Source organism: Abrus precatorius, unplaced genomic scaffold (assembly GCF_003935025.1).
Source record: "Abrus precatorius isolate BTA unplaced genomic scaffold, Abrus_2018 Scaffold3, whole genome shotgun sequence".
Taxonomy (NCBI): domain Eukaryota; kingdom Viridiplantae; phylum Streptophyta; class Magnoliopsida; order Fabales; family Fabaceae; genus Abrus; species Abrus precatorius.
In genome coordinates, this window is record NW_020874373.1 from 26,285,898 (window position 1) to 26,357,986 (window position 72,089).

Consider the following 72,089-nt stretch of genomic DNA (forward strand, 5'->3'; position numbering starts at 1 on the left):
GTTTGATACGTCTAGAAATGTATCCTAAAAGTATCAATAATTTAATTTATTTTTAAAAATTAATTTCTAACCTGATACAACTTAGATATAACTGGGATACGATTCATAATCACCTAATATGACTCTAATTCCATAGTGATAATGAGTGATGGAATTTTTGTTTTGAGTGTGTATGATGGCAGTCAAAGCAACGTCGACAACCTTAAGCACCGCCTTCGTCACTGCTAGGGCTTCATTGTAGCAATAGTTCTTAACTTTGTTCCTCTTCTTTGGACTTTAACAACAATTTTAATCGTTGTTACTCTATTCCAGTTGTACTAAAATCTCACAAACTTGCTCTTTTTTAATCTCCTATTTTCTATTCATTTTACAGCAATAGGTAAAAATGTTATTCTTGCATTTTTTAACCTCTGTGTTTGTTGACAAAAAATGAGTTATGGTACTGAGTCTAATTTTAAAATTCTAAAGTAATTTTGGTTTATTAGAACTTCAAAATGATCACGCTCCACTTTGGGCATTTGTCACTATAAAGATAAGCTAAGAGATGGAGGAGGCAACAAGCTATGAAGTTGTAATTTTTGTGAGAAAGTGGTCAAAAGTTCATACTCAAGAGTGAAAGCACATTTACTTAAAATTTATGGTGCTGGTGTTGCTCTTTGTCCTAAGGTCACTGCTGGGTACTTGGCTGATTTGAAAAGAATTTGTGAAAAAGCTAAGAATAAAATTAAGTCTAAAACTATCCCACTACATTCAACTCCCGCAACCTTATCCCAAAAAATATTAAAAAAAGGAAGTGGTGCACTAGAAAGGGTTTTCAATATTGATGAAAGGAATTAACTTAGAGCAGAGATAGCAAGAATGTTTTCTTCAGCTGGCTTATTGACACGTGGTCGCACACGGGTCAAAATACACCTAATTACTATAGTACGAGGTAAGCAACTAGGGTCGTTTCTCAAAGAATCACAAGGACGAATTAATTTATTTAGGGAGTATATAAGACGGGGGATTTGTTTATAAAAGAAACAAAAAACGCAACTAATTATAATTAGAATGAAGAGTGAACAGAAATTGAAATTCCAATCCAAGAATTAAGAAGAACAATGACTACTCTATTACTGGATTTTTAAGAGAATACATCAACAAACAATTCGGTAATTAATAATAAATCCGAATGAAACCTCAATTCGAACTCAGCTTTCACACGAAAACCTTCATGCATTCGATTAACACATAATCACTTAAAGTTCAGAAAACTCTAAAATCTAATTGAATTGTGCCAATTTAATTTACCAATGTCATTATCGTATTTTTCAAACCTGAAAATCCAATTCATATTCCTTAAAACTAAATTACATACATCAATCGAATAATACGTAATCAACTAGATGCGTAGTCATCAATCCAAACAAATAACTTCAATTCAAAAATATAATTAGCAAAAGGAGAAAATAAGGAAGAGATGAAACTGAATTTGTTATTGAATTTATGCCAATGTGAGACCAATCCTCAAAAGTATCACGTCCCTTTTAATCCTTGAATTAGATGGAAATATAAGCCTCCATGAATGGAGGGAAAACAACAAGTCGTAAAGGTGAGAGGGGCTGAGAGAGAGAGGAAGGAGAGGGAGAGAGAGAGAGAGCAAAATTAATTTCAAAATTCTCCCTCAAAATTCTGTTTGTAACATTCTTCTATTATTTCGGCTATGAAAACGACCTTGTTTTGACTGGTGAACAATTGTATCCTTGAATGTTAGCTTCAAAACATCACTAGAATGGGCTTAATCAGATGTCTATGGACTGAGATATGGCCCAAATACTACACCTTGCTCAAGATCCGCGACTACACCGCTTCAGTTCACTTCTAGGCCCAAAATCAGCTTCTTAACACCAGAATTGGTCTTTGACCTCTTCATACAACTTGTGGGTCTATCTCTAAGCTTTTCTACAAATCAAAAATCACAATGAGATGAGCCCTAAAACTCAAGATATGACTCAAAAATCAAAACAATGTCAGAGTTTGCCTAATGCTGGAAAAATTAAATAAAGCTCAAATGAAATCCGAACAACATAAAATGGTCCAATTGAAACCAATTAGGCACAAAAAGGAATTAATGAGCTAGGAATGAGAGAAAATAAGTATATAAAAATCTAATTGATCACTTATCATTTCATATTGTTAGAAATTCTTACTATGCTAGTTCTTATTCATTTGTTGTCAACCATAACCTTAGTGGTTTTCTTCCTCCTAGTTATAATGCTTTAAGAACTAGTCTTTTACAATAAGAGAGATCTCATATTGAATGGTTGCTCCAACCTATAAAATCATTATGTCTTATAAAAGGAGTTACATTAGTTTCTAATAGATAGACAGATGTTCAAAGAATGTCATTGATAAATTTCATGGCTGAAAGTGAAGGAGGGCCAATATTTTTAAAGGTTGTTAATAGTTCTAAGGAGTACAAGGACAAACACTACATGGCCAGCATAATAAAGGATGTAATTAATGAACTAAGACAAAAAAAATGTTTAAATCATAATTGATAATGCTCCTATTTGTAAGACTTTGATGTTAATTGAAGCTGAGTTTCATCATGTGTTTTGGACTCCTTCTGTCGTTCATACTTTGAATCTAGCATTGAAAAACATATGTGCAGATAGAAATATTGATGGAAATGAAAATGTTTTCAATGAGTGTCATTGGATCACTTTCCTAGTTACTGATGCATCTTTTATCAAGACTTTCATAATGACTCATTCTATGAGATTGACTATTTTTAATGAGTATTCATCTCTTAAATTACTTTTTGTTACTGAAACTAGTTTTGCATCAATGGTTGTCATGCTAAAAAGATTGAAGTTATTGAAACGTGCTTTGCAAATTATAGAGAAGATGATGTTGGTAAAACTGCTCATGTGAAAGAATTTGTTTTAAATGATATATAGTGGAATAAATTAGACTATATTCTTTCTTTCACATATCCTATATATAGCATGCTTAGAAAATGTGACACAAATGCTTCCACTCTTCATTTGGTTTATGAAATATGGGATTCCATGATTGAAAAAATGAAGACAATCACATATAGGCATGACAAAAAGGAAGCAAATGAGGTTTCTAATTTTTATGATGTGGTTAATAATATACTAAATTTTAGATGGTGCAAGAGTTGTACTTTACTTTATTGTTTGGCTCATTCATTGAACCCAAGATAATTTTTTTTTCAGTTACTGTCTCTTGAAAAATAAAAGTGATACTATAACAAATTTTTTAATCATATATAGGTATTATAGTGAAGAATGACTTAGGAAAGCTCCAAATAGAGTTCCTCTACATCAAGATGATGAAGTTTCAAGAGAAATAAATAAATGTTTGAAGAGATATTTTCTTATTGCTGAGGAAAGAAAAAATATTTTTGTTGAATTCTTGAATTTCTCATCTTGTGCAGGTTACTTTGCTTCTTTTGTTTTGATAGAAGATAGGTGGACATTGGACCCAAAATCTTGGTGGGTAATGCATGGATCTTCTACCGCTTTACTTCAAAAGCTTGTCTCAAAGCTTCCTGTACAGCCTTGTTCCTCATCTTGCTATAAGAGGAATTGGAGTACATACTCGTTCATTCATTTTTCGAAGAGAAACAAAATGGATCCAAAAAGGGTGGAGGATTTGGTTTATGTGCATTCCAACCTTTGTCTTTTGTCTAAGAAAGAAAAAAAGTATACTAAAGAAAAGACAAGGATGTGGGATGTTAGTGGAGATGTTCATGATCCACTTGATGATGATGTTGGATTTTTTGAATTGACTTAATTATCTCTTGATGAACCAGACTTTAAAGTTATGCTTTCTATACATGATAAGGATGGAGGAAATGAGTGTGACAATGTTAGAATTAAATAGTATAAAAGCAAGACATTCTTTTTGTGATAATTCTATATTTCTTTTAGATAGAACTACCAATTCTTTTGTGAAATTTTAACTTGAATAGGGGGTATGTACTTTTTGATGTGTTCATAGTAGAAAAAATATTTTGACTTAGTTACTTAGATAAGGGAAAGATACGATTGCATGTACTTTTTATTTTTTTTGTAAAATATGGTCATTGATATATAAATGTAACACTTTAATATAAATTAATTATCAATATCTTTTTATAAATATTTTGTATATGTATAAAGTATGTTATTTCTTTAAATTCATGCTAATGTATTTAAGCCATATTGTATCTTGAAATTTTAAATTTTTTCCATATCCCTATATCGTATCCTATCATATCCATGTCATACTAAATATATAGGCTTCATAGCCCCACAACCATTTTATGATTGCCTGCAATTGACTCCACAACAGCATCACCAATTATTATCTCTCTTACAATCTGAGCAATCTCATAATATAGTTACAAACACTAATTCTAATTTATTTTTTTATGGGTATGAGTCTTTCTTTTTCTATTACTCAATTATTATCTAAACCATACACTTAGATTGTGGATTTTGGTGTTACCACTCATATTTATTGTTCATTAGTGTATTTATCATACATGTTCTTTTGTCTAACAAGTATGTCACTTTGCCAAATAATACAAGAATAAAGGTTAGTGCTATAGGCTCTAATCGATTGGATTCTAATCTTGTATTACAAAATGTTGTCTATGTTCTACATTTAAAGTGAACCTTTTATCAATTAGTTCTTTATTTCATAACTCACAATATTCTATCATATTTCATAATGATTCCTTTGTTATTTAGGACCTCCCACACAACAGGAAGATTGGCAAGAGTGATTAACTTGGCAATTTATATGTCTATCATGCTAATTCTAATGTAAATCATGTTGCTCATGTATCTTTGCCTTTCAAAATAGTTGCTTCTATTAATAATAAATTTGTATATAACAACAAACTTGTGGCATAAATGTCTTAGTGACTTATTGACCAATGTATTGAAAATAATTGCTAATAAAATTTCTCCTTTAATTCATGATCATTATTCTTCTCATCAATGCGATATTCATTTACTTTCTAAACTTAGATGTTTATCTTTCACTTCTAATAATAATTTGGTAAATTCTATATTGCCCTTAAAAATTTTTAGAGTACAGTACAAAGAAAAATTTTTCAACAAATAATATTTTGACACATGTTAAAGTGATAATTTTATTTAATAATAAATTACATATAATATATATTTCTTATAACTTGTCACATATTTTTTTTATTGGTATAATTATTTGAATACAGTATTCATAAAATTTTTTGAATATCACATCACATACCTAATAATTTTTCTATTTGTCCCTTTGACCTTGTTCAGTGTGATATATAGGACTCATATAACACTTGTACTCAAAATGGAAAAAAATATTTTAAACTATTATTGATGATTGTACAAGGTATAGTTAGATATACTTGTTGGCTGCAAAATCATAAGCTGCTACATGCATAAAAAATTTCTTTGCATTCGTTAAGACTTATTTTAACAACTTTGTCAAACAAATTAGAAGTGATAATGCGAAAGAGTTAGCCCTTGAAGATTTTTTTCACCAGCAAGACACTATACATCAATATTCTTGTCCCTACAAACCACAATAAAACTCGGTTGTAGAAAGAAAGCATCAACACCTCCTTAACATTACTAGAGCTCTCCTCTTTTAGTCAAAGGTGTCGATCACATACTGGGATGAACTTGTGGTTACAATCACTTTTCAGAACAATAAGACTCCTTCACCAGTTTTAAAAAAATCATCACTGTTTGAACTCCTTTATAACAAGGTTCCAGATTACACCTTCCTTAAGGCAAATAGGTTGCTTATGCTATGGCTCTATGTTGATACATAATAGAGACAAATGTTTGGCAAGGGCTCATCTTGCTGTATTCCTATGATACCTTGTTGGATACAAAGGTTACAGGGTATTTGACCTTACTTCGCATATGCTCATTATATCTCGTAATGTTATCTTCCATGAAGACATTTTTCCTTCAAAGCATATACCCAATAATGCTTATAATACAAATTTGTTTACCAACATAGTCATACCCAGAGTACAACCTGACATCATTTTAGATCTCAATGTACCACCATCTAATAATCATGCAGACCACTCACCCTCTCCACTACACACTAACCCACACAACACCCTACTAGAAATTACCAACCCCCTAAATATCTTTAAGATTATGTTTGTAATACTAATGTTTGTCATGCCTTTTATCCCATTTCTCATTTTCACACCTATGTTAAACTCTCACCTTCGTATAAGGCTTACATTGTCAATGTAACTCATGTATATGAGCCTCAGTTTTACCACCATCAGAGACAATCAAGAAAAGAAGAAATTCAAGTACTAGATGTAACGCCCTAAATTTCAGTAATATTAATTATTGTTATTTATATAAATATATATATATATATGTGTGTGTGTGTGTATTTTTGGATATATGTTATGGATGTGTATATATATGTATGTATGCATGACTGGATAGGGCTGAAATTGGCTAAGTACCTAAGTGCAGGACGTGATACTGAGATGTTCTCGCTGCAGCTAGAGGATTTTCGTTGTAGCGAGAAGGCCCTGGGAGGAAGAACTGAAATTGTCACCTTCTCGCTATAGCGAGAGAGGTCTTGCTGTAGCGAGAGAGCGACAGTTTGGGGTGCAGTCTCGTTCTAGCGAGAGGGCCTCACTGTAGCGAGATTCTACAAAAATCAGGGTGCAGTTTCGTCTGATATTTTTGCTGCAGCGTGAGAGCGTGTTGCTGCAGCGAGGTCCCCTCGCTGTAGCGAGAGTGTCGCGACCAGAAAAGGATTTAAAGAGAGTTAGGGTTCGGGAAGAGCTCGATTGAAGGTTGAATTCATGTGGAAAACGCTTAGAGGTGAGTTTTAATGGTTAGGGTTTCGTTTCTCATACCCTTTTCTCTGTTTCTGGATTTCCTTGGGTTCTCATGGAGTTTTTCCATGTGTTTTAGGCCAAAATCTGTGTAGGGAGCACGTCCGTGGTCGAATCCGAGTGTGGGTCGTCAATCCAAGGTAAGGGGAGACTCTATCCTACTCGTTTGTGCATGAATTGTTGTTATTTTGCTGAATATTGTGTTGTGGATGAGTTAGTGGGTAAGAAATTGTTGAGAAATGTAATGTGGGCTATGTGCCGTGATATGTGAACATTATGTGTGTTGACCTGAAGTTGAGGGATGTGAATTGTATGTAAATGTTGTGTGATAGAGTGAGGGCATGTATGTCGAGTGTTGTGAATGAGTATGAGCACTTTTGCCGTATGTTTGAATGAATATTTTGAAAATGTGGGGGTCGTGTAATATGAACGATAATTATAGGTTGTGTGCCGTATGTAAGCATGATTACTGCATACGTGAATGGAATATGTGTGAATGGACGTGTTAGCGCCATTGTAATGTGCTGTGAATAGTTCAGCGATACATCAGGGGTGTGAAAGATGAGGACGGTAGAAATACCTTGGGGAAGAGAGAGTGGTGGTGACACCGACTGTGTAACGGGTGCACCACAGGCCACATACTCTCTTCCTGACTAGACCTCTGACCATTACCTTTGCTGAGCGACCCGTGATTGCTCACGTGGTATCCGTGATGCGGAAGTAACCGGCGACCATTCATAGTGAAAATCTGTGATCACAGTGTCACAATAAGTATGGCTGACATGCATATGCGTGGGTTTATGTATTGTACTTATGGATGTGAAATGCTACTTGTGATTGTATTTGTTTAATGTATTGAATTTGATTTGGAGGTGAGACTCTATGCCCAGTTGTGTGTTTTGGTAGTATAGAGTACTCACCCTTACATTTATTTTTTAAGTAATCAAGACGATCAGCACTGGACTCAGTGAAGGGACGGATGAATTACTATAAGACTTAGATTTTTATTCTGAAAATGTTATAATTAAACTAGTTTAGATTTTTATTCTGAAAATGTTATAATTAAACTAGTTCTGTAGCAGTTATTTGATATTAATTTGTAACCCTTTACTTATTTCAAAATCTTTTATGAAAGTTTGATTATCCGATTTGTGAAATTATTATTTAATCGAAATTAAAAATAAGGTGTTACACTAGAGGCAAATAATACATGATCTATAGTTTCTCTTCCTCAAGAAAAATGAAGTAATAAATCATTGGTTGTAGATGGTTATACAAGGTTAAGTATTATCCTGATGGTAGTGTGGATTGCTATAAAACTTGGCTGGTAGCCAAAGGCTACACTAAACAAGCGGGGATTGACTTTATATACACTTTCTCACTTTTGGCAAAATTAACCACTGTGAGAATCTTTTTGACAATTGCAGCATAGAAGAATTTTATCATTTAACTTGATATAAATAACGCCTTCTTAAATGGCAATTTATTCTGAAGAAGTTTATATGCAATTATCATTAGGATATCACATTTAGGGGGAGAATATAGTTTGTAAACTCAATAAGTAACTTTATGGGCTTAAACCAGTGTCTTGTCAATGGTTTTAAAAATAATCATCAACACTTCTCTCGCATGGTTTTAAACAGGTTACAAGTGATTACTCATTGTTCACCCTTAGTTATGGTTCCTTTTTAGTAATTCTCCTAGTATATGTCAATGATATTCTCTTGGCAGGCTTGAATCTTACGATGCTAAAAGATACTCAATTATTGTTGCAGTCTTTATTCAAGTTAAAGGTCATAGGAGACTTGAAATATATTATGGGGCTTGAAATAGCAAAATCCTCCAAAGGGATTCAATTAACTCAACAAAAATACACATTACAGAATTTGACACTTAATGACAAAGATGATGATCCTCTAAATGATGCTTCTATTTATAGGAGACTTATTGAGAGGTTGATGTACCTCACCATTTCAAGACCAGACATAACCTTTGCGGTTAACAAATTAAGTCAATTTATGTCTAAGCTGCACACTTCTCATCTCAATGTTGTACATCATGTCCTTCAATACTTAGAAACTTCGTCAGGACAAGGCTTATTTTTCCATCTTCTTTAAATATAAACCTTTCTACCTTTGCTGATGCAGACTAGGGCAATTGTGCAATCACCAGAAGATCAACCAATGAATTTTGCGTCTTTCTAGGACACTCATTAATTGCTAAAAAAAGAAAAGGCTACTGTATCTCGATCTTTTGCTAAAGCAAAATATCAGGCTCTAGCATCATTAACAAGTGAGGTCCTATGAATAACATAAATACTTTAATCGTTTGAAGTTACAACTCCAGTAATAGTGTTTTGTGACAATAAGTCTGCTATACAGCTTACTAGCAATCCTACCTTACATGAAAGATTTAAGCATGTGGATATCGATGTTCAATTTAGGTTCCTCAAATTAATTCACGTACCATCTTAACACCAACTAGATGATGTTCTAACAAAACTTCTTCCACAATCTATATTTTATTTGTTAATATATAAGTTGGGTATACTTTACATCTATCTTCCAACTTGAGGGAGGGTATTAGAAATTAGTATACGTGACAATTAGTTAGTTATAATACCATTATTAATTTGTTAGCTTTGTAATTCTATTACAATGTATGTATAAATATTGCATTGCCTTGTATAAATAGAGGTGGATTTTATCCTCCTTCTTTTTCAGATGAATAAAATCATATCAAATCTCATTTTAGAGAGAGCTTATGTGTTAATACGAAGGAGATCTACATATAATTTAACCACTAAACGTAATAAATCACAAAATAGGAAAACCGCGATCTGAGCAAATTCAATGGCATTTGAATTAGGATTTATTCTTTTCCAAATCAAGATAAAAGAAAAGCTAAATGAAAGAATAGGATAAATCTATATGAAACCAAATTTAGGAAATTAATGTGGCCATATGAGGTTTCTGTTGGTGTATGGACAGAACATTAACAAGAGGTGACTTGTGCACATTTAGGTACATGCAACACGTGTGTAGATAAATTTACAAGCACATCAAAAGTTTTTGTACAAGGCTTACATACAACGTGGGAGGTATATCCGTTTAGTCCTTTTGCTTTTTGCATAATCTTGTAAATTTATACAACAAATTATTTATAATTTTGAATTTGATTATTTGAATATCAACTGATTGAAATTATATTTAATATAGCATATAATTATTTATATTTCTTATTATTTACTCGTTTTGTATTTAATTATATCTATACAAAAAATTATCCTAAAATTTTAAAAAATAACAAAAGTTAACCCACTTTAACATGGTATATAAAGTGGTAAAGCTAAATTTATTATCCTAAATTAAAATTAAAAAAGAAATGCTATAATTTTTCCTTTTGTTTCTTTGCATGGTAAAGCTAAAAAAAAAAAAGAAATGTCAGCTGCATTGTGAAATTTTGTCCTTTTTATTGTTTTTGTATTTTTTAGGTAGACCAATCGTGGTATGGTGGTTAATTTGAATGTGCTTATTTATTGACTAAATATAGTTTCACACGTTGAATCCATTCTTTTATATTTGATTCTAACGTATCAATTTAAAGTTTATGAAGTTTTTAACTTTTTTTTAAATTTATTATATTTATAGTTTAGTCTTTTAAATTTTATTTAAATAATTATATATTATAGTAATTTTCCATTTTTTATTGAATATTTTAAAATTTATATATTTTAGTGCTATTTAAATTTAAAATACAGATACATGATGCGGAATAATATTTTTAATATGTAAATTCTTAAAAGAGGATGATAGCTGTCAATTTAATTAAAGCCGCAAGTCTTAATAGGCTATTTCTTTTCAACAAAAGATGTGCAAGGATATCTACAGAAAAAATAAAATAAAATACAAATCGGTGGAAAATGATAGAAATTTAAAATATTATCTAACTTACAAAATTTTACTTGTGAATATTACTTTTGAATACTACTATGATAAAGGTAAATTTAATTATGAAAAAGTAGTGAATATTATTTTGCAGGAAATCATAACATAAATTTATAGAAATCTCACCTATAAAATTTTACTCTTAATTATAAGATGTATAAAATTGTGATAATGATAGCTTATTAAATATTCAGCAAACAAAAATATCTACTTACCTCATTGTACTAGTATTCGTAAGACTTTTTTTTTATTAATTATTATTAAGTGTCAAATCAAAGAACTGAACCATCATGATTACTTTGATGTTTATTACTTTACTTTGTTTCTTTATTTTCTTAAAGAAATAAGTATTCTAAGAATCAATTATTTTAAAAGAAAAAAAATGCAATTCTGTTGTTGACTAGAAATGCATGTAATTTTTAATATACAATACTTTAAGAAAAGTTACAACTATTTTAAATGAACTTTATTTTAAAATATTTAAATATTTTAAAGTTAAATTATTGCAATGTTAAATCACATTTACTTTTTGAACTTTCCACACAATTTATTTATTTTTATATAAAAGATAATGTTGAAAGTTATCATATTTACCGCATGTTAATACAAAATATATAACCTGTACTCATAAATTTCTTAACTAAAAAAATTAAATATTTGTTATATTAAAAATATGGCTTTTATTTTAATTATCATTTAAAATTTTCTTTTAATTTATATATTTATAAATCATATATTTTTTAGTAGATTTTAAAATACACGATTTTTAATTATCTAACCTATTTACATGCGTTAGAAATAATTACAAAATATTTAAAAGATAACTTTAGAAGAATATTTAACTTATTAACGCTTAATTAAATAACCTTCAATAACAAAATGATTATTTTATTATAAAATAAAATTATATATATATATATATATATATATATATATAATGAAGGACGTTCACCATCTTTTAAATTTTAAAATTTCTGTCACATCACAATTATGTAAAAGCAACATATTTCAAAGCATAAGAAGAATAAAAAAGTTAAGCTTCATGCACTTGTAAATTTTATTTTTCAAATCTAGACTGTCAAACTTTGCATGCATTTGCAGAAATAAACACTTGCATAATAACTCCTCCTAAATCTCATTCTAATAACTTAAAAAGTAATGGTTAATTTTCGTATACAATTGTGAACTAAATTCATATAAACATGATTAATTAATTGTATATAATAATTTATATTTCTTCTATATTATATTAATAATAATTACTAAAATCAATTTTATATACTATTAATATATTATTTCCGAGCCTATTGGTCTTTCGTCCATAATTAAAAGATAAATAATTTCCTATCATCAAACGTGCATGGAAAAGTGTGCCTAATCCAATTTCAGTCCTTAATTTAGTTATCTCTGTTCTCTAAACGAAAAAACAACAAACTCTACATTAGTTAAAATATTTTTTTATGATCAGTTAAAATAAGTCTAGTGATATATTAACATATAAGATGGTAATATAGGTAAAATATTGGCTTAAATATATATTGTATTCTAAAATTATTTAATTTTAGTTTTTAAAATTTTAGTCTTAAATAAAAAATTTAAAAATTAATACAAACAAATTCCCAAAAATAAAAAATTAATAATATAATTTAACTTAAAATATCTTACATTACCAAATTAGAGGGTTATTACTTTCATAAGAATCAAAGGAGAAGAAAGTCAAAAAGACTAATATTAATTTTGCCTAAATATCCGGCAGCTGCCCGATATACAGAAGTAAGGTAGGTCAAGCTGCCCGAAATCTGAACGGGCAGGTCCAAACTCCGAGATGAGTCCAATACTTAGATTATCTATCACCTTCAAAGTTGAACCAAACACATTTCCACGTCACCACCACCACCACCACCACCATGGAAGGTGGCCCGTGAGGCTGTTTCCGGCCACCTCTCTCAGTGCTAAGTGTTGATCAAGGTGGGAGAGGAAATGGGTCAGAGGCTAAGTTGCAGGCAACAGCATGATGACAGTGCTTTGTTCCCTGCAATTGCAAGTGGAGAATTGGAGGTTGTTGAGGCCATGGTCGAGGAAGACCACACTGTTTTGGAACACACCACTGGTCATGACAGGCTCTCAACACTTCATGTAGCTGCTGCGAATGGTCGGATCCAGGTTGTTGTCTTGTCTCTCTTGGACTTTAATGGTGTTTTTGTTGTTGTGTCTTTTTTTGTGTTTTGATCGTGCTGTTTTTCTTTTTCTTAATCTTGGGCAGGTTCTTTCCATGTTATTGGATAGGTCTTTCAATGTTGACATATTGAATCGCCATAAACAGGTGCCTCTCTTGTCTCTGTTTTTCTGTAACTCAAATGTTTTGTTATGTTTCTTATTTGTTTTATATTGATATCTTGTTGCTTTTTTGTTTTGGTGTAGACCCCGTTGATGTTGGCAGTGATGCATGGAAAGACTGGTTGTGTTGAAAATCTTATTAATGCTGGAGCAAATGTATGTTATGCTTTTTGTATTTGTATTATTGGTGGTAGTTTTGTCAAAGTTGATCATAGATTTTTCCTAGTTGAGGTGGTGATATTGGCATTTACTTTTGATGTTACAGATATTGATGTTTGATTCTATACGTAGAAGAACTTGTTTGCATTATGCTGCTTATTATGGCCACATAGATTGCCTTAAGGCCATTTTGTCTGCTGCACATTCCACACCTGTTGCAGATTCTTGGTTAGACTCTCCCTCTCTCGCCCACACGCACACACACACGCAAGCACGCATATGTGCACGAACACGCACCAATATGGGTCCAAGCACATCCAAGCATGAATAGTGATCCCTAATTAGTCATTTGAATTGTCAGGGGATTTGCAAGATTTGTCAACATAAGAGATGGAAATGGGGCCACCCCACTACATCTTGCAGCCCGACACAAACGGTCCGAATGCCTTCATGCCCTGTTAGACAATGGTGCTCTTGTTTGTGCTTCAACTGGTGGATATGGGTATTTGTTTTAGAAATTGTACAGTAGTTAGTCTTATATAAATTTTGGTGGTTTTTCATTCAGATTGATGAAACTTACATATGCAGTTACCCTGGAAGCACACCACTTCATATGGCTGCCCGTGGTGGTTCTTTGGACTGTGTCCGGATGTTGCTTGCTTGGGGAGCTGATAGGCTTCAATTAGATTCTTCTGGGTATGTAATTGTCAGTTACAGTTTCGAGATCCATTGCCTTTAGTGTAGAGTACCATTAAAAATAAGGAAAAGACTAAAAGTTTCAATCATCAATTGTCAGTATAGAGATGCCAAATTAAGCATATCTAGTTTTTAAATTTTTAATTAATTTCTCTATATGCATGAAAAGATTAAAGAAGGAATGGAGTAATTGATTAGCTTCATTTATTTTTTCCCCTCAAATGAATTTGCTAATTGTTTGGCACTCTTTGAAATTTTCTTATTTATCAAGAAACTGTTTTTATTGCCTCAATACAAGCAAGTTAACTTAATTAGATGAAGAAACGAACACATCGATGAAAAACTTGAGTTTACACTTAAAAGACTGCTTTTACTATAAATGTGGTTGATATCTATATTGTGCTCCAAAATATCTTAAACTAATACTTAGGAAAATAACATTTTAGTGATCAGTTAAGTCCAGTATTTTACTTGGTTATAGTTATAATATCCCTTATATCAGAAGCATTTGAGAGTCAGTGTTCCCTTAATCGTGTGCGTTTTACATCTTGTAATGATAAATGTATCTGTTGTAATTTGGTTAATATACTGAAGAGAAAATGACTTTGTTCTTCAGCCCATTTCATGTCTTTTCCATAATTCTTAAAAAGTTCCTGGATTCCTTAGTCACCACAAGCAAATCTATTAAGATCTGGCTTGAATAATTCTATTCAGGAAAATACCATTCACCGTTGCCCTGAAGCACAAGCATAAGGGATGTGCTGCTCTGCTGGATCCTTCATCAGCAGCACCACTTGTTTGGCCATCCCCATTAAAGTTCATTAGTGAGCTCAATCAGGAAGCCAAAGCCTTACTAGAAAAGGCCTTGCTAGAAGCTAACAGGGAGAGGGAGAAGATTCTACTAAAGGAGGCTGACATGCCTCCATCCCCACTGCCTTCTGAGAGTGAAAATGATAATGTTGCCTCTGAGGTACATCTTCCTTTCTTGACTGCTTTCCAGTTTAGATTTGTTAGTTTTACTTTAATGCATTTAGTATAGCTAAAGATTATGCTTTGGTAGAAGTCCAAAGAATGTTCTTTGGGACACATGAAAATCACACAATTGCTTCTGCAATGTAGTCATTGGCAGGTCTGTCACTTGGTTGACTGGATTTTTATTTTTATTTTCTAGTTTCAGAAGCTCTCTCGACTTAGTATGCAATAGCCTCTTACTATAATATGTCATGTCAATGCATGAGTGTCGTTTGGAGTTTTCCCTGTATACAGGAAATGAAGTTTTGTCTAGAAAAGAGAGTAAATTATTTATTTTCTGGATATTTCTCCTTGTATAGGCCAGCAATATGGAGTTGTGTTCCATATGCTTTGACCAAGTGTGCACGATTGAGGTCAGACCCTGCAGCCATCAAATGTGTGCTCATTGCACCCTAGCTTTATGCTGTCACAAGAAACCTGATCCTGCAAGGGCTTGCCCTTCTGGACCAGTTTGTCCATTTTGCCGTGGTACCATTCTTCAATTACTTGTTGCTAAGAATACCCAGGGAAGTGATACAGAAGTGGAATCTAGCCCTATGAAGCCAAGGCGATCACGAAAATCAAATATCAGTGAAGGGAGCAGCAGTTTCAAGGGCTTGTCGGCCATGGGCTCGTTTGGAAGGATTGCTGGCCGCAATTCAGGGAAGATTACAGCTGAAAAGCAATGGGGGGTTTCTTGAAAATTGATAGTTGGTGGTTATTTTTCTTGCTAGCCAGCAGGAAACTGATATAAATAGTGGTTTTAGTTTCTGCAGAATAGCTGCCTATATTGGTATGTTGTTTGGATTCATTTTCTCACGATTGTCCAAAGATCACTAAGATCATGAGAGATAACCGTTTGTCATCGGTTTAAGTTTTCTACTTTTGTAATCTGATTCTGGACTTGGAGCATCAGAACAGTTGTGTTTTTTTTCCTCAAATATCAAGTATAATATGCATGAGTTAAAGGTAATTTCCTTGCTTCTTTAACTGTGGGAAATATAAATGGGTTCACACACATGTTTTCATTCATCACTATTGTGACAAGGTTTTACCTTGTTGGTGTTCAATTTCTTGAGCTGGACTTCTTGCTTTCACATCATTTGAGCAGTGAACATCTGATGGGAAAGTGTAAATTAGCTACTGTTGTTCTCAAACATATTCAATCTAAATGCTCAACCAAGGATGCTATCAATTTGTGCTAATAGAATCCTTGATGTTTCCAAGACAATGTTTCTGTATTTTTAATCTGGTTTCTTAGGTACTGCAGAAACCTCAATATGGTGGAAGCTTTTGCTGGCATCAGTCAAGCTCCGTCTGTAATACTACCGAATCACCATATATTACAATATTTTTTAATGAGATACATTCGCATGACCTGTGATGTGTTTGCCCCTTGAAACAGAAAGGAAACAAGATTTGACATACTTATCATCATTGTTGATCAGCACCTATATAGAAACAAGCAAACAGACCACTAGCATTGTATGTAATAACTCACACGAGAGTGGTATGCAACTGTAGCAAATTTTGTAAGATTTCCGTAGTTCAAATTTATCATCTGCGGATCTATTTATATATATTTTGTAAGGCTTTATTATTAATTTTCTTATTACTTTCATAAAGAACTGCAGAAAGGAGTATAAAATATAACATCCTAATGCCTTGAAATTTAATTATCAATCAGGAGAATCTCCTGAAACAGATAAAAAAAACACTCCATGACCTCTGAATGGAAGAAAAGTGAATAAACAAGTGATAATAACTTATTTAGTTATCCACTCAAACGAGGAAAAACTATTGGTGCTACATATCCATCACTCTGGTCCATTTGATGGCTCCCAACTAATAGTGAGTTTGAGTCTCGAATAGGGGAAAAACCATTAGATCCATAAGTGGTTGGACACTGATTCCTTCTGTATGTGCTTGCAATTCTTCTCTCAGCTTCAAGGTAGTGAGCAAGAGAGGGAGCATCATTCCCACTCACTGCATCAGTACTTAACCTTGAACAAAGTGAAAACAGCCAAGGCTTCAGCTTGTGAATCTTTTTGTTGTCCCTTGAGGATTCCACCATTCTTCCCCTGGTTGATCTCCTTGAGAGTTCTAGGAAGCTAGAAATACCAATGAGGTTGCCAAGTGTAATGTTTTTGTCATGGAAGAATGATCCAGTGGACTATAACAAGCCATATCAAGTGAGTTAGGTAAATGGCTCATGAATACTGACTTCTATACAATTAGTATATATGCCAAATTTCAATTGACATTCATTAACATGATTGCTTAAAAATATTTCACTAAATAATAGTTAGTATGAAAAGGGTGGCTCAGTGTATGAGACTCCCATTTAGTAGGGTCTGAGAGGGAAGATAGAAGTAGACAGTTATACGCCCTAAAGCAAAGAACTATTTCTAACATTTGAGGTCACAAGCCAATAACCTTATTGTTATGCTTATGCTCTTCCTTAATAATTAATAAAGAACCATTTATGAAAAATGTTAATTATTCTGTATTTTATCTGTTATACAATATGATTGCTCCTTTCTCTCACTGTTCAAAGGGTAGTTTAACAGAAGGCATAACTTTCAACAAAGCGTGATTTGAATTGATCCCAAAATGACAAACATTATATCAACAAGATGGAAAATAAAGTGAAATCAACGTCACATTCTGTCAAGTCATGATGTGGTAGGCCATGCTATGGACCCCATTGGAGCCAACCAATAAATTACACAAAAAAGAAGCGAAGGATCCAAAAGAGAGCGACAGGGGAAGAGATCGAAGCTTTATGGGCATGTTCATTACATGTAGCTTCCTTTTCCTTCCTATTCATTTTTGGTTTGGACTCATTCAAAATTTGAAAAAAGCTTCATCTTCGTCAGAGAAATGAACTCAAAGTACGGAGTCAAAACTCAAAAGCCATCGTTCTAACTTCTAACCAGTATGAAAGAGTAAATTATACCAAATTTAAGACAAGCTGAACACAAGACAAAAAAAAAAGAAAAAAAAAAGACAATCTGAACAGGAAAAGGGCACATCACTGTGTAGATCAGAAGTGCAAAATCAGTCACACTTAGTACCATTGCAGGTATGTGAAGCAGTCATGATTTTTGCACCAAAAAAGTTATAGTGCAAAAAAGTTATACCAAGATATACATACAAAATATACGAGAAGATGGTGACTACGATGACTTTAATAAATAATACTCAGAACAATTATTACGGTGCCATCATCATAGTGAAACTACAACTGTACAAAGAAAAAAATATTTGCAATAGGGAGCATTGGTATCAATGAAACAAAGTGGTCGTCACAACACAATCTTGCATTAATAAAAAAATTCATTTTAAATTCTTTGAACAGTATTATAAAGGTATTATTTAGTATTTGTCTAATAATAATAACAACAATTGTTGTTGGGAGAAAATTATGAACCTGTGTGTCAAGATCTGAAGAAGAATCAGTTGAAGGGGTGTGAGAATCAGTTAGCACAGTGCTGAATGAGACTGACCCAGAACCATTTCTCAACAACCTAATTCTTGAATTCAAGAATCTCAATCCCAGAGGCCACCCTTCTTCCTGCATCAACAACCCCCGAAATTAGTAAAAACAAAAACAAAAAATGGATCTGATAAACATGCTAACATAAAACACAACCCTCAAAATGATTGAAAAGCAACCAACTTTATCTAGTAGCTTGACATAACATCAACATGCGTATGCACCTTATGAGTATGCTTGAGAGAGTGATAGAGAGAGAATGGAAGTTGGTACCTGTTGAGCCATTACTGAGTTTGCTGAACGAAATGGAGAAGTAAATGACACCGAAATGAAATACGGGAAATTGTCGAAACAAGTGTCACTTGAGAGAACCAAGTATAACCTCCAGATTGTGTACCCTCTGACCAAAACAACACGAAAAAACACTAGAAACAAAAAAGTTGAATGTTTAACAGAAGTGCACAAACAAGAAACAACAAAACAATGGTATGGAGTTTCAACAGTAGTGGTATAAATTTGACATTTAACCAAAGGAGAGAAGACACGGACGTAGGAACTTCTTCGGTTCCAAACTGACGCAGTTTAATTAACCAAATCACTTTCCTTGTTTGTTTCACATTGGTCACAAATCAGAGAGAGACACAGACTGAGAGGTGGTGACGTGAGTTTGACTTCTTACCTCTCGGGTTTGTTTCGGAGACACAGTACACAAGGCAGAAGGTGATGGAAGCAGAAATGTGAGAGTAATTTTGGTACGAGTTCAAGAGTGGCCAATTCAATAGAAAGGGTAACACTGAGTAGCAGAGCTACACAGTTATAAAACCGAACTTCATCTGAATAGAATCTAAAATTAACATAGTCTGATTTAATTCGATCTAAATATAATATCAAAATTAAATATATAAATAATTTTTTTGGAGTTTAAGTTTAATTGGTCATTCATTTATATGCTTGTTTTTAAATTTATTTATTTTTATATAAAATTTAATTTGTTTCAATTTAAATAAAAGAGATAAGATATGTCGAGGCCAAAAGTTGAATTGGATTCATAGAAAACGAAGAGCTTTGAATTAGAGAATGCAATGGTAAAAATAATGATGAATTTATTTATAAAAAAAGAAAAAAATATTACTTGATTGAGATAAAAGATGAGAATTAATGATATATTTATTGGTTAAAATTTATTAAAATTATAAAAACATGAGGTAGAATCATTAATTTAAAAAGAGTGAATTTAAGTTATTTTTATCATTTTAAATAAATTTTAACTAAAATATATTAAAAAAAAGTGTGTAAAATAGTTACTAGCATTTTTTTATTGTTTATTTTTACTTTACTCAAGGAAAAATTTTTATATTTTAAAACTTTTTTTTGTATAACTCAAATTTAACATTAACATTTTTTGAATTTTCAAAAAGTATGCATTTAAAAGTAATTTTTTATATGTCACTATAAACACATCTAACAATAGATTAAACAAATAATTACTCATAGTAATATATTGATGTAAACTTATCCTTATTAGTATATAGTCATATGTAATTTCAAAGTCAATTAAAACCATAACAAAAAATAAAAAAAATAAAAATAGAGAAACAAATTAAAACAATAAAGGATCAATTAAGTTTTTGTTATATGAGAATATAATATAAAAAGTACATAAATATATTATGTATGCGATCTAATTTTTAATATTTAAAATAAAATAAATAGAAAACTTTAAATATGTCTTTTTTATGTGAAATATAAAAATATATCCTCTAACTTGACCACAAGTGTGTTCAAGTTAGCATAGGACATGCTCATATTAGCATGAACGTGTTTGTCTAGATGAAATTTTTGGTTTTCTTATTCTTAAATTTTGAAGGAACATAATTTTTTACACAACTTCAATTTGTACAAATTATATGTTCAATTCATATAGCTTTCAAGATAGGTTATGTTTATCTAAATTTTAGAACATAAATTGCCCAAGCCTAGAAAAATTAAAGACACCATGTGTTAACCTAAGTATGCTCGTATTAGCATAAAGCGCACAAGCCTTAGTGACTTATATTCTATCTAGTAATTAGCATGATTGTACTCATCACAAACACATTAGTGCTAGTGCATAAGTTGTACAAGGTTGATACAACTTATGCATACGTTTAAGCATAATTGTGGTCAATACAAGCATGTCTTGTGCTCGTGCATAAGTGGTACAAGGAATCACTATCAATCACTATATATATGTTTTAAAAGTTAATAAGCGCTTTTTATACCTATAATCTTCTTTTGCCTTCAAATATTTTTCTTTCTATGTTTTTTAAAATTTGATTAGTATGAAGTCTAAATTTTTGTAATTAGAAAAAGATATATAGATAGAAAAGACTTATACTCTTTTAACGGTTATATAAAATTAGCGTTAAACTTTTTATTTTTTAAGAGTGAATGCTAAAATTGTCATTAAATATTCTTTTCTGTGCTTTGCTGAAATTTGGGTATAAATTGAAGAAAAATAAGACAAACATGCCCATGCTTTGAGCATATGCATAGTCATGCATGTTGATATGTAAGGTCGTACTCCTCTTTTAGTGTATCTGGCTTGGAGATTTCTTGGAGACATGCGATGAAAGAATTTGAATTTAAAATTTGACAAATCATATCTTCTTTTCTTAATACGTCATATCAACATATTTCTTGGAAGTAACAACTATAATATCTGACAGATTCTAAACCTTATTTAAAGAACTTTGAGGGCTACAACTTGAGTATCTTGGTTTTAATGGCACTTGGAGTCATTGAAAGAAGAGGTCATTGGCAAAGACAAAAAAAGTTTCTTTAGAGTACAAGTAAGTAATTGAGAGCGTGTTTGAAGAACGATAACTCTTTTTATTTCTTTTTCTTAGAGATTTTTCTAGTTTGCATTCTTCTTTGATGTCTATTGATTTGTTTATGATTGCTTTGATTATTTGCTTTACAATGAGTAGCTAAATTCATAATTAGGGTCATAGTGAAATCTTTATATGACTTTATGTGATCTTTACATTTAATAATAATTTAAGTTTTCATATGTGATTGATTTTTATTCAAGTACATATAAATGTATATTAAGAATTGACCACTAGTATCTCATAATTAATTACATCGTAGGCAACTGTACCACATGTATTTAACATACCTATAGGATAAAAACAAGACAAAAAATTAAGTGAATTCAACTTAGTTTTTATCTTTTAATTGTTATTAAATTAACAAGTTCATAAATATTTTATGTTATCTTTCTTTTACTTTGCATGACCATTTAAGGTAATTATTTAAGAAAAAGACTATTAACATTATATAATCATTGAGTTATTAATAAAATCAGTATGCGTGATAAACAACCATAAAAAAATAGAAATTAAAATTATATTAAAAGTAAACATAAATATGTGTAAAAGTAAAATCATATGCCTTAAGTTCTTTTTCAATGGTCTGATCAATATATTGAAGTAAAGTCCAATCTAAATGGTCTAATCTATAAATATGAGATATACTGTAATGGATGCAAATATTAGATATATTGAGGTAAAGTGCAATCTAAATGGAGTCTTTTTTTTATTTTCTAAACAAATTGAAGTAAATATTAATATAAATTTATTTAATAAATTACGTATAAAATTATTGACTTGTGATTTTAAAATGACATATTTAATATTTAACTTCAAATATGTGTTGTAATGAATAAATGTATATTAACTATTTTGATACAAATCTATAGTTGTATTTAAAATTTAATAATTATCAATATAACACTGACGTGTATTTTACTAATCCATCATTGAGTGAAACTCTTATTTAATTAAAAATTAACTAAAAAATATCTAAAATTTACTCATCTTTATTGTAGTTTTTTTAAAAAGTTATTTTCATTGACAATCAATTATCATCTTATATTTGATTTTTAAGTAATTACTATATAAGTTAATTATTTAATGACATGATATTTTTTTTATTAGATGACTAGGTGAAAAGAATATATAGAGTGGATATATTTTAATTAAATTCGTAAATTAATTTTACCTATTAAAGTTATTTAATACAAATGCTAATTATTAATTACTGCTTGAGAAACAAAAGTAAATGATAGTATGTTCCGTAAATATTAATAAAATATTAAAACTTCATGCATTCATTCCTACATGTATGTAAGTGTGTGAGGAAATGTTAATTTTAATTAATTATTAAATTTGAAATGCTTATTATAACTTTTCTAAAATTCAAATAAAACTTTTGTTAAATTTATATTTATATTTATATTATCTTAAATTTTTTGTTAGTTATGTTTATGTATGTCGACATACTCGTTCAACAATTACTCTGTTTAGTAAAGGGAGAACTTCAAATTGTTTTTGTTATTTTGCCTGACAATACAAAGTTACATCCGTTATAATCTAATTCATAAATTGAAGGATGAATCAATTATGCCTCTGGGCTACAAAGTCAACGATTTTCCTTTATCTCTTTCTTTATTTTTCTTATCTAATTTTTTATCTTTTACATTTTAACAGTTTAAATTAAAATAAAACTCTTTCATAAATTAAAATTAATTTGTGTTTTAGAATTTTTTAAGTTATTTTTTAAAATTGAAAAGTATAAATTATTTTTAATTTATAAAAATTATATTTTTTAATTATTTTTATATTAAAATTTATTTAAAAATTTATCTAAATTAAACTTAAATTCATAAGATAATTACAAATAAATTGCTCAAGCAGTGGCAACTTTACTTATTTATGAATTTTCTTTTATTATAAGTATAATATTAAAAGGTTCTGGAAATATCAATTTATGCAGGATACTTTAATATATTTAATTAAACTTCTTACTTTTTATTTTATCTTTTAATTGAGTAATACCTCATTTTTAGTTATTGAATTTGTAAGCATTCATCAATTTTGTTTTTATAATTATGGAAAAGAATAATTCTTAAAATTATTAAAAATTAATCATTTTAGTCACTAAAATTATAAAATTAATTATTTTAATATTTAAATTTATTAAATTAGTTATTTTAGTGATTGAAATTATAACTATAAGTCAATTTTGTCAATATAGAATCATTGATAAAAATATCCTAGAATTATAAGTAATTAGTCATTTTAGTTACCAACATCATTTAATTTAATCATTAAAATTCTAAATAATATTTAAATTAGTTCTTTAAACTATAAAATAAAACTTTTAATCTCCAAAATATTAATATTTTAACTCCTATAATTATAGGCATCTATCAATTTTGTCCTTAAAATGATGATAACAAAAATATTTGCTAAATTAAAAGAAATTAGTTTCTTTGACTAAATTTTGTCAAATTATATACTTGCATAATTACTCAGTAAGGTTATTGAATAGCAGAATTTTATTTCTTAATTTATAATTTTTGAGACTAGAATGATTGATTTCATAATTTAGATAATAAAGTAAATATTTTAAAATAATTTTAGGTACTATCTATTTTAAATTTTAAATACTAAATTAATAAATTTTCATAATTTCAGAGATTAATATGACTTATTTCTCTTTTCTAATTTTATTATTATCTAATTGTTTTTAAATAAAAATTTAAATTATTTAAGCTGATTTCATACATCAATAAGAATAATAAATAAATAAATAACTAAAAGACTAATTTCTTTTTACATAAAAAAATTCTATAATTGTGATTCAAGAATTGAACTGATAAATAAATTTTAATAACATGTATAACAAAAAAATTATATTAATTAAAATTTAATATAAATTATAGTTAAAAAATAATTATATTTATATAAAAATATTGAAAGTGATTTCAAAAATCAAATAAACAAAGAAAAGCGAGAAAGAGGGATGACAATTTATCGTTCCTCTTTTAGTTTATATAATAAATATAATAATAACATTATTACAACTTTTTTTTATATATTCATAAAATTATTGAAACTTTAAATGAGTAAATAAATGGCTGCTAGGGTTTCTTTGGGGCTCCAAGAATTATTTTCTTCTTTCCAAGAAAATGGGCGTGAGCGGTGCTGCTAGAGTTTCTAGCCCTAATTGCTCTAAAGGTCTCAAAGATCAACTGCAATTTAGGGTTAGAAAAAGATTACCAAGACTGAAAGTCCTTACTCTTATATCTCGATCTAAAGATTTTTTTCAAGGGATGGAATGACATGAAGTAGAGAAGCGTTCAACAAAGGAGCTAGATCTAATGTATAGGAATACGGAGAAGGTGAAGATGGGTCCTGAGGACAGATTGGAAGCGTAAATCCAGGACATGCAATAAGATCAACTCTTGATAGATCTTAGGGCCAACTAGGTGCCTTCTAATCCTTGTGTTTTTGAGATCTTGTCTTATCTTTAAGTTGTTAGAGTCAAAAGACTAAGATCTTATTCTAAATGATGAGGATATCGTTAAATTTGTGCTTGATGATTTAAATATTACATCTGAATATGAGGACAATAAAAAGTAACGAATAAAAGTCAGAATCTTTGTCTTGAACTTATAATTCCGCTAAAAGATTATAAGTTGTGGTGTTCTCCACGGAAGTCCACCCTTATTCTCAAACTGCTAGGCAAATCCATTAGTTTTACCTATCTAAATTAGAAACTTAGTAATATTTGGGGAAAAAATATATTGTTAAAAATTCTTGTTTTCTAGTTAAATTTGAGAGTATGGAGGAATATAAGCATGCCCTTTTTGAAAGGCCCTAACTAATTATAAATCATTATCTCCTTGTTCAGAAATATAGGCGTAGACAAGAGTAATGTAAGATATTCTTAGGACTAATCAATTAGATTTAGAGAAAGGGACTCCCTCATATGATAGTCCAATAGATACATAGAAGGGAATCACCAGGGATATAGAAATAGGTAAGGGTACGACTATTCATAAGCAAGGGGGTGAGGCTTGTTAGGAGGAGGACCAACTTGCTCTTGTATGCTAGCAAAAAAGAAAATTAGAAAAAAAAAGCTAGCTTCTACTAGCCTATAGGTTATTTTGGGGCTAATGGGAAAAATAAAGAAATAACTTCAAGCTTTAGATTTGATATTTTAGGAAATTTAGAGCAAGACTTGAATCAAGATCCAATTCTTGACATTAATAGAGGTTCAGTGGCTGACCTTAATCATATCCAACCAATTAAGGAACTTGTTCATCATAAATTGATAAATAGGAGTGATGATTGTCCCAAATTGAATGATCTTTCTAGAAAAAACAATAAAACTAAATCTATATCTAAGATGACCAGGCTGGAAAAAGGGAAAGAAGTTGATACTCAACTTAAAAATCAAATTAGTTCTAGTAATAAATCAGAGAACCTTAACATTAATATCAGTCAAGAAAATAAGGATATTTTCTCCTTAATGTTAATCTTTCTGAATATTATTCAAAGGAATTCTCAATAGAGTCATTTTATACAAGACCTAATAGGTCTTAATTTTGCTTTCTTAGGTAAGGACTAGGGTTCTTCCAAACAAATCTCAACGGATAGGCCCTTAATAGCTCCTCATTAATGGAATTAGACACCAAGCATAAAGGATTCCAACAAGTATGGAGAAATTGCTGATGAGAATAGCAAGGTAGCAAATTTCCAGCATTTTAAATATGCATCAATTCCTCACTCATAATCTTATGAATTGTCTTATTTGGAATTGTAGGGGGTAGGGAGTAAAACTTTCCCTAAACTTATTAATGACTTAATTGCAATTTATAAATTAGATTTTATTGTCCTTTTTGAACTTAGGGTTAGTTCCATTAAGGCTGATATGGTTATTAAACAAATCAACTTAGATGGATCTGTGAAGGTAGATGTTATAGGATATTCTAGAGGAATTTGGTATTGTTGGAATAGTAGGAAAGTAAAAGTTGTTGTTTTAGATAAAAATAAGTATTTTATTCATCTAAACATTTGCTTTGGGTAGAGGGATTGAGTCTTCTCCTCCATTTATGCTAGCCTTCAAGAAGGCTTAAGGCTCGACTATTGGGATCATCTGATTGATTATAGCTCCAAAATTAATGGACCCTGGTGCATAGCTGGAGACTTTAATTCCATTCTCTTTGAAAAAGAAAAAAAATTAGGAGATAGACCTACTAATTTAGCTCTTATTAATTAATTTGTAAACTGCTTTAATATATGTGATCTCCAGGACTTGAGTTTTAAAAGACATCTATTTACTTGGCATAGAAGTAACATTAAAGAAAGAATTGACAGGAATATTGTAAATGATACTTGAAGAATATTATTTTAAAATAGCTCCCTCATACATATATTTTTAGTTTTTAAAAAAAAAAATTCTTTTTAAAGATGCAAACAAACATATATACTCTTAAATCTTGAATTTAAAAATAATAATGGACTTTTCAAAAAATAAATCAAACATGGGAAAGCAAATGAAAATTAAGCTATTTATAACCATTCTAATTAGGTCTAATATGGTAAATATAAATTTAAAATGTAATAGACCCCTAATAAAGTAAATTAGGTCCAATAAAACCGTAATCTAAAAGTTTTCATATGCAACTACAATGGTTCAAATTGCAAAAGTAATATTTCTCAAATTAGAAGATTTTTTTTAAATTATCTATCAAATTGAATAATCGAAAAAGAGTTCTCCTAAGAATTAACTCAAAATAATCAAAATACCCTCAAAATAGTAAATACAGATTAAAAATATTAAAAATATAAAATTATAATATTTTAAATTCAATTAAGATATTTTCAATAAATACACTCAATTTAACAAGTGTGATTGAAAGCCAGTACATAAGCTCTTGCTATCTCCAAACATATTTTAGTTTTTTAACATTGAAGAGGGGTACCATGTAGTCAATTCTTTACACAACAACACACATCCAATCAGAAACAACTGCCTGTCTTATAGCCACGGATAATGCATTCTTGGTCGCAAATTGCTACACATGGCCAGACATGTTGCTGGTCCTGAAACAAGTTAACAATTTTATACACATAGCTCCTTGCTTTGTGTTTTTTTTTTCCTTTTAAATAAATCAGCATATCACGGTAGAAATATACTTTCTAATATATTTTTTATATACACTTCATGTAATTAACTAAAATTTAATAAAATTATATTAATCTTGATATTAATTTAATGAACTTCTTATTATAAAAAACATTCGAAGACACATATTGAAGACTCTGTCGATACTACACTCCTAACACCAGAAAACTGCCGAAAGGGTCACTTCAGACAAAGAAGTATCATCTCCACGTTATATACCGTATGGCTAAAAGAACACGAGGAAAACGGAAACAAACTGCACATGCAAAACATTGGTATCAATATTCAATAGTGGTTTAAATTTGAAGTTTTACTATATCTTATAAATAGTTCTTTCACCATATATCTATTTATCATCTAAATTATGAATGTGATTTAACATTTTTATTTTGAAATTTTAATAATCTATTTATTCCAATATAATTACTAAATATTCTAGTTTTTTTTAATTCTCTGAGACTTAATTTTTCAACAAACAAATATAACAAATAGTAATGCTAGTTTTAGTGAAATTATTTTCAATAGTTAATTCCAAGCAAGAACAGTTTAACCACATTCACAAATTAATGGTTCGGTTGATGTCATAAACTATAGAGAGAGAGAGAGGGGGTGAGGTACGTGAGAGTTACTTTTCATCTCTCAAATTTTAATCAAGTTAGACGGAGTTGACAAGGTCAAAAGATGGCAAATTGAATGGAAAAGATAACAGCAAGTGGGTAGGTTTTATTTAAAGAATTAAAAAGAACAACCATGATAGTGATTTTTTTTGTCAACCAATATTTGCATAAGAAAAACCCAAGGAGGGAGCACGCCCAAATACCCGTATAGCTAGCTGGTATAAACTATTGATTATACAAATAAGCCCAATAAACCATTCTTACGATGTCTCTGTATTATATATATATAACTTTTACCCATAAGTTATCACTTACATGAATTTGAAAAAGTAAAAAAGTTATATTTTTAATTCATCATTAATCTAAATTTGGTTATGTTTACAAAATAGTCAACTTTGAATTAATAATAAATAATATTTTTTTTACTTTACACAAGAGGATTAAAGTAATAGTTCTCACCTTCGTTCTCCTAGCAAAGTATTGTGAAATCTTTGTCTTATATTCTCAGACCTTCTATTTTCTTTGGTGGGTATACCTTCTCCTAACTTGGCCAAGCTATCTTAATTATTTTAACTTTTGCCATGTAACATACGTAAATTTTAAAAGTTGATAAAATAAAATAAATGATAATCAACATATTTTATTTATATAAAATAAAAAGCATCTAAAATTATGATTAAGTAGTTTGTTTGATAAAAGTATTTTAACAACCCGTCCAATAAACCGACATCTTATTTAATTATCATAAGAGAAAAATAAACGTAACAAAAAAAGTATTTCTCATTTATAAAAACATTGAACGTAATTTAAAAAATAAAATTAAATATAACGAGGAATTTTTTTTATTTTTTGTGTGTGTTTTGTTAAGTAATTTCTCGATCTTTTAATTGGAATTCGAAGAACTCAGTCCATGTCTTCAGCTAAAGTTGAATAGAGAATTTTATCCTTAGTTGGCAGATGAACTTTGTTTGGTTGAAAGGGCTACTCGAACATTTTGGGGTCTCATATGAGGCTACCATATCGTGATCAATTACTCCAAGACCGTACTTTGGTTACGGGATACTCATTCTCGAACGGGTTGTCATTTTATAAAGGCAAAATTTGGATTGGTCCCCGTTTCTACATTCCTCCACCTTTTGCTCAAGGAGTTTCATGCTTCATTAATTGGAGGCCATGCAGGGTAGGGATGACAATGGGTAGGGTATTATAGTACTCATTTTCATACTTGCGTTTTAAAAAAATACTCGTATCTGGTCCCATACCCTAATTCCCGTATCCATACCTTCTGGGTACTTGCAGACCCATCTTGTATCCATTACCCGAGCTTGTTTGAGAAAAAAATATTTATAAAGAAAAATATATTTATATAACTTCACATAAGTAGCATAATAATACAAAAATTCAATATGTAGTTGTCGAACAAGGTACAAGTATAGATAAAAAACAAATATTATCATAAATGTTAAATATATCTTAATATAATAATTTTCTAAATTAAAATTCTTAGAAACAATAAGTGAAACTAAACACACAAGTTATTTGTCAGTGATAACCCTATTTTGTGTGAGATTTGATCAATTGGTAATGTCAGAGCGACAACGAAATAGATATGTACAATGATTATCTCTCGCGTGGGATCACTTGGTGACCTCTTATGACGGCATTGACAACTAACTCTAATGAATAACGTTTCATAGTTGTTAGGTTTTAATGAGACAGACATTGAGAATAAGAATAGAGTTAGAGTAGAGAAGTTCAATACTAACAACAGAAAGTGGATACATAAAATAATTTTTTTAATTTTTGAATTTGAAATTGTAAGAAAAATAATAGATTTAATTAAAATAATATAATATAATTAATATATACATATATATATATATATATATATATATTAATACTAGTATTTTTAACTTATATACTATACGAAAGTATTTTATCAAAAATACAAATTTTTGAAAAATTATTTTAATAAATTAAATATTTATAATGTATACAAATTTTAAAAGAAAGAATTTGAACAAAAGATAAATAGTGACAATAAAATTTTATAATAAAGAAATATACGTGTATATTAAAAAAATTATACTTTTTTATCTGAAAAAGATTAACAAATAAAAATTAACAATAATTTTTTATATTTATGGTTTTTCAAAAACTTTTTTGAACGTGAATAAATAGTAAGAATAATATTATTTAGATTCAATAGATTATAGTTGTGCTTGTAATACATATGTTGCATAGAAAAATATTATTTTAAATTAAAATATAAAAAATAAAATTTAAATATTATTAATAAATAATAAGTTTACGGTAATAGTAGGTGATTGTAAAATTTATAAAATATTTACAATATATTTATTATTTATCATTCACTTTATGATTTAAACATTAATATGATTTTATTAACAAAAATATTTGTGTAAAAAATATTTTATGTGTGTTATATATAAATAATATTTTAAAAAAGGTCAATCTCATATTAACTATGTAATAATTAAATTGTATTAGCCTAATTAAATGATATAAAATAGTAAATAAATTTTTTTATTAAAAATATAAACCAAAATAAATTTTTGGGTTTACTTTATTATTAAATATATTTTTACATTAATCTTATATAACTTCACATAAGTAATATAATAATACAAAAATTTAATACATAACTGTAGAATAAAGTTCAAGCGCGCGCACACACACACACACACACACACACACATATATATATATATATATATATATACGGGTATGGGGTGGGGTGGGTACTTAGATACCCATACCCGTATAGCGGGTAAATACCCTACCCATTGTGGGTAAATTTTGCAGGTGCCCATCGGGTACTTTACCCATTGCCATCCCTAATGCAGGGGTTGCTAAGACCTGAAGCGAATTAGTGAGTTTTTTTTGTTGGTCTTTTATGCGTTCTAATGTGCTTGAGTTTTAAGGATGACTATAGGTAATGTATGGGTAGGGTACTATAGTATCCATCTCCATACTCGCATTTAAAAAAATATCCATCCTTAACCCTATACTTGTGTAGATATGAATATTAATATCTATACCAGTACTCTCTGGATACCCGCATACCCATCTTGTACCTATTATCCGCGCTTGTTTTAGAAATTTTTTTTTATAAAAAAGAATATATTTATATAACTTCACATAAGTAGCATAATAATATAAAAATTCAATAAGTAGTTGTCGAACAAAGTACGAACATAGATAAAAGACAAATATTCAAATATCACAAGTGTTAAATGTATCTTAATACAATAATTTTCTAAACTAAAATTCTTAGAAACAATAAGTGAAACTAAACACACAAGTTATTTGTCGGGCGATGACCCTATCTTGTATGAGATTCGATTGATCGGCAACATCAAAGCGACAATGAACTAGATCTACACAATGGGTGACCCTTCGTGTGGAATTACTTAGTGACATTTTGTGGCAGCGTTGACAACTAACTCTAATGAATAACTTTTCATAATTGTTAGGTTTTGATGAGACAGACATTGAGAATGTAGTAGAGTTAGGGTAGAGAAATTCAAGTACTAAACGACAACAAAAATTGGATACATAAAATATTTTTTTTAACTTTTGAATTTAAAATTATAAAAAAATAGATTTAATTAATATAATATAATATATATATATATATATATATATTAATACTAGTATTTTTAACTCATGTACTATACGAAAGTATTTTGTCAAAAATATAAATTTTGAAAAATTATTTTAATGAATTAAATATTTATAATATATATAAATTTTAAAATAAAAAATTTGAATACAAAATAAATGGTCATAATAAAATTTTATAATAAAGAAATATATGTGTATATAAAAAAAATTATATCTTTTTATCTGAAGAAAAAATTAACAAATAAGAATTAATAATATTTTTATATTTTATATCTTTTCAAAAACTTCTTCGATTGTAAATAAATGGTAAGAATAATATTATTTAGATTCAAAGATTATAGTTGTGCTTGTAATGCACATGTTGCATAGGAAAATATTATCTTAAATTAAAATATAAAAATAAAATTTAAATATTATCAATAAATAATAAGCTTATTGTAATAGTAGGTGATTGTAAAATTTATAAAATATTTACAAAATGTTTATTATTTATCATTCATTTTATGATTTAAATATCAATATGATTTTATTAACAGAAATATTTATGTGAAAAATAGTTTATATATGTGTCATATATAAATAATATTTTAAAAAAAAGTCAATCTCATATCAATTGTGTAATAATTAAATTGTATTAGCCTAATTAAATGATATAAAATAGTAAATAAGTTTTTTTTTAAAAAAAACATAGACCAAAATAAATTTTTTGGTTTACTTTATCATTAAATATATTTTTATATTAATCTTATATAACTTCACATAAGTAGTATAATAATTCAAAAATTAAATATATAGTTATAGAATAAAGTTCAAGTATATATATATATGCAAGTATGGAGCAGGGTGGGTACTTAGATACCCATACCGCACCTATCCCTATTAAAATTTGCTAGTGTTTACCCATACCCGTACCATGTAACAGGTAAATACCCTACCAATTGTGGGTAAATTTTATGGGTGTCCATCGGATACTTTACCCATTGTCATCTCTAGTGAGTTTGTCTCCAATTCCCTCCCTTGCCAACAAACTAAGTACAATACTAAAGAACCACTCACGATAGTACACAGTTATTTTGGTTATGGTAGATCGCTTTTCCAAGGGGATTCACTTAGGTGCTCTTCCTTACAAAGTGGCAAAACTTTTTGTTTCCATGATTTGCAAGTTACAAGACCTCCCTTGCAGCATTGTCTCTGATCATGATCCCTTATTGATTAGTCATTTTTGGCAATATCTATTTAAATTCAGTGGCAAAATGCTTAGCAGGAGCTCAGCATACCATGAAGAATATTAGGTAAAATTATAAAGGTACCATTGATCATACATAACACACATCATAACATCTCAATATAATTTCAACAATATATATAATTAAATAATTGCCTTAAATGGGTACTTGATGAGAATGCACAATCCATAAGTAGTCATTCTTCTCAAGTGAGTGTGTACTACTCTCTTCTTTTATTGTTATTATCTCACACAAGTAACTGTCCAATGAGATAACAATTATAACCTAATCAAATGAGAGTAGGAACGTCTCACTGGACACATAGAATGGCCCAACCTATCACGGGTCATTCTCACTAAGAGCCTAATCATAAAATCTATACGATTAATAATAACTATGCATATTTATTTTATTTCATAATTAATAACAATATATCTATAATAATTTAATAATGATAATCCACAAATTAATATATATATATATATATATATATATATATATATTGATATTAATATTAATATTAATGTTAAAAAATCTAACTTTCTCCCACTTGGATCGCATCATTAAATTACTAAGTGCACAAACTATGTCATCATAACAAGTCATTAATTATCACTAAAGAAATAATAAGCTCTCAATAGTATACAATTATATCAGATAGGGATATTCACCACACACTACAAATAACTTATATTTCAATCACAATATAGATAAAGGAAACATAAATATCATTTCCACAAAGGTCTAAGCATAAAAAACATAAAAGATATGTCAACTAAAGTGTTGTCAACAAAATACATATCTCATAAAAAAAGAAAACTAAACTATAATGTCAATGAGCAGATACAAAATTAAGTTCTCACTAATTCATAACATTAAAAGACTTGACTAAACCCATATGAGTTACATGATTTTGAAAAGCTCCAACAGTTAATCCTTTGATTAGTGGATTTGCCAACATGCTCTCTGTGGCAATGTACTCAATTCGAGTCTGAAACTCAAGTACTTTCTCTCTAACAAACAAATACTTTATATCAAAGTGCTTTGAATGAGTATGATGGAACGCCTCAAATTTTTTGTAATATTAATTATTATATATATATATATATATATGTGTAAATGTGAATGGATCTTGGAATTCCACTTATGTGTGTGTGTGTGCATATATGATAAATGTGGATGCTGATTGAGCATCGAGATTAACTATACTGAACTCTTTAAAATAGGTTAAGTGTAGGGTGAGGGTGTTCTTGCTACAGCGAGAGATGTCTCGTTGTAGCGAGAGGGCCCTAGGAGAAAGGCGTGAAACTGTCGCCTTATCGCTGCAGCGAGAGAGCAACAGTTTGGAGTGAAATTCTGGGTGCAGTATCGCTGTAGCGAGAGAGTTGTGACCAGAGGGGTATTTGAAGGGGTTTAGGTTTGGAAAATTCATTTCCCATTCCCCTCGTCAAAATCTCTCTGACTCTCTCGACCCAAAACCCTATTTCACCGATTAAATTGCCTCCAAAGCAGTTTGTAAGCTAAATTGAAGGTTGAATTCGTGTTGGGAACGCTTGGAGGTGAGTTTTAATGGTTAAGGTTTCGAATTTTAACCCTCTTATATGTTTTCTAGGTTCTCTTTGATTTCTCATGGAGTTTTTCATGTGTTTTAGAGATGAAATTTGTTCATTTGAGGTAAGGGGGACTTTATCCTATCTTATTGTGTTTTGATTACAGTTTATTTTGCTAAATATTCCAATGTGGCTGAGATAGAAGGTAGAAATTGTGTGTTGATGGAAATTATTGTGTTTGAATGCAATGTGATGTGAGATTGTGATGGAAAGATTAAATAGAGTATAGTGTAATGAATGTTGAATAATGTGTATGATGAAATAAATCGATGAATGTAAATTATGTTGAAATGTTGTGTGTATGGGATTGTTGTGCGTTAAATGTAACGTGAAAAAATGTGGGCATCTATGCCATGTAATGTGAATGAATGTGGGCATGTGTGCCGTGTAGGAATATAAATGCTGTGTGTGGCTGAAAATGTGTGTGAAAGGGCATATTAAATGCGATTGTAAATATGCTATGAATGGTTCAGCGATACACTAGACGTGTGGAAGATGGAGACGGTAGAAATACCTTAGGGAAGAGAGAGTGGTGTTGACACTAACAGTGAGCGTGGGTGCACCACAAGCCACACATTCTTCTCTTGACTAGACCTCTGACCAACACCTTTGCCGAGCGACTCGTGAGCGCACACGTGGTATTTATGATGCGGCGGTAACCGGCGACCATCCATAATGTGAAACTGTGATCACAGTTTCACAGTGAGCATGGCTACTTGTAGTGAGCGCACGTGTGTGTGTGAAATATTGTTGGTGTAGTGAGCGCACCGGTTATAAATTGAAATGAATTGCTTGAAGCTGTTGCTTGTGATTGACTGTAATTAGATAGATTATGTGAGAAATACATGTGGAGTATGTGAGGTGAGTCCCTATGTTTGTGTGTGTTGGATAGTGTAGAGTACTCACCCTTACATTTATTTTTCAGGTAACCAAGACGATCAGCACCGGGCTTAGTGAAGAGATAGATGAAACTGCTATAAGACATATTTTATTTTAAAATTTCAATGTAATTGGATTGGTTCTATAGAAATTATTGATATAAACTTGTAATTGTAACAGCTTAATTTAATTTCCAAATAATAAATTTCACAAAAATGAGAATATTAAAATTTTTCATTTAAATAAAATTCTCACCACATGGTTTCATAAAATATTTCAAAATGGAGGAAAGGGTTACAAATTTATATCAATTAACTGCTACAGGACCATTTCAAATACAACATTTTCAAAATAATATCCTAAGCTCTATAGCAGTTTCATCCATCCCTTTATTGAGTTCGGTGCTGATCGTTTTGGTTACTTGAAAAATGAATGTAAGGGTGAGCACTCTACACTACTAAAACACATAGCTACTGATAGTCACATTTTAGTACATCTTTCTCTCCATGTTTTTGGTTTAATTGAGCTTCATTAGTGCATTATTTTGATGTGTTAGTTTAGATTTGTATTAGTAAGTAATTTAGGACTTAAATATAAATCTTTCTTAATTCTCACCATAACTTCTTATTTTGACACAGTTTCTTGTAAAGATTATATCTGGAGCTACACTACTCGGAATTGGACAAAATTGGTGTCCCTGGAAAGATAAGACAGAGATCTACAACTTCTCTGTTGGGAAAAAAGCCCAGTTAAAGCATCTTCAGGTCCAAAATTGCATCACAATGTTGCGGCCCTGCATTGAAATTTTCAGAATTTGATTGTATTTTTGTCTTTTACTTAGTTAGGTGTTTAGGAACCTCATTAGGGAATTGGGCCTTAATTAAGCCCAATTATTTTGTCTTTAAATAGAGGGTATGACTCCATGTATGAATCCTTGTTTTTCTATTCCCGCTCATTATTTTTCAGAATTCAAAAAGTCTTTATTTTAAATTCTTTCCTTTATTTTCGTCTCTCTACCTTCCATCTTTTCATATTTTCTAGTTTTGGCTGAAGCAAGCATGATCATGAAGCAAGGCTAATCCATCAATCGGTTCAAGGTTTCAAAAACTACATCGCATTTGAGTTTCGGGTTAGGTTCTATCGAATTCTCGCTCTTCCTCCTCTTTTCTGATTAGGATAATTACGTTTTTCATGATATTGAATTTTTGTTTGCATTCTAAATAGAGAATAAGAATTTCAGATTTGAAATAAATGAATTCACATAATTCAATAAATCAATTTTTCTGAATTTCGTTAGAGCATTGGGTTTGTGATTGCAGTTCTTGTTTTGATGAAATTCATAATCTAGATTTAGATTTCGGGTTATTAATGTCGTATTGAATTAGTGTTGATTGGAAATTCGTTGGAATTGTATTCGTGTAACAATGAGAATTGCATTGTAGTGATTGAGATCTTGATTTGGTTGAACTTTATATTTCGTTTCGTTAGAATTATTCTTTGTTCTTTTCTTTTCTGTTGTTTACAATTTAATTCAAAACAATCCATCCCTAAGCTAATATGAAATTACATGATGGAACCAAAAATAAAATGTATCTTATGTCCTTGTGAGATGACCTAGGTTTACTCCTTCTATTGCAAAATTTTAAAAAAAATCTAGTTTGTTTGATACCATTGCGACGTGGTTATCAGCTACTCATAGAGCCTCACCTCCAATTTATTTTAACACATTTACATAGACATATTACAAGCATCATCATTACGCAGTCCATTTTTAATTTCACACCGATGCACTTACGTCACCAACAACATTTCACAGTCATAAACAACAAATAATAAACCCGTGCATATGCACGCCAGCTACGCTCACCATAGCACTGTGATCACAGATTCACACCATGAATGGTCGCTGGTTACTCCTGTCTCACGGTTACCATGTGGGCGGTCACGAGTCGCTCAACAAAGGTAGTGGTCAGAGGTCTAGTCAGGAAGAGAGTATATGGCTCGTAGTGCATCTGTTCCACAATCGGTGTCACCACCACTCTCCTTTCCCCAAGGTATTTCTACCGTTTTCATCTTCCACACCCCAAGTATATCGCTGAACCATTCACAGCACATTACAATGACGCTAACACACCCATTCACACATATTCTATTCACGCATGCATTAATCATGCTTACACATGGCACACAACCCACATTGCATTCATATACACAGCACTAGGCCCACATTCATTTCACAACACATGACACATAGCCCACAACTACCCCTAATACATGACACATAGCCCACATTTGAATATGTTATATGACACTTGGGTCCACATTTGTTCACACATTGCAATTCATAGCAAAATTCCATCAACCACATATTCCCTGATCCACACACATAATATTCACATATCACGGCACATGACCTACATCATATTTCACAGCAATTTCCTATCCTCTAGCTCGGCCACATCACAATATTCAACTAAATAACGGTAAATCACATATAAAGAGTAGGGTAGAGTCCCCCCTTACCTTGGATCGAAGACCCACACACGGATTCAACCTCGAAAGTGCTCCCCACACGGTTTTCGGCCTAAACACATGGAAGAATTCTATAAGAACTCCAGAATCACCAAAAACAGAGGAATGGGATGAAAACAAAAACCCTAACCGTTTAAAACTCACCTCCAAGCGTCCCCCACACAAATTCAACCTTCAATATAGCTTTCAAATGACTTTGGAGGCAATATAATCGGTGAAAAAGGGTTTTGGGTCAAGAGAATCGAAGGGATTTTGAGCAATGAATTCTCAAACCCTAGAACCCCTTTTAAAACCCTTTAGATAGCGACACTTTCGTTACAGTGAGACATTCTCGCTGCAGCGAGGTATGTCTCGCTGCAACGAGGCATGTCTCGCTGCAACGACATCCTCTGTTTCCACAACAAAAATCTCAGACGAAACTGCATCCTGGTTTCTGCAGAATCTCACTACAGCGAAACTGCACCCAGAAATTCACTCTCCTTTGTCGTTTTCTCGCCACAGCGAGACAGTCTCACTGTAGCGAGAAGGCTACAGTTCGCCCTTTCCTCCCAAAGCCTTCTCGCTACAGCGAGAGGATTCTCGCTGTAGCAAGAACACCCTGCACCAGATACTTACTAGCTTTTGAACAGTCGAGCACATCAATCCTCAATTCAGCCCGCGTTTTGTGAAATTTCCATATCCAATCACACACACGTATATATAAATATCAATAATAATTAATATTACTAAAATTTGGGGCATTACAAATAAAATTGTCCTTTTCTTTCTGTAGATATGCATTGCCTTAGAAGAATAATTTTAAATAATTTAATTTTAAGTTTTAAGACTTTGCTTAAATATAAAATATAAGGAGGAAGAGGAGGAGAAGTATGAGGATGTATAGTTTTGATATGTTTCGCACATTACTTAATAGTATTATATTATGCAATTCTATTATAACTTTAAATGATAACTCTGAGTGCACATACTCAATTCCTCTTTCTCTAGCATGTTTAGTTTTTTGGCCATTGCAAGTAGTTGGAGCATTTATTTAAAAAATAATTTGCGTTATTGTGTTCTTAACACGATACTCTAACTTCTAATTAGTTTAGTTTTTTAATTTTTTTATGTAACATCGAGACTTATGATTTCTAAGATATAGTTGTAAGATTGGAGATTATATGACTTGGAGAATGGGTGTAGAGATTCTTCTCTAAACTTGATTATTATTTGTTGTTGGATTGTTTGTACTTGCGAAGATTGTAGAACATGCATGTTGTAGAGATACAAGAGAATGCACTCTAAAATAGTTTAGGATTGTAATATATATGTTTATGATTTATTTATTAATATATTTTTATATAATATATATTATATTTTTGTATTAGATGTTAATATACGTAAGGAAATGTTCATAAATTAAGGGAGATTTTGCTAGAATTTACATTAGAATTTTAATTAATGTAAAATAAAAAGTTGATACAATATTGTGTACTTGTACTAAGTTTATATAGTTGTTGATCAAGATGTTTCTTGGAACCATTCATGGATGTATACTAGGTTGCACCCAGGCTAAAGGGAATAAAACTTGAATTGTATGAGTTTGTTGAGAAATTTATGTGTTGTAATTCGCAACAATTCATTACTTACAAGAAAGTTAGGTTTTCATGTTCTAAGTACAAGTATAGAAAGTTTTTGAATATTGATTCAATTAGGTATGATTTGTATAAATTTGGATTTAAACTTGATTATTAGATATGGACTGAACATAGGAAGTAGTTAATGTGAAAAATCAGTTTGGAATAAGTTATGTTGGAGGGAGTTAAAGTATATTGCAATTCTTTGAGGATATAGGTTACGTGAGTTAGGAAGAAAGTAATAGTCATTATAAAAAAATGGTTTATGATATTGGTGGTCTCAAATTTAGAACTTTTTATGATTTTGAAGTTGAACAAGAACCTAATGGAGAGGCTGTAAGGTTTTTATAGTCTTTTAGAGGCAGCAAACAAACTATTATAGGATGAGTATGTGCATTCAGAGTTATCATTAGTAGTAAGAATGTTAAGCTTTAAGTCAGAAGGCAATTAAAGTTAGAGCCCATTTGATCAATGAAATACATTAATTAGTGAGCTTAGTCCCTAACCTAACTTAATCCTAAAAGACTTTTACCAAGTAAAAGAATTACTTTCCAAACTTAGTTTGAAAGAAGTCAAAATTGATTCTTGTTTGAAAGGCTACATGCTTTATTACAAAGACAATGTTGTATTGACCTGTTGCAAATTTTGTGGAGAGTCTAGGTTTAAACTAATAAGAGGTGGTAAAAGTGGTAAACATAATGATGTCCCGCAAACTAAAATGCATTATTTGCCTTTAATCTTTAGGCTAAAAAGGTTGTATGCTTCTACGAGCTTAACTTCTCACATGACGTGAAATAGTGAGAATAAAAGGAGTGATTGGTAATGACTCATTGAGAAGTGTCATATTTTAGTAGTTGCCAATGTACATTTTGACACTTATTTGATTCCTTTTCACATAGTTTGCACTTAAATTATGTGTAATTTATATTTTAATATATTTAAGTTTATGTCATTTAAATTCAGCAATTGTCAGACTTGTAATCTATTATTGAGTAATCTATAATATTTTATACTTGTTAAATGATAATTGAAGGATTATTTGGTATTGGAATAGATTTAGATGAGTTTGAATTTTTTTTAAATGAACAGTGACGTACCATGACGTCATCAGTGACATCACCCTGACGTCACATACGTGTACAATAGCGTGCACAGTGTTTTCAGCGTGAATAGTATTCTGAACAGTATTTACGACGTGAACAGTAAGGCAATGAATAGTGTTTCCAACGGTGAACAGTAAATTTAAAAAAATTTCTATAAAAAGGGGTTTCACATGAAATTTTCATTTCTTCACTCCTATCCAAGGTTCTCAAAGGTTCCAAGGCCATATACCACCATTTTATCTCATAATAAACCCTCCTAAACTTAGATTTCTCTCTAGATCTGTGATTCTGGGTCTGTTCTAAGGGATTTGAAGTAAGTTTATTTAAGTTTGAAGTTAGATTCACCTTTCATTTCTCTTTTCCTTATCTTTCTCATAAAAGCTCATAGTGTTCTTAGGAGAAACTCCATTCTAAAGCCAAATCTTTAGTGAATCTTGTGATAAAACAAGTAATATTCGGTAGATCTGGAGTGAATCACCTCCAAGGTAAGGGGAGCTTACTTTAGTCTATAAACTATGTTTTAAACGGTTTGATATGCTATTTAAGAAAGGTTTGAGTCAGTTTTATTAGATCTCTTTGGTAAAAGCTGAGATATAAAGGATTTAATACTTGAAAGTTATTTTTCTATGCTGTAACTGCTGATAACTGATTTAATAATACTGAGATTTGGCTGATTTATAATAAACTTGTGTTAGCTGAGCTGTTGAAATGATTTTAGTCGTGCTGCATCATGCTGAGATATATGTCTTGCATCATTATAGAGTCAAGTTACACGTTTAGGTGGGTAGACGTGTAATGGTAGAGCATGCTGAGCTGTGTTGTGCTGTGCTGTCTGGATCCTTCTGGATTACTTAGGCTGTGAAACTAATTGGAAACCATTTTTCATGTTGTGCATTAGATGGGCTGGCAATGCATGGGGCTGTTGTTGTGAGTAATATTTTGCTCTATATATACAATTTCATTTTATTTTTTTGTAAGCTCACGTTTGCATTTCTGTCTATGTCATTGTGTGTGTACTACAATAATCGTACAGTGGTACATGAGCAGATGTAGCAGGTATTGCATCTACTTCACAGGCTGAGGGCACAGTGGAGAAATGTTAGAAGTTGGCGTCGAGTAATTTTGTATCAAAGTTCTTTTTCCTTCTATGTAGATATTGAATTTAGATTTTAAAATTACCTACACGTGAATAGATCTATGTAGATTTCTTTCTCATCGGGTGCCTACCTTCCATTATATTGCATGTAACACACTCCTTTTTATTTATATATTGTTTGATATTTGTTTTAATATTGGGTGGTATCGATGTATGTTTAAATTAAATGAATAAGTGTTTATTAGAGTTCTAGTGTAGGGAGTCTCACTCAACCAATACTAAATGCCTAGAACTACATGTTTTTAGGACAATCTTGCTCAGGCAAGATGAGTCACCATGTGAGATAGGATAAATTTAGAAAAATGTATATTGAGACTCGTCAAGACTCATCATTTGCCGATTGGATAATACCCAACTTCCTTCATGCATTGCAGGAGTATTAACATACAAATGAGTTTTAAAATCTCTCTGTAAAGAACAAGACAAACAGGGCATCCAATCATTGGTGGCTCTACATCTTTGGCCAACACTAAGGCCAATTTTATTTGTGATTTTCAATTTTGTTTTAAAACTTATGTTATTCATTTTATAATTGATATTTAAGAGGTTTATTAATTAAAATTATAGGAAAAGTCGTTGAAGAGACCACCTATGCATAGAGATGTGTGTGTATTCAAGGGAGGTGTAATAGTAGATGTAGCATATGCATGCATACTTCAAGTTCATAAGAGTAAGTAGTTCCACACCTCTTCCTCCTCCTTACCAGCTCCAGTACTACCTATTTTTGGCTCGATGTGACATTCTTTCTCCTCATCTACTGTTGATTATGCTCCTATCAATGATGATCACACTAACTACTCATGATGGACATTGTTATTTTATTTTTGACATTATTTCTTTAGATATTTACTTTAATTGTAATGATATTTTAATTTTTAAATAATTTTTGAATTTTAATTTATAATTTTATAATGTTCATTATACTTACAACTTGTGATAATTAGGGACAACGAGAAATAATTATACAAGTAAACAAAAGAAAAAATAAAAATAAATATCACAGGTGAATTACATGAAAAATTTATCTGTAATTTATAAACAAAAAAATTCATCTGTAATTTATAGATGAAAAACATCGTTTGTAATTAATAAATGAAAAAAAATCTGTTTGTATGTCACAGATAGATTCAAAAGTCCATTTGTATTTATTTACTGATAAGAAAATTATAGACGACTTCATCTGTCTGTAATGTTAAAATTTGTCGATAAGCTTTTAAAAATTTGTTTGTAAACGATAAGCTTTTAAAAATTTGTTTGTAAATTTATCTATAATTTGCATAATTTTAGTAGTGACTTATTTCAAATGTAAGGAGTATATAATATGTTAGTTTTCAAAGTTAAAAAAAAAAATGCTTTACAATCGATAGTCCAATAATCAAGAGCAAAATTACAAATTATAGATTCGTTTTACTCCTAAAGCTATTTTAGAATTGAAGCCCTCTTCTTTGTGGCCTTTGGTTTGTTAAAAATGCACTAACGTTAGACATTGCATCTTAACACTTATCTCGATGAACAATTGATTATTTTTATTAGAGTTATTGCAAATGTCAATATAACCTTTATTGAATATTGAAATTTAATTTATATAGATGATAGGAGAATTAAGAAATTAATTATACGTAATTCAGGTTTTATATTCAAAACTAAAGAAATATGGATGATGCATATTTGATTTTATATATATATTGCAAGTTTTGATAATCCAGCCGAAATCTACACGATAACCTTAAGCTCAATCGCTCTTGACAACCTCGATTGCATATATATTTTATTGTTTTCATACTTTAGAGAGGGGCATAATGTGTTCACGGCTTGTTGCAACAACACACAGAGTGTGCAAAACAAATGCCCTTACCCATACCACGCTTTCTGCATCCTTCGTTGCAATCTGATTCACATGGCCCTATACAAGCTACCACTTTATCCTCGTCCACACATGTTGTGGGTCCTGAAATAAGTTAACAAAATCTTACATGGGCTAGAAAAATTGATGTAGTAATATTTTTAAAAGATGAATACGGTGACTTACTAGTTTTTAAAGGAAATTTAGTAATAATTTTTTTTTTCAATAGCTAATGAATTAATGATGTCATAATCTTTGGAGAGTCAAATAAAAAGAATTTTCAACATATACTCGTGTAATTGTAAAAATCCACATAAAAAATTTTGCTAATGGGTCTCGCTCGCCAAACTCCAAAATATTCTTGAATATAAGATATTACTTTCACATTTTCATTAGTTAATTAATTTGTAGAAAAAGAACAAAAGATTTAAAATTAACCTCCATTTATTACCTGAACTCAGGAGCAAAGCAATGCATAAAATTCCGAAGATATTTGGTTGATATGCGCGACGAGCCATTTTGTGAAGATTTAACCTTTAAACTCTTGTATCCTTTTCTTCTTGTAACGAGGATGGTTCACATGATGAACCTTTTATATTATCTATTTGATAAAAAATAAAAAGTTTAATAGATAAGAAGAATTGAAAGAGAGAGAAAGAAGAGAAGTTGATATGCTAAGCCACTACCTATCTTTCTTGAATGATATAAAGTATAAGTGAATGGAGTGACTGAAATGAAATACTAGAAAACTACCTAAAACTTCATTTTAGACAAAGAAGTATGTATCATCTCTGGACTTTCTATTATACGATCAAAAGAACACAAAAAAGGAGTTGAACAAAATGCGCAAACAACAAAACAGTGTGGTTGGTATCAACACTAAAAAATAGTGATAACTATGACGTTTAACAAAAAAATAGAAAATATATAGACGTAAGAACTCTTTCGTTTCCTCATGAGAACAGTTAGCACCGGCTCTAAAAGTTATGTGAGGATTATTTCTTAATTATGAATACAGTTTTTTTTAACATGGGTATTAGGACAAGAGATAAAAATTAATGTTTAATAAATTTTTATTTAAAATAAATATATTTGTAATATTTAGTGTTACATTTTTTTTAATTAAGTCTTAATACTTATTGATTTGTTAGACAAATCTTACAAAGATTGCTGTAAATAAAACTTAATTAGGTGATTTTTGTTTATATTTTTATGTTTTCTAATGTAAATTAAAGTTCTATTTTAATAATTTATACAAATTTCACATTTGATGTTAATACAAATTATCGAAATATAACTTAAATTTTATAGTGAAAAAAGGAAAAGAAACCCTCAAAAATAGTACTTACATTTATCCTTTAATTATCTTTGAACAGTGTCATTTTAGATTTTTTAAAGTGGTCACTTACATAATGAAATAATATAATTTTTTATTAAATATAACTTTAAAGAGTGATCAATATGTCCTCTAAATGTAACTTTAGAGAAGAGTTACTTACTGTGTCTCTGAAGTCAATTTTAAAAAAGAACATTTATATATATAAAGTTACTTTTGGAAAGTGGATATGTGCTAACTATTCTCACAAATTAAAATTTTAAGAAACATTATCAAAGTGTCCTTTTCACAGGTACCTTTCTAACGCTTCTCTTTTCATTATCTTTTTCTTTTTCTCTTTTACTAACAATGAAGCCTTTTATTACTTTATCTCCTTTTCTATTTATCTTTGTTCATTAGAATATAGACTATTTAGTTAACATGACATACAAACTTCAATTTTAATGAGACAATGAATCAGTTTTAATTTGTGATAAAAAAACTCACAAAAGAGAAATTTTAAACATACAAATTTGAGTTTAAATATAATAATAAATTAATTTTGTTTTATTATAGAAAACTTATTAGAAAAAAAATTCAAATCTTAGATTCGCATTTCATACTTTAAAGAATAATTATAAAGATCTCTCTTTAAGTGATATTTAAATAGTAATTATGAACTCTCTTATAAGTGCATTTATTTTGTATAACAATGTTTATTATAGTGATTTGAACAATTCTTCAAAATAATGCGAAATTTAATGTATATTTTGTTGCCGTAGAAGTTTGTTTTGGAAACTTAGAAGATGATTCAACAGAAGTTAGTGAAGCAAATTTTGGCCTAAGTTATATGGAGTTGATTAGTTCCAGAGCTAGAAAGCCTATACTTTATGTAAATAATAATAATAATTATAATAATAATAATAATATTATTATTATTATTATTTACAAAAAGTGTAGGCTCATTTGACAAATATTAAAGACAATATTAAGTATTCATTATCAAATATATCATTTTTTTAATATATTAATTATATACTAAATTATATTCATTACTATTTGATAGAAAAGAGTTACTATAAATTATAAATATCAACGTGTGTCTTTAGTTTTTTTTTGTCTCGGTATTTTTTGTTTTTGATTTCATTTATATTTAGGCATTAATAATATAAAATATAATAAATATATAACTTAATTATTTCAAATTAATATAATCTCTAATTAGTTAACTAAAATAAAAATATGTTTGTAAATAAACTTGAAATTTTTTTTTGTCTATTTCATAACTCTTTGTCTCTAGTTAGAATAAATAATTATTTTCTTCAAGATGTAAATTATTTAAAATTAATGGAGGCATATTTAATGAGTTTCCTAAAAAATTAATTACTTGTTAAATAAATTATATTTTCATTATTTTTAGTTTATACCTTTTTATTCACTCAAATATATTAATTTATTAAATAAATAAGAATGACACGTATTAACTGAAATAATTAATTTTAAAATAATAGTTCTCAATTTTTATTTTGTTATATATTTTAAAATATCATTCAAAGAAGTATTTTATGCCTAACAAACTTATTTAAATAAATGAAAAAAATTAGTATTTTTGTCATCCAACTTAAAGTTAATTTTAATTTTATCCTTTAACATAAATATTTTAAATAAGTTATTTTTTTTTGTTAAAAATGTTAACTCCATTAAATTTTTTGTCTTTATTACATACTATATGTGCATTATTCATTGTTTTCATCCTTAAGTCTTCATGCACTATTAATAATTTTTTCCTTAGATCTTTAGTTTTAACTTTTTTCTCCACTTCTTCCTTTTCTTTCTCCCATTCATCTTCCTCTATAATCTTTCTTCTCTTTCTTTTTTTCTTTCTTTCTTTCTCTTCTTCAAAATCACTCACAATAATGAGTGACATAAGTAGTTATCACCTTAAGGCATTGTCATTGTAACGCCCTGAATTTTGTAATATAGTTGATTATTAATATAAGTGTTTGTGTTTACTTTTCTGTGTAGTGTATTTATATTTGTAGATGATTGAGATTGGACTGAATTTTGGCTAAGTGTTCTGGTGCAGAGTGTTCTTGCTGCAGCGAGAGGACACTGGGAGAGAAGGATGAAACTGTTGCCTTGTCGCTGTAGCGGAGGGTCCCTTGCTGTAGCGACAAAGCCACAGTTTGGGATGCATTTCTGGGTGCAGTCTCGCTGTAGCGAGAAGGTATCGCTATAGCGAGATTCTGCAGAAACTAGAATGCAGTTTTGTCTGAGTTTTTTGCTATAGTGAGGGAGGGTGTTGCTGCAATGTGGGGACCTCGCTGTAGCGAGAGTGTCGCGAGCAGAGAGAATTTTAAAAGGGGTTAGGGTTCGAGAAAAATTATTTTCTCACCTTCCCTTCGATATTTCTTTGATTCTCTCGACCCACAACCCTATTCCACTGATTAAATTACCTCTAAAGCCATTCGAAAACTAGATTGAACGTTGGATTTGTGTTTAGAATGCTTGGAGGTGAGTTTTAATGGTTAGGGTTTTGGTTTTTCACTCCCCTCCCCTGTTTTCGTGATTTCCCTGGGTTCTCATGAAATTATTTCGTGTATTTAGGACGAAATCCGTGTGGAGAGCACTTCCTTGGGTCGATTTGCATGTGGGTCTTCATTTGAGGTAAGGGGGGACTCTACCTATCTCATTTTACTTGAAAACCTATTTTTTTGCTATGATTTTGTAATGTGATTGAGATTGGATGTATAGAATTGTGTATTTTGATGGATAATGTGTAATGGGTGTAACTTTGATAATGTAAAAGCTAATTATGATTGAATTTCTAGGAGGAATTGATGTTAAATGTGATAAGTAGAATGGTTGAGCTCAATATGGGTTAATAGGTGTGTTTGCGTGTCCTTGAATGATGTAAATGGACAAGTGTGTTGCGTGTGGTAGATGAATGTAGGCCAATGGGCCGTATATCGTGAATAAGTGTGGGCACTTGTGCCATGTGTGCGAATGAATGTGGGCCTATGTGCCGTGAAATGTTAATGACTATGGATATTGTGCTATGTGCCGTGAATGAATAATATGTGTGGTTGAAATGTGTGTGAATGGAGCATATCGAATGCCGTTGTAATAATGTTGTGAATGGTTCAGCGAGACACTGGAAGTGTGGAAGATGAGAACAGTAGAAATACCTTAGGGGAAGAGAGAGTGGTGGTGACACCAACAGTGAGTGTGGGTGCACCACGGGCCACACACCTTCCTTCTGAATAGACCTCTGACTACTATCTTTGCTGAGCGACCCGTGACTGCCCACGCGGTATCCGTGAGGCGGAGGTAACCGACGACCATTCATGGTGTGAATCTGTGATCATAATGCCATAGTGAGCTTGGCTAGGTGTGGTAAGCGAACGTGTGTGAAATATTGGTGCAATGAGTGCACCGATTGTGTTTTAAATTTGAATAGATGATGAATGATGATTGTGGCTGAGATTGAAATGCTTGTCTTGTGAGTGCATGGTTTAGATATGTCAGTAAATGTGTAGTATTTAAGATGAATCTCTATGTTTTTGTGTGTTGGATAGTGTGGAGTACTCACCCTTACATTCATTTTTCAGGTAATCAAGACGATCAGCACTGGGCTCAGTGATGGGGTGGGTGGAACTGCTATAGGGCTTAGGATATTATTTTGAAAATGTTGTATTTGAAATGATCCTGTAGCAGTTAATTGATATAAACTTATAATTCTTTCCTCCATTTTGAAATATTTTGTGAAACCGTGTGATGAGAATTTTATTTAAATGAAAAATTTTAATATCCTTAATTTTTGCGAAATTTATTATTTAGAAATGAAATTAATGAGATATGCAATTTAGTAATTGCTTAAACTTTGTATGAATAATTAGTAATCACAGGGAAATCAGATTTAGAGTTAAACAGAAAAATAACATAAATGATTGAATGAGAAAACCCATATGTCCTAGCTTCCTCTCCGATAAGTTTACCAAGAATTATATTGTATTCCTTGCTCTTAGTTTCATAATTAATTTTATAAATTCTTGTTTTAATTAATCTCATATCTTTGAAGCTTAAACAATTGAATTAGGAAATTCTTAATAATTAGAAATTAATCCTTGTGAGACGATATTTCAGAAATATAATTTAAGACTTTATTGCCCTAGGTACACTTGCCCTCCGAACAGGGTGTTACAAAAGTGGCATTGTAGATTAATTACCTGATATTAAATGTTACTTTCTAAATTGGTTTGATTGGTTATGGCAAAAACCAATCTAGAATCTTTTGTTTTTTTAATATGTATTCTTTTCTATCTTACAACCAAACCTAATTGGCAAAATGTAATAGTCCGACGACTGCCCTCACAAACCAACACAAAACTTTTCAGTGTTCTTTGTCTTCACTCACATACTTCGTGTGCTTTGTCTTCATTCACACACTTCCCAAGAACATCATGGAAGGTCACCCATCTCATAATTGTTCCAAGTTAAGCACGCTTAACTTTGGAGTTCTTAAGTGATAGCCCACCCAATAGTAAATGCATTTTGTTGGTATAGGTAGTCCTAATTAATTTCTTTAAGCTATCCTCAATTGTATAGTCTCATACCTACACAATCTCTAGATTCCTCTCATTTCAGTGTATGTTCAATTTATTCATGTGTCCTTTACTACTGGAAGCCTGCCGCGAGCCGCTCCTAGTCTGTGCCACATTGCACCTGCAATCACTCCCTGCCCTCCTCAGCACTTGGATGTCACGTGGCCACCAACTTCTGCCTGGTTTGTCCTCGAACCACACCGTACTAGGAGAGACCTACTATGATACCATTATTGTAACGTCATTAATTTCTTATAAAAAATAAATAAATTTTTATAGCAAAAAGGGAAAATAGAGGAATTTTATTGCCTGATTCTGAATGACTTGTCTCACTACAGTGAGAGATCCTGCAGTTCGCATCAATTAAACACTCCTAATTTCAAATAACATGCACAAACAGCTAACATAAATTGTAGTAATAATAAATAACAAAATGAGCATGTTAAAAAAGTGATATTGTAGATCAATTACCTGATATAGAATGTTACTTTCTAAATTGGTTTGATTGGTTATGGCAATAACCAATCTAGAATCTTTTATTATATTTTTTAATATGTATTCTTTTCTATCTTATAACCAAACCTAATTGGCAAAATGTAACAGTCCGACAACTTATTCAGGATTGACAACTGCCCTCACAAACCAACACAAAACTTTTTAGTGTGTTTTGTCTTCACTCACACACTTCCCACAAACTTTCCAAAAGGTCACCCATCCCATAATTTTTTCAAGTTAAGCACGCTTAACTTTAGAGTTCTTAAGTGATAGGCCACCTAATAGTAAATGCATTTTGTTGGTATAGGTAGTCCTAATTAATTTCTTTAAGCTATCCTCAACTGTATAGTCCTATACCTACGCAGTCTCTAGATTCTTCTCCTTCTAGTGTATGTACGATTCATTAATGTGTCCTTTACTGCTGGAAGCCTGCCAAGAGCCACTCCTTGTCTATGCCACATTGCACCTGCAATCACTCCCCGCCCTCGTCAGCACTTAGATGTCACATGCCCACCAACTTCTGCTTGGTTTGTCCTTGAACCACACCACATATTGGGAAAGGCCTACTCTGATAGCATTATTGTTACATCCTTGATTTCTTATAAAAAAATATATAAATTTTTATAGCAAAAGGGGAAAATAAAGGAATTTTATTGCCTAATTTTGAATGCCTTGTCTCGCGATAGTGAGAGATCCTGCAGTTCGCATCAATTAAACACTCATAATTTCAAATAACATACACAAACAACTAATGTAAATTGTAGTAATACTAAATAACAAAGTGAGGGTGTTACAAAAGTGACATTGTAGATCAATTACCTGATATAGAATGTTACTTTCTAAATTGGTTTGATTGGTTATGGCAAAAACTAATCTAGAATCTTTTGTTATCTTTTTAATATGTATTCTTTTCAGTGTGCTTTGTCTTCACTCACACACTTCCCGAAAAATTCCCAAAAGGTCACCCTTCCTATAATTGTTCCAAGTTAAACACGCTTAACTTTGGTGTTCTTAAGTGATAGGCTACCTAAAAGTAAATGCATTTTGTTAGTATAGGTAGTCCTAATTTATTTCTTTAAGTTATCCTCAACTGTATAGCCCCATACCTACACAGTCTCTAGATTCCTCTCATTCTGGTGTATGTTCGATTTATTCATGTGTCGTTTACTTCTCGAAGCCTGTTAGTAGCCGCTCCTTGTCTGTGCCACATTATACCTGCAATCACTCCCCGCCCTCGTCAGCATTTGGATGTCACGTGCCCACCAACTTCTGCTTGATTTGTCCTTGAACCACACCGTACTGGGAGAGGCCTACTCTAATACCATTATTGTGACATCCTTAATTTCTTATAAAAATAAATAAATTTTTATAGCAAAAGGGAAAAATAAAGGAATTTTATTGTGTTTTATAGATTTAAGAATTGAATAAAACAAAACTTACATTCCTCTTATGAAAATTTTATAAGATTCCAAAGTATTTAAAAATTCTTAAAGGAATAATTTTGAGACTTTAAAGTGATAAATAAAACTTAAATTTATGTCTCTCAATGCATACATATAATAGTAAGACATAATCAATGACACTTCAAAATTATTAATTACTTTATCAAAGTATTTTAAAACTCAAAAATTGTCATTTAAAGTGGTTACAGAACTTTGTCAACTTAAAATGTAAATATAATAAAACATTACAATTCTTCAAATTATTCTAAACCTTATAGAGCAGTCTTCTTTTACAAGGTCATTGGATTATAGACCTAGAATGGACCAACCACTTTTGTCTCTTTACTTTCATTACCTAAAAATATTAGTAAGGATGAATATTTTCTGCCCCACTAAATCTCTTTATTTGACATAAAATTTATATAGTACAGAAACTTTTGGCTAACGCATTTCTAACGCACATCAATTAACAATAACACTCAAAACACACAAATCATTATCACAGCAGAGCACATACATGACAACTAATCAATAATTTTTGTAATTATGTATGACATACATTTTCACACTAATTTATATGTCATGATGCATGTATTATACCATATCAATTAATATGTGACAATACACGTGTTCTAATTGCACTCGTCGATGTATTACAATACATATATCATAACAACATTAATTAATATGTTACAATGCATATATTATAGTCATACAACTTCTATACTACTTCATGTTCATCACAATTTCATATTCATTGCCCCTAGGATCCCTTGAGGACTACATAGCATATAATCATACAGCTTCTATACTACTTCATGTTTATCACAATTTCACGTTCATTACACTTTCATATTCATTTCCCTTAGGATCCCTTAAGAACTCCATAGCATAGATAGCTGCTGATTAGTCGTAGCAACACAGATATACATGTGCCGACCCAACCTTTTTTAGTAAAGGTATAGTTAGGAGTCTCATCAGAAAATGAGTGTGTGGCCTGTGAATGCTTTTACTTTCAGCAGATCATTATGTACCCATTTACAATTAGCATTCACCACCCTCACCATTTCTCATATTTTTCTCTTTTCTTAACATTTCTCAACTATTCTCATTCTTTTTCATATCTTTCTCATAGATCAACGTGTGATATTACGTGAGTCTTGATTGTATAACTTGATATATTACAATACATGTATTATGAGTACACCATTTGATGTACCACAATACCTGTATCATAATCTCATCCATCAATCTATTATGGCTCATGTATTATAATCACAATTCTCATAATTCTACCATCATGTCATATCATTTCATTTCATACACAAAACTCTTTTTCATTTATGAACAGTCAAACACTTTTTATCAATAACATAGTTTCACCCATTTTGACGTACTTCAACTATCAAACAACATCTATATTCATTATATCATTTAATAAGGAAATATCATTAAACAATTTCATACCACTCAAGCCAATACAATGTGTCGAAGGTCAGACACCTTCAGACTTAGTCCAATCGTACAATCCAATATACACACTTTCTTAGTAATAACAAAGCTGTCTATCCTAAAGTCTAGCATCACCCAATATTCATTGTAAGTTTATTATTCTGAAAATGTAAAATAGTAATCTTACTTTCTCTAAACCATGTTCCTTAGTAAAGTCCTAATATTCTCAAAATGGTTATTTTTAGAGCTTTTGCTATGATTTATATTTAGGTAGCTCTGAAAATAATCATGGGTTTTTCATGTCCAACTCCCTATTCTTACATTTAGATTTTAAGAAAATATTTAGGTCTAGTAGAAAAATTAGTGTTTTTGAATCAAAATACCAAAGAGAAGTTGGGATTTGGGATCACTCCCCTTACTTGGAAATAGGTCTCTCAGATTGAGTTTTCCTAAAGATCCAAGGGAGAGGCACAACATTCCAGTAGAGAATATCATTTTAAGGGTTAAGGTTTGCTTGAGTATCACCAAGTACAAAACTTTATATTAGATAAAATGGAGAAATAAAAATGAAGTTGGAGAACCAAACTCCAGGAAACTTACTTGGATCTAAATAGTTGAACTCCCAAGCCCGGATTTGAAGGAAGATTGAAGTTTAGAGGAGAATTTCTTAGAAAGGAAGGTGAGAGGTCAAAGAGAATAGAGGAGGGGTTGAAACTTTGAATTGTAATTCAAGTTTTCTAGGTTGAAAGCCCTTAAATACCCCTCAACTAGCAATATTCTCACTACAACAAGCCTTTCTCTCATTGCAGCAAAAAAACTATACAAAGTTTCCCTTTGTTGTTTGTCATTCTCGCTACAGCGAGAGCTCCTTGCTACAACGACACAATTTTGGCTATAGCGAGAGAGCATCAGAAAGCCTGATTTTGGACGCTTTTTCTCGCTACAACAAGATACCTTGCACTAAAATTCCTATTTTTCCATATAATTGTAGCAAAATTGAGGGTGTTACAGTAAATATACATATGCAAATACAATTTAGAAATATATATTTATAATTAAACATCCTATACAAATATTCTAAGTTTAAATATTTTTTTATTTTAAATTTAAATAAATTTTTTTCCTTATATTTGACTCAAATTTGTAAATAAGACACTATAAGTACATTTCTTCTTGATTTTGTCTTTGTCATTATTTTTCAATTTAATGATGTTCAGCTTCAACCACCACCATGTGGTGGCCTTCATAATGACATTGCATAGATTTGGAAACACTACCTAGAGTTCTATTTGGTATGAATTGGCTTACACAGATACCAAGGATAGGATGAGAAAGGATCATATAGTGTGGCAAATTGTGTTTGAAACTAGGATGAGAAATCGTAGGAAGGAGGGAAAGGAGGAAGAGGGTATAACATCCTTAATTTCTTATTCAGAAGAAATAAAATTTTATAATGAGAATGAAAAAATTAAAGTAGATTTCTTTTATGTTTATAGTTTAAGAATTGTAGAAAAATGAAACTTGCATTTCTTTAATCCAAATCAATGAAAAGACAGGGACATTCCAAATCTTTTAGGAGAAATAATTTAGATTTTAAATTTATAAATAGAACAAACTAAAACTTTTATCTTGACAATTTATTTAGTCCATGATACATATATATAAATTTGAAACATAAATAACTCTGCCATTCAATAAGGTAAATTTCTATCTAAAATGGAATATAATCTATATTTAAAGTAAGTAACTATCAATATTACAAATACTTTGAATTACTTATTACAGTAAAGTTTTACTAAGTATCACAAATTTAAAATGAATTGACCTTAAAATATTTACATACTCATGTCAATTTTAAAAAAATAGAACTTAATCAAAATTATTACAATCCTCAAATTAATCTAAACATTATTAGAGCAACTCTTCCTTATAATCTCATTGAGAATATAATTTTAGATCAAATCAACCTTCCTTAATTCTTTGATTTCATTTTCTAGAAAATAATTCATAAGGGTGCTAGTATTCTCGCTCCACTAAATCCTTTATTTTACAAATAAATCATGCAACACAGAAATATCACCTAATACAATATGTACTAAGATAAAACTAACTCACGTATTGCATTAATGAATCTTACAGTAGATCAAACATAATAACAATCATATAATCAATACTTTCATACATACATCGAGCAATATGTGAGAAGTTCGTATTTTGGCCCATTTTTGTAGCCCATAGATTTATGTTTGGCTTGTATTTTATTTGAGTTTTTGCACTAATTTATATATATATATATATATATATATATATATATTGTGTAGTTTATCATAAGAAGCCCACAATTGGATGTTTGGACTTTTTGGAAATCAAAACTTTGCAACAGTCAGCATGCACAGACCTTAGAATCAAGCACGAGAGTGCTTCGACCTCATGCACGATCATGCTCATCTGCGACAAGCCCAATTATGAAGAGTTTTTAGATTTTCAAACCTATTAAAAAGAGACCTTGGGCAACAATTCATCATCCTATTCTACATCTAACTCTCGATCTTTCGGCACACTCTTGGTAGGACTTGGAGCTTCTAGCAACCATACTTGAAAATCAGGAACTTATCTCATCTCTAGTTTGCTATTTCTTTTGATAATGACTTTGTTTATGATTATTTCAGTTTTTTTCTTTAGCATGAGTAACTAAGTCTACAACTAGGGTTAAACGAATTCTTATTTATGAATTTATAAAATTTTGAAATTTGAATCTAAGTTTAGTTTCTATCTGTGATTAGTGTTTATTCTATTACGCATAATTGTATAACATTAATTAATCATATTGTTATGCAACTATACCTCAATTAGTTAATGGATTTATATGATAAAATAAGACAAAAGATTAAGTGGGCTAAACTAATCTTTGTCTTGCAATCATTATTAAATTAACAAGGTTTTAGGTTCTTTATGCTTTTTTGAATTAATATTTTGCATGACCGTCATGGATGTTAGTTTAGAGAAAAGAATGTTAATATTCCATGACTATTGGATATTGATGGTATTTGTGTAGATGATTGGTAATCACAAGGAATTAGATTTAGAGTTAAAAAGAAAAATATCATAAAGAATTGAATGAAAAAACTCATATGCCCTACATTTCTCTTCTATAAGTTTAATTAAGATGTGCATTTTGTTACTTACTTTTATTCATAATTGATTTTATAATAGAATTCTTATTTTTATTTAATTTCGCATCCTTTAGGTTCAAACAATTGAATTAGAAAATTCTTAGTAATTGGAATCAATCCTTGTGGGATGATAATTTCATGAACTTATTTTAGAACCCTATATTACTTTTTGACAGGTACACTCGTCCACTGAACAATATGTCATAATACATGTGTTATAACCATATTAATCAATACATTACAATACATGTATTAGAATTATACCCATCGATGTGTTATAATACATGTATTATAATCACGATAATCAATCCATTATGACCCACCTATTACAATCATACATCTCACAATTCTATAATCATCCGTCTATGAGATCCCTTAAGGTTTTACATAAGTATAGATATTCGTCGGTTAGCCCAAACAACAGAGATACAACGTGCATTTCCTCAACCCCTTTCAACAAAGGAATAGTCAGGAGTCTAGTAAAGAAATGAGTGTGTGGCCTGTGATGCTTTCACTTTTAGCAAATCATGTACACTATCTAATGAATAGCAACCACCGCCCTCATTTCTCCAAGATTTTTCCAAATCGTCCCTGGACTCTATACTCCACTGTATCTCTGTAACTATTTATACACAGTCTTAGCATTTCTCATAACATTCTCTTTCTTAGCATATCACATGACACACATTTTATCAACATTTCAATATTTCACTGATACTCATTTTATCAGCACTTCTCTTTCCACTTTGATAATATAAACAACTTTAATATTCATGTACACTGATGAAAGTGGAATATAGGGTGCTAACCTAGGTCGTCTCTTATGAATCATTGAATGAGTAACCAAATATCAAACATGTAGTGTGCAATGTATTCAGAAAGCAAGTAAAAAAAGGCAGTTTTGTGATTTCAAGTTCAATCTTCTTAAGCAGAAAATTAAATTGCAAAGTTCAATTAATAGAATATAGTAACCCCTAGTTCATTCATGTAAACTCTATCCCTATTCCTCTCAAGATTTAATACCTTCCTCTCCTCCCAAAATTAGGTTAATTTAACAAGCAAAAATCAACCTTATGTTTTCATACGAATTAAGCAATTCAATGGACTCCAATCTCTCATCTCAAGATTACGCAACCTTAGAAATAAACCCAGAAGCAAAGAAAAGGAATTATATTAACATTCAAAAGCCAAGAAATTCAAAAATCCATATGAACTCACTAAGGATTACAAAAGGTTTAGCCTTCCATAAGGATGGGTTTCACCGTTACAAAGTAAAAGTAAAAAGAAATTAATAAAATCAAGATGAAAAATCAAAGAGAAGTAAAAAGAAAATGGAAATTAAACCCTAGGTTGGACTCTTGGTTGTCACCCAAGGCCGACCTATGCTCTCCAAGTGTTACCAAAATGGCAAAAATCTAAAAGTGTAAAAAGCTCTCTAACCCTAATTTCTAAAATTCTATTTATAGTGCAGTGGTCATCGCCCATAGTAGCTACTATGAAAGTCATAGTAGCTATGTGCAGCCTCCATCCTGTCATCCCTTTCTGAAGTGTCCACTATGAAATTCAAAATGACTACGCGCAGTGCGCATGACTACTATGAAATGAAAATGGCTATGTGCAGGACTAGGTCAATTTGGCCCTTTCTAGAGTGTCCACTATGGAGTTCAAAGTGGTTATGCACAGACACTCTTCAGTCTGGGGTCTCTGTAGTGTCCACTATCACTCTGAAAGTGATCACTTTGATCTGCCCTCTGGATCTAGCTTGTTGTTGTGTCCACTATCACTTCTAAAAGTGGTCACTTTCAACTTAAATTTTCTCAAAGGCTAAAAATTCATGGAATAAGCCTAGAAATTCCTGCATAATTATTCAAATGATCAAAATTGCAAATTATATCTATGTAAATCAATGTAAATTAACCAAAAATTAATAAATTTATGATATTTGACCAAAATGATGTTTCTATGTTATTTACACTTCCTAAGTCTATTTTTCTATTAAGGAATACTAAAAAGGCAAATAAAAATCCAATAAAATGTGGATTCATCATAACCCCAAACTTAAACTTTTGTTTGTCCTCAAGCAAATCAAAACTCAAGGAAGTTGCATGTAGAAGGGTTGAATTTATCCAAAAAAAATTTTCTCAAATTTTTTCCTTCTAATATTAGACTTTAATTGGCACTTCTAAAATTTCTAAAATCATGGATTCATTCAACAAAGAAATCATACCCATATCAATTATTTTCATGCAAAGTCCCACTAAACTAAAACAAAAATTCAGCAAGGTTTCATGCAATCCACACAGTGCAAAGAAATTATCTGTCTCACAAGATGGTGTTTCACTCTTCACTCATCAATGTTTCAGGTTAAGTATTTCCTCTCAATTCATGCATTTTGCCTCACCCTACCATATGCTTGCCCATATTCTCAATCTTCTTTGCCTAGATACAATGAACCACCTATCATGAGGGCTTTGTTGGTCACAAATGGGGTTGAGTTAGGTTCAATTTTGATCAAGGAAGGACAAAATCTTAAGTGGGTATTTCAAGAAAAGGGAATTCTTTTGAGTGAGTGAGTACAACAACTTAGAGTGGAATGCATTAAATGATGTAGCTTAAGAGGTTCAAACATTCTTTCACCATGTTTTTCATTTACTTGCCTTATGTGGGAATCCTTTTTCTATAAAAAATAACTTGATGTATTTTTTTCTTATCTTTCTTTTTCATTCATTCATCATTTTTTATAGACTTTGACAATCATTCTCTTCTTTAAATTCAAACTTTTTTTTTACATGTATTATTAACATGTATGATGTTCACCACCTCAAACTTAAGATTTTGCTTATCCTCAAGCAACTATAGTCATAAGCAGCATCCCAAACTTAGTTTCTTGCACTCACTTGTGACGTAACTCAAAAGAAATACCTCTTTTAAGGTAAGGAAATTATTTTTGTAGATTAAGTTTGGCAAAAGAAGGAACATGGAACAAGGAAAATTAGGTGCAATGGTGTTCTAGGGTAGGTGAGTGTGTGCAAAGAAGGCCTCAATCATCTAGATGAAAAATTACACAATGCATATTCAATTAAGAAACAGGGCAAGTTCTAGAAGATGAATGCAAAAATACATGTAAAGTGCACACAAAAAAGAAATTTAAGGCCCAATTCTCTATCATGGCAAAAGGTGATAATTACTTGCAACATGTGAGTACAGTTCACTTTACATGAAAATATGTTCAATGTGGTAGGAATGGTAATTATTTACAAAATAAAGAATCATTGTGAGTTGAATGGGAAGTGCAATCAGAATATAAAATTAGAATTACAAAACTGAACAAAACTAGAAAGAGAAGAATGATGAACATATTTTTGTATTTTATCTGTTAAGTATGCAGGAAAATCAGACTAAAAACATGTAAAACATAGGTAAAGAGATCACTCCCCTTTCATGGATGATGGCTTACAATTCAGAGATGAAATTCATGCTCCTTTTAATGGGACTGGGGGTATTCTCTACAGAAAGACGCACAATGGATTCAGTACAAAAAAGAAGTATGGAAACTAAATAGATAATTATATATAAAAGAGAATGAAAGCGTCAAGTAACTATTCAAAAATAAAGCAGTAAGGCAAAAGTAAAGCAAGAAAAGAAAAGTGATAAAGTGCAATAACTATTGGAAATGGTGGGTAATATGTACAAGGAAATGAAATAAAAATAACTAAAAGGTAAATAACATAAAAGAAACTAAAACTAAATCAGGTCTTCATTTGAGTTGGAGGAAGAAAAACTATCAGTTGCATCCTCTCCTTCTTCCTCCTCTGAAGAGCTTAAAGAGAGAAAAGTGTTCCAGTGGTCCTGTCTCTTTGGTCCTTGGGGTGTTTCTAGGTGTGTTCACCATTTTGCTGCATAAAGAAGAGGAAGTAGTGAGTGGATTATGCAAGTTATAAGCAAACAACAACAGTGTGTAGCATATGTGTAGAGAATTTCAAAAAATTGATGCTGCAGAATATGGAAGTGCAGATGCAGTAATGACATCATCAAAATAATGCCTAAATTCATAGTGAAAATACAATTCAAAATGATTACTATGAAGGAGTGTAGTGTCAAAGTAAACACTATGCTCAGTGATAGTGATTACTTTATGGTGCAAGCATGATAGATCTTATGCAGCAAAATAGGCACAGAAAACTTCAAGAATGCAAGTCACATGTTAGATTATATGCATATGACATCAAGCGTGTGTGACAACAAATATGTAGTGTTTGTATAAGAAAATGCTATGTAAAGTGATCACAATCCAAGGCATGGATGCAATTATGCAGAGATATGTAGCAACCAGTAGAAGTGCAGGTCACAAACAAGGCTATGCAGCAATTTGTAACAACAAAAAATCATGCAGAAGACATGCAGTGCAGTCCAAAGTAGCTACTTCTGGATATAGCAACCTGAAATTTTACAGCACAAAACAATCCTAGAGTAATCACTATGTTTCAGAATTTTTTTCAGCACAAAGTAATCACTTTCTTAAGTGATAGTAAACACTACAGGGGCGCCAATAATAAAAAATGCCTACAAGGGCTTGTGTGTGGCTACTATCGTAAAAGATTGTAATCACTTTGGGCGAGCGTAGTTACTATGATAAACGATAGTAACTACTATGTTTTTTTTTTTTTTTTACCCTTAAGGGTGTTGCACGTGTTCACTATGGTAAGTGAAAGTAAACACGTGCATCCCATTTAGCTCAAAAATCTTGAAAGTAACTACTATCAGCTGTGAAAGTGTTTACTATAGAGAATAGAAAACCATACTTGAGTTGAGAGTGGTTACTATGACCATTGAAAGTGCTCACTTCCGAGAGCAAAGATGCATACCTGGACTGAGAGTAACTACTTTTGCTTAGGAAAGTGATTACCTTTATGATAAACTCCCATTTTCTCCCCAAAGTGACAACCTGAAGTTCTGAAAGTGGTCACTTCCCTGCTGCACTTGAAATTTTCTTAAATTTATGTAGGAATTAGGTCCAAAGGTTGCAATTTCTCTTTGCAAAATTGAAGTTATGCAGAAACATATGTCATTAACAAGCTTATTGCAAAGTGGACTATTTGTGCAACAAAATTGTGTAGCAAATTCATGAATTATCACAACTCAAATGCAAGACCATTATTGAATGCAGAAAATAAATTAAAAACTTCTAAGAAAACTGTGAGTTGCCTCTCACACAACGCTCTTTTAACATCACTAGCTTGACACCTTATGATCTTTAATTCTAATAGATACTTTTGATGGTAGCGGTTTCAGTTGTATCCCTAGACATTCCTCCTTTTTCTCATAAATTTGCAGCACTTCATTTAATTGGGAACGTGGAAGAAATAACCACAGAGGGACTTCCAGCTGCTTAATAAACTCAATGAGCTCCTCTTCATGCTTTTCATTACCTTGATGTGCAAAATATTGTGTACTCTTGCTATACTTTGGTTGCTCTCGTAGATATACAACAATGTAATCTTTATACCTCAACTGCTCAGGAAATGGCTTAATGGCTGCATCATGATTTACTTTCTCAGAATTTGCAATAGCTGCATCACAATCACCATACACATATGTATCAATTTCAGCACAAAAGCTACATCTCACATAATCAGCACATGCATTACAAGTAAAAGAATCAGGATAATTGGCTAAGTTAGGATAATTAATACAATATGAAAATTTAGAAAACTCAACCAAATTATCATCAACTAAATCATTCAACAAATTATCATGTAAAACCAATGAAATAGAAGAGGAACAAGTTGCTCAAAATTTTCTACTGCATTGGTAGAAGTGGCATGAGGAGTAGGAGAAGATTCTGCACTTGTTGGAATGCAATCACTTGCTAGAGCAGTAGCATTAAGATCTTCATCTATTGGTTGCTGCTTTTGAGAGTCTTGAATGATCTCTCCAAATCTCATGGTGATGGCATTAATGTTCTCTGGATTGACACTTGGTTCTGCAGGTAGATTACCAGAACCTTGAGATTGCAAATGATTCAAAGTGGAAGCCAACTATCCAATTTGATTTTCCAAGTTTTGAATGGATGCTTCTGTTCTTTGATGAAAATTCAGATCGTTAATTGCCATTTCCCTCATCAACTCTTCCAAGGAAGACTTATTCTTGAAGGTGCAGCAGTTTGTGGTGGAAGTTGATATTGCTGCTATGTGAAATTCTCCCATCCTAAGTTTGAATGATTCATCCAACCTACAGGGTCATGCAATGTAGGATGAAATCAGCAGGACATTCAAGTGAAGTACAGATTTCACACAACATTTCAGCCATCTATGACAATGCCAATTGCTTGATCAAAGAAGCTAAATCATCTAGCTTTTTCTCTAGTCTTCTATGATCAGCAGCATGAAAAGTTCTCCCAGCCATAATATTCAAATTAGAATGAAAAGATAGGAGGAAGAAGTAGAAAAACAAATGAAAATAGAGTCACTAGATAGCAAAATTTATGCAGAGTTTTTTGAGCAGAATGCAAAAATTAGGCAAAAAATTCATGTAGAATGCTAAATACAGAGTGCAGAACTTATGCACAAAATTATGCAAAAAGAGAATGTAGAAAATTTATGCAGAAAAATGAAAACAGAAAAATTATGCAGAAACAAAATGCAATATGCAAAAAATTATGCAACAGAATCTTAAAAATAGAATGCAGAATTATACAGCAGAATGCATAATGCAAAAATGCAAAGCGCAGAAAAAAGAAAACATAAACGAAATGCAGAAAATGCAGAAAATTACTAAGTGTAAGAGTGCAGAAAATTGAAACAGAACAAATGCAGCACAAATGCAAAATTAAATGGACAATCACACAATCTAAATTATGCTATACTATCACAATGCAAAAAAAAAAAATTAAAATGAAACAAACACACTAACATGTAGAACATAAAAACTAAACAAAACACATAACATGTTTAATATCTAATCAAGCACCAATGATTCCCTGGCAACAACACCAATTTGTTGAACGAAAGATTTGTCGCGAATCCTTATCAAAATATAAATAGAAATTAATGTAATACTAGAGTGCTAACGTAGATCGTCTCCCATGAATCATTGGATGAGTAACCAAATATTAAACATGTAGTGTGCAATGTATTCAGAAACTAAGTAAAAAAGGGGGATTTCAAGTTCAATCTACTTAAGCAGAAAATTAAATTGCAAAATTCAATTAATAGAATATAGTAACCCCTAGTTCATTCATGTAGACACTATCCTTATTCCTCTCAAGATTTAATACTCTTCCTCTCCTCCTAAAATTAGGTTAATTTAACAAGCAAAAATCAACCTTATGTTTCCATACGAATTAAGCAATTCAATGGACTCCAATTTTTCATCCCAAGATTACGCAACCTTAGAAATAAACCCAAAATTAAGCAATTCAAGTTTAAAATCTCATTTTAACAAATTAGGGTTAATTAGAAATTAGGAAGAAGAAATTCATGAAAGAAAAGGAATTATATTAACATTAAAAAGCCAAGGAATTCAAGAATCCATATGAACCCACTAAGGATTACAAAAAGTTTAGCCCTCCATGCGGATGGGTCTCACCATTACAAAGTAAAAGTAAAGAGAAATTAATAACATCAAGATGAAAAATCAAAGAGAAGTAAGAAGAAAATGAAAATCAAGCCCTAGGTTGGACCCTTGGCTGTCACCCAAGGCTAACCTAGGCTCTCCAAATGTTCCAAAAATGGCAAAAATCTAAAAGTGTAAAAAGCTCTCTAACCCTAATTTTTAAAATTCTATTTATAGTGCAGTGGTCGTTGTCCATAGTAGTCACTATGAAAGTCATAGTAGCTACGTGTAGCCTCCATCCTATCATCCCTCTCTAGAGTGTCCACTATGAAGTTCAAAGTGACTACACGCAGCACGCGTAGCTACTATGGAATGGAAGTGACTATGCGCAGGACTGGGTCAATTTGGTCTTCTCTAGAGTGTTCACTATAAAGTTCAAAGTGGTTACGTGCAGGCCCTCTTCAGTCTGGGGTCTCTGTAGTGTCCACTATCACTTTGAAAGTGATCACTTTAATCTACCCTCTGGATTTAGCTTGCAAATTATATCTATATAAATCAATGTAAATTAACAAAAAATTAAGAAACTTATGATATTTGACCAAAATGAGGTTTCTATGTTATTTACACTTCCTAAGTCTATTTTTCTATTAAAGAACACTAAAAACACAAGTAAAAATCTAATAAAATGTGGATTCATCACACATCCATTCACATTAGCTTCCTATTCATAAATTTTCACTAATAAAATATTTTATCATTCCCATTAATTTTCAACATACATCAATTTACAAACCAAGATCTACACTCACTATATCATATCATTCTAAAACAGATAAATTATCCATCAATTTCACATCACACAAATCAATGCAATATGTTGAAGGTCAGACACCTTCGAACTGAGACCAATTGTATAGTATAAAAATGCATTGCCACAGATCACATTCTCTCAATCTTAATAAAATTATCTATTCTAAAGTTTAGCGTCCTCTAACACACATTGTTCAGAGTCATAATCTAACTTTAACTGTGCATACATACATACATATATATATATATATATATATATATTAAAATCATAAACTTTTTTAAAAACTTGGGTTGCTCATAACTACTGCTATAAAAATCTTATTCAGGTAATTTTAGAAATAGATCATCAATTTTTCATGCTCACAATCCCATTTTTAGTATTAAAATCTTAATAAATATTAGGGCTTTACTATTCAAAGCAAGAATATTGAAGTTTTTAAGCGAAAACACAAAATAGGAGTTAGGACTTGGGATCAACTCTCCTTACTTGGAAATAGATCTATAAGACAAAGTTTTTTGTGAGATCCAAAAGAGAGGTACAAAAATTTTGATGGAAGATTTTGTCCTAAAGATCGAGATTTCTTTAAGTATTGCAAAGTAGAAATCTTTTGAGAAAGAGAAAACAAAGAAAAAAGAGTGAAGCTGGAGAGTTAGGCTTCAAGAAACTTACTTAGAATTTGAATAGAATAGACGTTTTAAGCTCAAATCTGGAAGAGGTTTGGGGTTCAAGAGAGTTTTCTTTCAGAAGGGAAGATAAGAGAGCAGAAAGAAATGAGAGGGAAGGTTGTTTTGGTTCTAAAGCATGAAATTTCTTAAATACCCTTCTAAACTCTTGGATTCTCACTTGAGTGTGCGCACTCGCGCTTGACCGAGGTCAACTCTCGCTTGGGCGAGACCCTTCTTGCTTGAGCGAGAAAACTATACAATAATTTTATCCAATTTTCTGATGTTCTCACCTGAGAGAGAGACATTCTTGCCTAAGCGAGAATGAGTCTAGAGAACTCCCCATTTTCTTGCAATTTCTCGCTTGGGCAAGCTATTTCTCTCAAGCAAGAGGATAGTTAAGGCGATATTATCCTTTCTCACTGGAGTGAGACTCATCTTGTTTGAGTAAGAGTGCCCCACAATGCTTGACCTTAAAAAACTTTGTCTCATCTAAGTGAAACATATTTCGCCTGAGCAAGAAACCCTACACAAAATTTTAATTTTTTTTAAAAAAAACAAAGACAATAAAATTGAGTCTTAAAGAGGGAGAAAGGGTGAGGGATCGATGATGAAGAGGAGATAGAAGGGGAGATAGAAGGGCTGATGTGTGAAGACTCTCTCTTCCAACAAAAGTCACGGATGAGAGATTAGATGCAAATATAAGAATTTTTTTTTTTTAATGTCAATGAGTTAAAAATAACGATAAAAATTAAATTGAGAATAAATATATAGATAAATATTTATTTATACATTTTTTATATATAAAAATTATCTTACAAATTTGAGTAAAGTATAAAAATAAAAATTTATTTAAATCTATATTTTATATAAATGGTATGGTGATTTATATATATATATTTGACTTCAATATCTAAAAGTTATAAGCTTTTATTATGTTTATGTTTTTAGCACTCATTGTAATATCACATTATATTTAATGTATTTTTAATCATACTTTTTAATTAGATAATAAGCGTGTCATGTCAGTTTATTTTTGAGGTCAGTAGAGTTATAATTATTACATGATTGGTTTTAAATTATTAAAACTAATTATGTTCAAATTAATTTCAACTATAAATTTTATGTTGTGGAATTGGTTTCACAACATGAGAAATTCATTTTAAATGTTATTAGAGAAAGGGATAATACCTTAGATCTGTTAAGATAAATGCATAGCTCATTTCAAATGTGAGGACTATATGTGTTGATTTTCAAAACAAAAATAAAAAAAATGCATTACAAATTACTGATCGGTTTCATTTGTCTTGATGAATAATTTACTTTTTATATTATAATTAATGTAAATGTTAATATATAATCTTTAGTCAATGAAATTTAATCTATCACAAGAGAATTAAGAAATTAATTATATGTAATTCAAGTTTTATATTCAAAACTAAAGAAATATGAATGTTAGATATTTAACTTTATTTATATTGCATGTTCTGATAATCCAGTGGAAAGCTACAACAGAAGTTCAAGAGCTAGGTCTTGATAACCCCAATTACAATTTTTGTTTTATTTTAGATTTTTCATAGTTTGGAGAGGGGTACAGTGTAGTCAGTGAATCTTCTTGCAACAACACGCAATGGATAAACAACCACCAGGACCATTACCACGCCTTATGCATTCTTCAGCGCAATTTGGTGTACACTGCCCTATGCAAACTATCATATCATCTACATCCACACATATTGCGGGTCCTGCAATATTTTAAAAAATCTATGCACATTGTTCTTTGTTTTCCTTTTTGTAAGAAAAACAAAATCAGAGTATATGAAATTATGATTATGTATTAAGCACCTAAAATGTATGAAAAATAGACTTTTTTATTTTTTAAGTTGACCAACATATATGCTGAACTTTTTCATTTGGTTCAATGAAAATTTTTCTATCATCAAATTAATTTTTCAAAGATTATGTCATTACATATTGGATAAAAATTCTTATCTCTAAAGTAATATATCAAAAACAGAAAGATATTTACTAAATCATGATATGTTTCACCACCTCAATCACTGTATAGATCATGCGGATGTTTATAAATTTTTAAAATGAAAAGTTTAGTAATAATTAATTTCTTCTAATAACTAATTTAATGATATCATTTTATTTGGAGAGTCAATTAAAAAGTGTGTTCAACGTATGCGTACATACATATAAAAACTTATAATATTTTACATAAAAATTGATTAAAAATTTTGTTAATGAATCTCGCTCGCCTAACCCTAAAATGTTACTTGAGTATATAGATTATGAAGAAACATAACTAAAGAATACAAGATATTATTTTCACATTTTCATTAGTTAATTAATTTGTTACCTGAACTCAGGAGCAAAGCAATGCATAAAATTCCAAAGATACTTGGTTGATAGGTGAGAAGAGCCATTTTGTGAAGATTTCACCTTTAAACTCAACATGATGATCCTTATATATTGTCTATTTGATGAATAAAAAAAGTAAGTTGATATCTGTTAAGCCATTGCCTTTCTTTTCTTGAATGATATAAAGTATAAATGAATGGAGTAACTGAAATGAAATACTAGAAACTACCCAAAAATTCATTTAGACAAAAGAATCATATATCATATGATCAAAAGATCACAAAAGAGTTGAACAAAATGTACAAAAAACAATACAGTGGTTTGTATCAACATTAAAAATTAGTGTTATAAATATGACGTTTAACAAAAATAGAAAATACATAGACGTAAAGAAGCTTTAGTTTCCACGTAAGAACAGTTGCACCCACGCTAAAGTTACGTGAGGGTTAGTTCTTAATTATAATTTTTTAACATTTTATTAGGACATTTAGTAAAAATTAATGTATAATAATTTTTGTTATTAAAAATCGCATGTTTTCAAAAATATTATTTAGTATATTGATAATAATAATTGCTTACGTTTTTAGTAAAAACTCAATATTTATTGATAGATATAAGATTCACCTTAAAACTTAAAACCCGTTAATCGTTATCAATAAAATTTAGATATTTTAAAGTTAACTTTGACATTTAATATTGATAAATTTCATCGAGATAAAACTATTCTCTGCTTTGGAGACTCAACACAGAAGATGATGAAAGCAGGAGTGAATATTTGGGGTTGAAAAGGTCAAGGGATAGGAAATTTAACAGAAAACTCATTTAACAAATATTAAAGGAAGTTTTAATTATTAATGATCGAATATATAACATTTTATATTTTTTCAAATTTAAAATTAAATTATGAAAGTACTTGATTACAATGCTAAATTGCTCTTTTTGTGAAAAAAAAAACAAAAACGAAACTATAAATTAAATATCAATAATTTCATATATATATATATATATATATATATATATATATATATGTATGTATGTATTTGTGAAAAGAAAATTTCAATCAAATTTATTATTAAAGTTTAAAATATTTATTACTTATTGTTAAAACTAAAATAAATTTGTTTAAGTTGTTAGATAGGTAAAACTCAAGGATTTAATTATTTTGTATTATAAAAAAATGTTTGTATTTGAAAAAAAAATACATAATATTTATAGAGAAAGTGTGTGCTAAGATCTGTTAAAATTAAACGTTAAATTTGAATATTTACATATTTTAATAAATTTTTTATATGATGTAAGATTAACTAATTCAAATGTTAAATCGTCTTAGATTATTTTTATAATTGCATATATCAAATTTTAAATAATTTGAACATTTGTAAATATATTATTAAAAATTTAATGTTTATTTATACTTAGAAAAAACCTTCAAACTTATAGTAACATTAATAAATCTCATTTTATAAAAAGTTATTAGTTAATATAAATATTTAAATTTGACATTTAGTATCAACATATATTAAGTAAGAAAAAAAAAATTTAATATGAAAGGAACAACAAAAATTAATATTGACCATACAATCATATATAGATAGTTATGATTAAAAGAAATTTTATAGTGCATGATCATTTTTAAAAATCACATTACTTAATGCTATAATCTTAATAAAATAGTTGTCAGTCTGTTCGGAACTCAGTAAAGTTATAATTGTAAAATAGTTGATTTTAAATTATTAAAAATTAATTATAATGTATGTTTAACTTAATTTCAATTATCAATTTTATGGTGTAGAAAGGTGTGTCACAATATGAGAAACTCATTTTAGATGTTATTCAAACAAGGACAATTTCTTAAAATCTCTTAAGCTATATAATGTAAAATATATTACTCTCTTCAAATGTGAGGACAACATGCGTTGGTTTCAATAATATTAACTAATAAAAGAAAATGCATCATAATCGATAATCCAGTGATCAAGAGAAAAATTACAAATTATACTGATCGGTTTCACTTCTATTGATGAACAATTTGTTACTTTTTATTAGAACTGTAAAGGTCAGTATATATCTTTTCACAAAGAAATTAAATTTATGATAAGAGATAAGAAATTAATCATACGTAATTCAGATTTTATATTAAGACTAAAGAAATGTGGATGATATATATATGGTTGGATATTGCGTTGTTTTTATAATCCAGTCGAAAGCTTCAACATAAGCTCAACGCTCTTGATATCCCCAACAACATTGTTGTTTTATTTTTCATACATTAAAGAGGGTTCCAACGTAGTCAATTTCTCCTGCAACAACACGCAATGGATGCAAAACAGGAGCCATTTTTATTACCACGAGATATGCATTCTTCGTTGCAATTTTCTACACATGGCCCTATACAAACTATCTTTTCATCCTCATCCAAACATGCAATATGTTCACAAATGTATGGACATAGCTCATTGCATTGTTTTTTTTAACATAGGAAATTAATGATTATGTATTAAGTACATCTCATCGTATATGGAAAATAGACTATTTTTATCTTCCCAAAGCATATATTAGTAAACTTTTCATTTGGTTCTATGAAATGTTTTTATTATTCGATATATGTTTTAAAGATTAGATGCCATTACGTGATTTTTTTAAAAAAATGTTTCTAATCATCTATATAAATTTGCTGAAGTTTATCATTTTTAAAATACGAATAGACTAATAATATCTTTAAAAGATGAATATAACGACTTATTATTTTTTTAAGAGAAAATTAGTAATAAATTTCGAGTAACTATAATATAATGATATCGTAATCTTGGAGAATCAAATATAAAGTTTATTCAACACACATATATACAATTAAAAATACTTAAAATAATATAAGAAAAAAAACTTAAAAAAATAGATTAAAAATTTTGTTAATGGGTCTTGAATAAATACATTACGAAGAAACAACAATAAAGAAGACAGGGGATTATTTTCATATTTTTGTTGGTAATTGTTTTGTAGAAAAAGAACATAAGAGGTGAAATTAGCCTCTATTTATTACCTGAAATCAGGAGCAAAGCAATGCATAAATTTCCAAAGAGATTGGGTCGGTAGGCGCAAAGAACCATTTTGTGAAGATTTCTCCTTTAATACTTTTGTATATATCTTTTTCTTCTGGTAACAAGTATGGTTAACATGATGATCCTTATATATTATCTATTTGATAAGAAGGTTAATTAATAAAATTAAGAGGAATTTAGAGAGAAGGGAAGTTTTATCGTTGAGCCATTACTGCATGTTTCCTGAAAGATGTGGAGTATAAGTTAACGCATCAACTCAAATGAGATACTAAAAAATTACCCAAAAATTTACTTAAGACAAAGAAGTATATATCACCTCTGGAGTGTGTACCATATGATTAAAAGAACGCAAAAAAAAAAAAAAAAAAAAAAAAAAAAGATAAATAAAACGCACAAACTACAAAAGAGTGGTTGGTATCAACATTAAAAAATAGAGGTATAAATATGACGTTTAACAAAATTAGAAAATACACAGACGTGAGAACATTTTAGTTTTTGGTACAAATATGATTTTTTTACTTAGTGTGTATAAGGAAATACAGTAACTTTTATTGAAAAATATATTATATCACATAATTTAATGCATTAATTATATTAAATGCTATAATTTTTAGTAAAAGTTTAATATTTAATTTTTTACTGTTTACTATTAGACTCACATTAAAAAATTATTATAAAATAAAATTAAAGTTCTATTTCTTTAATTTTTGTTATTAAAAAAATATTTTTTTGTGGCTACTTATCACAATCAATCATATAAATATCATGGCATGTTAATTATGTAGCATGCTTAATGAATTTGAGAGAGTTAACCTGCATAACGCAATGGCTTGCATATTACCATTATTCACATCATGGATCTCTCAACAAGCAGAAACTTCATTTAATAAATACAATGATATTATATCTTATGGCATAATTGGAGGATAAATTTTTTTTGTCTCATACCACCTAACAAACAATTTTACATTTATGACATATATGTGTGCAGGGGTTCAAACATTATTTTCAACTTGAACGTCAAATCTAGTCATTTCATTATAAAAATAGTGAAATATATGGTCACTAAAAGTCAACCTTCATTTACTTGTCAATAAGAATTACCGTCACCAATCATTTTGACACATACTTTCAATGGTGACTAATCCACCATTGTCACAGCACACGGGAGGGATAAAAAATTAGTCCAACCTCAACCCATTAATCAGTCTATTGAAAATATAAAAACATAAAATAACATTTTTAAATTTAGCATCAACATATAATAGCAACTTATAAGCATGTGGTCATATATGTATATATATAAAGTATTCAAAATATTTGTGCATCAAAATGTGACCAAACATTCTTCACAAAATAAGGCAATCCAACCAAT

General features: G+C 30.3%; 2 protein-coding genes across 2 annotated transcripts; one reads left to right on the plus strand and one right to left on the minus strand.

Moving 5' to 3' along the window:
• Positions 1 to 12,700: 12,700 nt before the first annotated feature.
• On the plus strand, positions 12,701 to 18,006 carry LOC113862786 (putative E3 ubiquitin-protein ligase XBAT31). The gene is made up of 8 exons (XM_027495987.1): positions 12,701 to 12,990; positions 13,091 to 13,150; positions 13,249 to 13,320; positions 13,430 to 13,551; positions 13,685 to 13,825; positions 13,912 to 14,019; positions 14,734 to 14,989; positions 15,351 to 18,006. The coding sequence occupies exons 1-8, from the start codon at positions 12,808 to 12,810 to the stop codon at positions 15,729 to 15,731; spliced, it is 1,323 nt and encodes a 440-aa protein (XP_027351788.1). The 5' UTR covers positions 12,701 to 12,807; the 3' UTR covers positions 15,732 to 18,006.
• On the minus strand, positions 16,805 to 35,325 carry LOC113862392. Its single transcript, XM_027495481.1, has 4 exons — positions 35,198 to 35,325; positions 18,803 to 18,929; positions 18,464 to 18,628; positions 16,805 to 17,203 (listed from the first exon to the last, which is right to left on the minus strand). The coding sequence occupies exons 1-4, from the start codon at positions 35,323 to 35,325 to the stop codon at positions 16,805 to 16,807; spliced, it is 819 nt and encodes a 272-aa protein (XP_027351282.1).
• Positions 35,326 to 72,089: the final 36,764 nt, after the last annotated feature.

Coding starts and splice junctions, on each gene's coding strand:
- LOC113862392 (XM_027495481.1), bottom strand. CDS start 35,325: ATGGATGGTCGCCGGTTACCGCCGCATCATAAATACCACGTGTGCGCT. Junction 18,930..35,197: donor GTGGTGCACCCACGCTCACT/GTTAGTGTCAAC, acceptor TGTTTTGGTCAG/AGGGTACACAATCTGGAGGT. Junction 17,204..18,463: donor CTTCAGATCTTGACACACAG/GTTCATAATTTT, acceptor GGCTTGTTATAG/TCCACTGGATCATTCTTCCA.
- LOC113862786 (XM_027495987.1), top strand. CDS start 12,808: ATGGGTCAGAGGCTAAGTTGCAGGCAACAGCATGATGACAGTGCTTTG. Junction 13,321..13,429: donor TTATTAATGCTGGAGCAAAT/GTATGTTATGCT, acceptor TTGATGTTACAG/ATATTGATGTTTGATTCTAT. Junction 13,826..13,911: donor GCTTCAACTGGTGGATATGG/GTATTTGTTTTA, acceptor TTACATATGCAG/TTACCCTGGAAGCACACCAC.